The following is a 72,089-nucleotide window of genomic DNA, read 5'->3' on the forward strand; positions in this document are numbered from 1 at the left end:
CCAACCGCCGTGAAAGCCTCCTATACTGGGCATCAACCATCCCAGCACCCTCCTGAGCTCTCGAAGAACCAGACTCATCACGCCCTGGCCTAACCATAGTAGCACCTCGTGCTGGACGCCCTCCTGGAAGACGATAACCCAGCCCATGCTCCTCAGGCTCACCACCGGTCCACTCCTGCATCCCATTCAGAGTGCCAGAATCAATCGGAGCTGCCGGCAACTGCAACTACTCATGAGCCGACCAGTTCACTCCCACTGCTTGGCATAGCTTCATAACCGTGGATGCATAAGGGATGTTCATATGCTTCGCTCCCCTCAAAAACTTCAGAATTCCTTGGTAGATAAACTCACCAAGGTCAACATAGTACTCCTCATTCAGAATTTCCCACAACAACTGTGCTCTCTCAACTGTGACCTCGTGTGCATGCGAAGAAGGCAAAATATTAGCATAAATAAATGCATTCCATGCACGGGCATACCTGTTCATGGCGATTAATTAAAAAATCCCGCGCGAATATATTTTTATTTCACGAATTGTAAATCAAATAATCTACACAAATAAAATTCAGTTATGTATTTTATTTTATTTTTTCCGCAGAATTAATAAAACAGAAATTCAATTAAAACATCCGAATATGGCAACAGGTACAGACACACGCGCATATGCGCTACAACAGGACCCACAACCAGCCGCGACGCCGGAAAATTCGGCGGCAACCGGAAGCAGGCAGCGACGAGCATGGGCGCAACACACAACCCACATATCACAGCATATCACACACACACACTTATGTATACGTATGTATATATATACCGAACAAGCAGGCAGAAGGCGGTGGAAATTCACCGGAATAAAGAAACGGCGGTGATAGAATAGCAAAAAGGCGGCGGACATGATCGAAAACAGAGAAAGAAAATGGAGATACAACAATTACCAAGAACGAAGTCGCAGCAACACAATAGGGGCACAGCCAGGAGCAATTAAAAGAAGATTTAAGAAGAAGGAAGATGAGAAACGGGTGAGACTGTCGAGAGAGCAGATAGCTTCGAGAGAGACAGGAACATGAGTTTTAGGGGAGAAAGGATAAACACAGCCGTGTTTATCCAATTTAGGGTCGTATTGATTTATTTTCCCCCGAACTTTAATTCGCGATTCTCGATACATTTACAAATAACAAAATGTTTCGAAATAATTCCTAATAATCTCAACCTTTTTTTTAAAATATTTAAAGCTAATATCATATATTTACTCTTTAACATTCTAAATCATTTATGGATTGCGCGACCGACCCGCATCTGCAAATTAACGAGCAAACGGACGGGTAAATAAAAGCCGAAAAATTTCAAAAATAATTTTGAAATTCTCGAAATATTTAAAAGTTAATAAAATAAAATTTTCAGGATTTTTGAAACATTCTAGAATTAAATACTGATTTTACAATTTAATGAAGTCAGAAAATCATTTAAAATTAAATAATTAATAAAATATTAATTTCTAGATTTGATAAACCCCTAAAAATAGTAAATAAAATTATAGAACAATAAAAATAATTTTAGAAACAATTTTAGCATTTATAAGAATAAATATTCAATAAAATTAGTTTAAAATGAATTAAATTCATACAGCTCGATAATTAATTATAAAATTAATATTCGCGTCCAACAAATCACAAACAATTAATAATGCAGCAACACATAGCCGACAGACCCATCACATATTTTATTTATTTAATAATTTGATAATTACATTTACAGATCGGTTCCGAAAATAGGTTACTTAGCCGCTAAGTAACTAAAAAGACGATACGATTTTAATTCTAGAATTGGATAAGTATCAAAACAGAGCTTCCTATAAAACACTTTATACGAAAATAAGGTGATAATATCTCGCCATTTGAAAATATGGAGTTTGTCGATCTATAAAATGATTTGCGTATCAAAAATTTCACACTAGAACTCGTACAGGTCAAACCGTACCCCGGATCGAGAAAGTCAAAACATGAAAAGTGTTCAGAATTATCAGATTAGGTTAGAAAGGAGTTTTCGGAAGAGTTTCGGGTTGTAAAATCGCAAAAATGATTGAAGTGGGACGATTTCTGATTCTAAAAAGTAATTTATAATCACGTGAAATAATCATTATTAATTCTATAAATCCTTATAAAATCATGTAATAATCCAAAAATTACCAGAAAAATACCAAAATTATCTATATTTAATTCTGGATAATTAAAAATTAAAGTATCTTATTTTTATCAGAAATAAATATCCAAATATTAATATCTATTATCAAATAATTCACCAAAATGTACATAATAATTATTTATTGATAAAAATGATTACATAATATTTCCCAGACGTTACATCCTTCCCCTCTTAAAAGGATTCTGTCCTCGGAATCATGCTAAGGAACAGACCATGATGTTTTCCAATTATCTTTCTTATAATTTCTCAGTTCTCATCACCTTAATCACAACTCAACGGTCTTTTACCGTCATCAAATTTATCAGTTGCTCAGGATGACGAATTAAGCATTCCAATTTCACCTACAAGTCTGGTGAAAGTTGCTTCATCCAAAGGTTTAGTAAAAATGTCAGCTAATTATTTTTCTGTCGGAACAAAAATGAGCTCAGTGGTACCATTTGCAGCATGTTCTCTAATAAAATGGTACCTTACATCAATGTGTTTTATCCTATAATGATTAACTGGATTAGCCACAATAGATATAGCACTAGTATTGTCACACATGATTGGGATTTTGTGTAACACTAGGCCATAATCCATTAGCTGATTTTTAATCCAAAGCACTTGAGCACAGCAACTTCCAGCAGCTATATATTCAGCTTCAGCTGTGGAAGTTGACACAGATTGTTGTTTCTTGCTATACCAGGATACAAGTCTTTGTCCAAGAAACTGATAGCTTCCACTAGTACTCTTTCTGTCAACCCTTCATCCCGTAAAATTTGCATCTGTGTATCCAACTGCTTCAAAACCAGTTCCCTTAGGATACCATAATCCTAAGTTTGGAGTCCCCTTCAAGTATCTGAAAATCCTCTTCACAACCATCAAATGTGATTCTTTTAGATTGGCTTGAAATCTTGCACATAGACATGTAGCAAACATGATGTCTGGTCTACTTGCAGTTAAGTAAAGCAATGATCCAATCATTCCTCTGTAGCTTGTAATATCTACACGTTTGCCCTTTTTATCTTCATCCAACTTTGTTGTTGTAGACATAGGTGTAGATGCAGGTGAACAATCAACCATGCCAAACTTTTTCAATAAATCTTTAACATAAATAGTCTGGCTGATGAAGATTCCATCACTTCTTTGAGTGACTTGAAGTCCAAGAAAGTAACTTCATTCCACCATCATACTCATTTCATATTCACTCTGCATAAGCTTAGCGAATCTTTGACAGAGCTTCTCATTAGTAGAACCAAAGATGATATCATCCACATAAATCTGAACTAGAATCATATCACCACCATGCAGCTCGTAGAAGAGTGTCTTGTCTATTGTTCCTCTAGTGAAACCATGTTTAAGTAGAAAATCTGTCAGTGTGTCATACCAAGCTCTAGGTGCCTGCTTAAGTCCATATAGAGCCTTGAGTAGCTTGTACATAAAATCTGGAAATTCTGGATCTTCAAAGCCAGGAGGCTGTTGCACATAAACTTCTTCTTCCAACTCACCATTTAAGAAAGCACTCTTTACATCCATTTGATACACTTTGAAGTTTGAATGTGCAGCAAATGCTAGAAAAATCCTTATTGCTTCAAGTCTTGCAACCGGAGCAAAAGTTTCATCATAATCAATTCATTCTTCCTGTGAGTAGCCTTTTGCAACCAACCTTGCCTTATTTCTGGTAACTATACCATTTTCATCCATCTTATTCCTGAACACCCATTTTGTTCCAATTACACTTCTGTTCTTAGGTGCAGGAACTAACTCCCAAACTTTGTTTCTTTCAAAATGATTAAGCTCTTCTTGCATGGCAGATATCCAATCAGGATCTATAAGAGCTTCTTCAATTTTCTTAGGCTCTACTTGAGACAGAAATCATGCATGTAGACACTCATTATCAGTTGTACTTCTAGTCCTTACACCAGCATTGGGATCACCAATTATTGTATTTTGATTTTGACTTTTATCCCATTTTCTAGTGTGAGTTTGTTGACTTGTGCCTTCATCATATTCTTCATTATTTGTATGACTCGTAGATTCTTCTTCTCTTTCTCCCCCTGAGTTTGTGCTATCAAATTTAGGTGTATGAGATGAGCTTCTATTTTCATGATTTTCCTATTCAGTAGTCTCTTCATTCATCATCTGTTGTACAATGATTTCAGCTTCTTCATCAGAATCACTGCCAATGTTGAGATTTTCAAATACAAGGGCTTCAGCTTCATTTTCATCAAGGCATTCCAAGCCTGGACACTTGTCATCATCAAAAGTCACATCTGTGCTCTCCATAATTTTCTTTTGATCAATTACATAGACCTTGTAGGCAGTTCTATCCAATTAATATCCCGAAAAAATTGCTTCAAAAACCTTTGAGTCAAATTTTCCCACATATTCAGAGTTGTCTTTTAAAATGTAACACTTGCTTCCAAACACATGAAGATGCTTTACAGTAGGCTTTCTCTTAGACATGATTGAGTAAGATGATTTGCCATGAACCTTGTTAATGAGATCTCTATTTTGAGTGTAGCAGGCAGTATTTACAACTTCTTCCCAAAAACTAGTTGGCAGATTGGCATCTTGCAGCATTGTCCTTGCAGCTTTTACTAATGTTCTGTTCTTTCTTTCAACTACCCCATTTTGTTGAGGTGTTCTAGCAGCAGAGAACTCTTGAACAATGCCTTTGTTTTTGCAGAATTCACTCAATGTTGCATTTCTAAATTATGTTCCATTATCACTTCTCAATCTCTTCACACAGTTTTGATCTTCAGCCTATATCTCTATCTTCTTTATGTGCTCAATTATGATGTGTGGAGTTTCATCTTTAGAATGTATAAATTCTACCCATGTGTATCTTGAGTAGCCATCCACCATCAAAAGTGCATATTTGTTCCTTGAAATTGATAAGACATTCACTGGCCCAAACAAGTATATGTGAATAAGTTGCAATGGTGCACTTATGGAATTCACAGTTTTTGACTTGTGACTTGATCTTTTCATTTTTCCTTTCTGACAGTCTTCACAGACTTCAATTTGAGCAATCTCTAACTTTGGCATGTCTCTCACCAACTCTTTCTTGACCAGAGTGTTGATTGCTTTGTCATTTAGATGTGAGAGTTTCTTATGCCATAACTTGCTTTGCTTTATGGATGCCTTGGTGTAGAAGCAACAAATTCCATCCTCATTTGTTGAGTCCAAGTCTGCAACAAACAAGCTTCCTTTCCTTGCTCCTTTTAGAACAACTTCATTGGTTTTCTTGCTGATGAAGATACATTCTTCTTTGTCAAATAGAACTTTAAAGCCTTTGTCTGTAAACTGGCTGACACTGAGAAGATTTACTTCAAGACCAGCTACCAATGTTACATCATCAATGACAATATTTCTTCCTTGTAATTTTATTATCTTATCTTATTTATCTATCCAACTTGTCAATTTTAATATCTCAGAATATTTTATATTCCCTAAAAATATTTTTTATGAATTTTATTTGCTAAAATTCAAAAGAAATCTATTTTTGGACTAAAATAAAGTTATTTCTGAGTATTTTTATTTGTAAATATTTTTTGTATTTTTGCTATATTAATATAAGTTTTTACTTGTATTTTATGGATTTGTAAATATAGTTAAGTATTTTGCATTTCTATGTTATTAAGTTTTTTTTGTTAGGAGTTAACAATTGTATGATATATGAAATTGAATGTTGATATCTTTTTGATAGATAATTAGTATTTAATTCATTGATATCTTATTTTAATATTGTAAATAGGATGCAACATAATTATTGGTATCTAAAGTACTTGACAAGTATCAGTCAATCATATATTGTTAATATTTTGTTGCAGATAATTGTGAGATTTTAAGTTCTAGTGGATTTATATATGTTGCTATATCTGAAAGATTCACTATAATTTGAAATCAGCAGTATAGTCATTCTTATTAATATTATTTTTCAACAAACAATGTTGTTGATTATAATTTTATTGAGAGAGATTATGGAGCTTTTGACATGAATGAGAATTACTTAGACTTTACCCTAAGTGATCAATGCTTTAACAAAAAAAACTCATTCATATTGAAAGACAAAATCTTTCTTTCTCTTCTTAATACTGCTAGGTCATCAGTCTGTGTCTTATCAAATCATTTATCTTTTTAGGCATAAAAACAGACTTGTGCACTCGAACAGTTTTAGGAGAAAATCAAACTTCCTTCTACATTAGTGATTTCTTATTTTCATTAAAATCTTTTAAAATCTTTATTGTACATCATTTCTCTCAAAAGATTAAATGTATAATTTTCATTCATTATAGATCTTAAGTATATTTTATCTCTATATTGCCATATGTTCTGTGATACAGGTTCAGCCTCCAATGGCCTTCTTTTATTGACAGTTATGAGGTTGAAAACCCACAACTTCTGTAACACCCCCAAATCCGGGGTCGGGGATCCGGGTTGTCACGAGTTCCATTTCCCTTAATAACACCCAATCTTAATAAACAATCAACTACTCTGTACTGTGACCCCACAATAAACATACACACCACAAGTTATAGTCTCAGAGATGAATATCCAAAAGTAACACGAATCATTTTATTCCAAAATTATATGCCATTACACCTTAAAAGGGTTTCTGAATAGATTTACATTTCTTTGCCATTATTACAATTGATAAAGATACATAAGTCTGGTACATCAAAAGTTGAAAGCCTAGCCTATTGGTAGTTCCTACCTCAGCTACAGCGACATCAACGCCTATAGAAAACTGCGGAACGTTTCCTATCCGCTCGCGAATTGGGAGCTTGGTCCTGTTCATCTTTTCTATATGTTGTTGTGTGATGAAAGAAGAAAGCAAGGGTGAGCAGCAAGCCCACCAAAATAATATGTATAATGATTAACTATATATGAGCCTTCTCATAGTACTCATGAAAGTCTTGGTCAAAAGAAATGGACCAAGTTTGATATCTTAATACGATGAAGTCGCAAAATATTCAGTATATATACATATATACTTTTCAAAATCTTGGAAGTCCTCTTCCATGCATAATATACACAGAGTTCCAGTTTATAACTGTATGAAACTATCGTTGCAAGGTGATCTCATATATCTAACCTTGTCTCAACGTTTTTCTGAAAATCTTTAACATGCATAAGATAATCATTTACTAGATATAAGTTTAAAAGATGAAGTTACAAGATACTCCAATATACTTATATCTTTTCCAAATACTACTTGAACTACCACCGTTCAAGTTATAATTAGTTTCAAAAGTTCATCACATAGATGAGACTACAAGACAAGATTTGAATAGATTCAATCTTTGAACATCATTATAAATAATGAAGTTACGAGATACTTCATTAAGTCCCGATATATATATACACCTATATATATATACATTTCATACACTCCTTGAAAACCTCTATTATGAAAATTATAAACAGAGTTGCAATATCCAATGAATTTGGAAAGGAGAAAACCTTGGCATAAACCTGATATCTTGCTGATCAGGCAAAGATACCAATAATTAACCTTTTTTACTAGTAGATGGACGAATTCCCCATTGGTCATCACCCTGGCCGCAATAGGACCTTATGCTGGACTGCCACTCAGCCACTTACGCATTTGATGGACTCCCACTGAGCCACTTACACTTTCATGGACGCCCACTGAGCCCATGTTGCTTATGCCGACTCAATATAGATGGACTTACTTCCCGAACCTTGGGTAAGTAATCAATTCATTTATCAAAACAGCAACCTCGTTGCGAATATAAAATACACCACAGAGCCGGATCCCTCTGGTTTTGAGCGAGTATTTAAATCCCCTTTAAAAGGAAGATCTTAAATATATAAAAATGAGTTTTGGGATCCGCTCTAACTTTTAAAAATCATTTTAAAGACTCGAAAACACTTTAAAGAGTGTTTGGAGTAATGCTGATTTAATAAAGTAAATCAGTCCCAATATATTAGAAAATATCTGAATATTATTATTTAAATAATATTCCCATAAAGAATAATCTTTATACAAATAATTGAGGTAGAAGTTGTAAAAATTATACTTGAAATGAGTATTAAATAACCAAAGATATACTTATACGAAAGTACTATCTTTCTTTGAATAATCAAGATAAGTTTGATTATCGACACCTTATTCTTTAATAAAATAAAGAATATATCCCATCAAATAATCGGAGTCATAGATCCTCAAATGAATATTCAAATAATATTCATTAAATAATATAAACTGAGTCATAAGTCCTCGAATGAATATTCAAATAATATTCAATAAATAAAATAAAAGGAGTCATAAGCCCTCGAATGAATATTCGTAATAATATTCATTAAATAAAATAAAAGGAGTCATAAGCCCTCGAATGAATATTCGTAATAATATTCATTAAATAAAATAAAAGGAGTCATAAGCCCTCGAATTAATATTCGTAATAATATTCATTAAATAAAATAACAGGAGTCATAAGCCCTCGAATGAATATTCGTAATAATATTCATTAAATAAAATAAAAGTTATCGAATAAACCTTATTCGATTAATAGTTTTGAAAACTATATCAATATATATATATTGATATATATATATATATTTATTTATTTAAATATATATATATATTTATTTAAATATATATATATATAATATACTCGGGAACATCGACTCCCGGTTTTAGAAAATGTTCACATTTGGGTCCCCTCTACTAAGGGTATACGCAACTACTGCTTATCTCTAGCATAGGTATTATGCAACTTATAAGCAATTGAATCAACAATTAGATATCAAGATTACGAAACAGACATGCATATATACCATATCAGCATGCTCCAATATATCGCAAGATTTGCTAATAACAATCATGCACTTATCACGAGATAATGCATATACATATATACATCACAACAACAGTATAACGGGTAGAAAACTTGCTTGAGTGCTCCCGGATAGACTTAAGCTTAGAGTGGGTCCGATAACCTATGAACAACAACATAAGTCGGAATTAAACCCCGGTCGCTTAAGAAACTAGACTTTAACCATTTAGAGTCCTAACGTTCGCTTTCGCGCTTAACGATTTACTTAAGTCGCTCGAGTACCTTCGGCTCCACCATTTTTAATAAATTAACCATTAAGGGTTTTAAGGCGATTCTTTCGCGAGTACCTTACCAACTGCCTAATCCACTTTACATAATTGTTTCTTACCTCAATTAGTCATTTAAGGTCCTTAACCAAGGTTTCAAAGTAAGGTGAGGGGTAATGGTTCGGTCGTGAAACGCCGTTACTTAAAACGGTCGTTTCTCCTAAACCGTACATCGGAATCAAACGAACTACATATCAAAACGAAGCTCATAACATGAAATATCTAATCATGGCAATGGTCAAAACCTAGAAGTGAGTTCACGGGTCCTAATGTTAAGAACAAAAATAGCCTAAAGTAAATCGGACATTACGACGGCTATGTTTACGCGATTTCCCAAAATTTTACCAACCAATTCAACACCAAACCATCACCAATCAATCCCAATACAACCATATGACCATATCACTCATCAACCACTTTAAACCATTTAAACCAATCTCAAATCACACCATGAATCATCAAGAACAACTAGTGCTACTTTTTAACTCCAAAATCAATAAAAGCACTTAACCACTAAGATCTCAACATGACAAAACAACTACTATACTTAATCTATCATTCCATCATCATAATCATTTATATCAAACAGTACTAAGATCATGAAGAGTTATACCTTCCTTGAAGCTTTTAATCAATGAAAGATCCTTGGAATGTCCATGGAAGCCTTAATATATGCTTAAGCTACCTTGACCTTGCAAATAAAATCAAGAATCAAAAATTTGTTCTTGAAAGTTACTATTCACCCTAAACTAAAATGATTTGTTTGAGATAGAAAACCTTTGATTCAAGCACTCAAACTACTTGCTCTTCTTAGTTATGAAATATAGGATCCAAAAGAAACAAACCTTATAATTTTCCATGGAGTATAGCTTGTATTTTGAATTTCTAATTCACCATTTTGGTGAAAAATTCGAAATGAAGAAGATGAAAAGGGTGGGGGAGAGAAGCTTGCTTTGTTTTATTGATCTTTGTGCATAAAAGGCTTGGTTGATATCCTTTTGTTTTGTTAATTACTTTTTAACCATGGTAAAATTTGTGTGGCTTGAAATCAACCAACAATACCTTCCCTTTGGTCATGCTTATGTCATCCTCCTATGTCATCTTCCCACACTTGTCATCTTCCTGTTGGTGTGGTGACATCATCATCACTAACCTCTTTGATTAGCTCTTAATTACTTGGCTAATGACCGCTGATCTGTTATACGGTTCGCTTAACTTTCGTTCTCGTTTATCGTTTGAGGGATCATACCCGGGATCTTATTACTTGGGTTCCCTTAACCTTTCTCAATACATTATATTCCTTTTATGATCCTCTCTTATAATCCTTGAATTTAAATCCTTTTAATCATGTTACCTTATACTCAATTCTTTCGGTATCTGGTGGATTTTCGGGAAAAATCAAAGTGTTCGAATTTGGATTCTGACGATCTTTACATACACTTATATCCCATATAAAGTACTAAAAAGATCTCAGAATAACAATAGAAGAACCTATACATAGTGTGGCATGAAAAGTTTTCTTATTCAGGATAATCAGCAAAATCACTATTCATAAGGGTTTCAAAAACAATTTAAAAAAATTGGGGTTATTACAACTTCTATCCCAGACTGTAAAGACAAACACAGAAACAGAACCAACCAACACTCTCTTACCACTAAAATGAAGTATGAATGAGCGTGAGGGAGATAGTGCCTTAGTGCACCACATAAGGAAGGTTCTGAAGTCAACCCAGCAGTTCTGTCTCCTACAAAGATGAGTAGTATTTAAACCGAGACAACTGCTAGCCCCCATACATCTTCTCAAAAAGATGTAATGGCTGATAAGGCACAAAAACGGTTACTAGATTCATCCTCTCAACAGGGTGCGTCGATTGAAATTTGTTTATCGGTCAGGGTATCCGATGTAGTGTCACCACCTCAAATATAAACAATTCTTGATGCACAAGGAAAGGTTACACACACAAAGGAGGAGTTGACATAAACAAGAGTTTCGACCATTTTAAGGTCAGATTCGATTGTTCAAGGTTCTTTAATGGACAAATTATCTTTACAGGTGTTAGGAAAGGATATTGATCCAATAGCCATATGTCAGTGGTCAGTGTCTACCTCCCCAGGCTTAAATCCCCTGGATGCATCTGCGGATAATGGATCTGACATAGGCGCAGATCGGTAACTTGTTGATAATGATTCAGATATTACCTAATGAGTCACAAGGAAATGTCTTCACAGACATTAGAAGGGAACTTTGATCTTTATGCTAAATTCGTTGGATCATTGTTTACCTTCCCAGAGTTCAAATCTGGAACCCTAAAAGGGAAACTAGCAACTTGTAGATTATAACTCAGATTTATCTGACAAGTTTAACGAGGATGGGGATTTGCGAACTCTCATTGCACCACCTGTGACCTCCTTAAGGATGGCTAAGGTGATTTTTCTTGCAGGTACAGCTAAATTTTGGAGCTATGAGAGGAGTGATACACTTGTGAGAATGAGTGTAAACACGAGTGGAGAGAAGAGTGAAACACATGTGAGGTACACTAAACATAATCACACATTCACAGTGAGGAAGAAAGAGAAACAACATATCCAATTTCCCCATCCCTAAACATGGTTCTTGATACTTCGGGTCTCGAATATGTTTATGATTGGAACCTAACTCTTTGGGATCTAACATTTACAGATTGGATTAGCATAAGAGATATAAGGAGTTGGGAAGATTGATGAACATGGTTGATCAAACTCTGACTTGTTATTTCTTTTCCAACCAAGTGGAATATGAGAACTCCTTCAGACAACGGCATACATTCCTTCTCTAAGGGGGAGATAAAATCTTAAGTAATAGTTTGGAGGATTTCTCAACTAAGGGGGAGAAATAGCAGGGAGGAGGAAAAAGTGATCAGAAGAAGTGGTTTGGTTCATCACTGTTCTTCATAAGGGAAGAAGTTGTTTTCCAAAAAGGGGAATACCATTGGTTTTTATCTGCGGATCCTACTATACGGGAGATGTGGTAAACGAAGGTGATCTCCCTTAAGCAGTTGATTCTCATAGGGGAAAAACCAAAAGAGATATGCGCTTCTCAACAGGAAATGTGGTTGTACAAAAGAAGCTGCTGATAATTACTTCAAGACTGAGAAGTATTATCTGGCAGAGATTTGAAGAACCAAGGAAATGAAGATGAAACTACTTGAAGATATCTTCAGTCTAGAGGAACATCAATTTCTTTTGAAATCTGGAATATGTTAAATATAATCCAGAACTTTTCTGCTATTTACATTGCATTTATGTTTACATCTTCTTCTTATTTGTTAGTTGAGTTATCCTCTAGGTATTTTTTGTTATTGTCTAACAAACAAATAGGGGGAGATTGAAAGGCATATGTCATAGCCTATTTATTTATTTGAGGATTTAACTCAACTCAAATAAGAATATAACAAGTAAATAGTGGATCTATCATCAAAGAGATCTCACAAAGTAACATATGTCAAATGATTCAGAAATAATGTTCATCTACAGACTTGAGGAATTACTTCACTGGAAGAAGTTCAAGAAATTGATCAAGCCTCAGTGATATAAATTAAGATTGTGGATTTAATCAAGTGACAGAGATCTTGTCAGGGTATCAAATAATTACAGGGATTTGATCTGAAGAAAATCAAGTTATCAAAGTCAAGACATGAAGAAACGTCACGGAAGTTAGTCACTCATGAACCAGACAGTACATCGAGTGTCAACATTGAAATGGTGGAATTGATTCATAATTTTTAGTGATTTCAGAAGATTTTCAGAAGAATGGTTGTTGTTCAAGACTAGTATTAATTCTCTATTAATTAATTAAGTCATATAATTTAATTAAGAAAATAAATTATATCTGCAAAGATTAATTTATTTATTAATTGAATTAATTGATTAATTAATTCTGAATTAATATTATGAATTTTCAGAATTGATTTTGAATTTATATTCAATATTAATTCAGCATGACAATCAATTGAACTGATATGACAATCAGATTGTCATACCGATTGTCTTGCTAGTTCAGGTGATTGTCTCACCGATTGTCTTACTAGTTCAAGTGATTCTCTCACCGATTGTCTTGCTAGTTCAATCAGATTGTCTCACCGAAAGTCATGCCAATTCTCAGATTGTCTTGCCAGTTCAATTCAGTTCTGTTGATTAAATTATAAGAGACAAGGAGCAGCAGATCATTCAACATACATTGAATACACAACTACTCAAGAACAAAAAGAAACACAGCAGCCACAGAAGCTTTTACTCAGCATTTCATCTCTCAACTGCAAATTCAACATCATTAATTTCTAGCAATTAAAGTTAAATCTAAACCACTAGAAATCATTCTCTTATTCTTGTGTAACTATCTAGAGGATCAAAATCCCTACAACTTAATCTCAAATTGCTTCTAGAATTTGATCTTTTTATTGCAAAAATAGAAAAAGTTCATGTCGAATTTATTCTAGATTTGTGATAATTTATTTGAGATTAATCCCTTGTAAACGATACCGTTGTTGTAACACCTTTCAAGTTTAATAATAGTTTTATTTAACTTGAATTTTGTTTTACTTTTTTATTCCGCATTAAATTCATTAAACGGTAAAGTTTGTATTCAACCCCCCTTCTACAAACATATTGGGACCTAACAACCTGCTTTAGCTTTTTGCAGTCAGTGGAAAAATTACCAAGTTTATTGCAATTAAAACATTTTATCTTAGACATATCCACACTTCCAGTATTGTAGCCAGTCTTCTTTATAAATCTAGACCCCTTTCTTTGTAACCACTTTCAATATCAGCAGCTCCACTCATAAACTTAAATGGCCGATTCCTTTTGAATCTCAGATTAAAAATTTCTTAGCTATAGAAGCCATGATTTTTTTGTTAATCTTTTCAAGTTCCTCAATAGTATAGAACTTATCCTCATCATGGTCCTTTACATAGCCACAACTAAGTTAAGTAAAAAAAGGATAAATCTCTCACATGCCAAATATTCAGTATCAGGACTACTCATTTGGAAAGTCAAAAAGATATCAATCATGAATGATTTCTATTGATAACCATGTAACTACATAGCTAAAGTTTAACAAATTCATCACAAATCATGAACATCGCACATACCGCAGTATCTCAGAACTTTAAAATTATGCTAGAACATGACATGTGCCTCGCACGGGTTTTGATGCTAGTTTAATTAAAATGAAAAACCTTTCTTATCCTGAAAAGAAATTGATATATTGTATCTGCTAAAAGCAGGCACGTAATAACAATTTTCTAAGTTCTCAACTTCGGCTTATGGGCAAAACTGCTCTAATTCTAACCCAATACCTGAAGCTTGACCTTTTTGCTCTTCTTCTTTAGATCTCCCAAATAAACTCGACAGTCTAACTTCCAATCATTTGGTTATTTCCACATAATCGACAATCATCTTCTCTAGCAACACCACTAATAGGCTTCAAAATCCCCTTTCGGATTGGACTCTGGTTTGGCACATTTAAAATCAAATCTTAACCTTGCATGTCCACTTTCCTTTCCCATTTGCATTCCATGTGTCTAACATCAATATGGACGTAGTTCATGCCTTTACCATGTTGTTTTTAACAGTTCTAAACATGCATAACAACTCAATGGGTGTTTGTTTATCTCTTTCATTTTGTTCATAAAAAATTGAGAATATAAGTTGTTCAAAGATTGTTTGATCAAATCAAACTGAGTCTCTAGACCAATCTTGAAACCCAAAATATCAAGGTACGTATACCTATCATCTTTAGAATATGTGGTCCAACCGAATATCGCTCTCCCTTTCATACAAATTTATAGTGTCTTATATTGTCAAATCCTTCTTGACGAGCTTATTCTTCAACATTCTTTGAAGATGTTCAATCACATCATAAGCATCAATATGCACTTGTTGCTTCCGAAGCTCGGCACTCATATTTTCAAGCATGAGACATGAAATATCAGTTGCATTATCAATTTGCTTCTTATAAGCATTTTGTTTAGCATATATTTCATTCTTAGGTAGAAATATAGGAAGGAGTTTGATTGAAATCCTTGAACCTGAGGATAATCCTCAAGTTCCTATGTCAGTTGAGGAAATTATCTCATATGCTTGTCCTTCTCAAGAACTATTACATAGAGAACTTATTTATGTTATTTATCATTTGATATCTACAATATTAAAGTGCATAAAATGAATTAGTCTACTGATGATCATTAAATTATGTTCAAGTCATTATTTATATATATTCACAATATACATCTCCCACTATTTTTATCAAATCAATAGCCCTAACTATTAATTCGGAAAGAATATAATCTATATCATTTCTAATGAACCAAGATCCATATTTCACCATGCCTTAGGTCAACTCTGGCTTTTCTCCTAACACATGATTATTTAGGTAAACAACATTTGTCAATTATATCAACTATTTAATTTTTGGATAGTTTGATGGAACAACATGTGTTCATATTTATCTAACAAATCTTGTCAAACTCTATGCCTCTAAGTTCACAATCCTATTGTTGTAACTTAGTTAAGTTAAACCCAATAGTCAAAAAAGTATCAATATACTTCAACACATCTCCCACAATAGATGGGAGTACTTCGCTTTGGCAAACTCACTCCCTATCAATCTAGGGGTTAACGCATTGGACATATTGGAAGGCATCTGATCAACTTAATATTACCTTTAGGGTTTGATAATTTTTAAACGATCATGATCCCATCATAAAGAGATTCCCAATTTTGCTTGAATAAAATACTTCAAATCAATATTCATCGATGGTTTGATTTCCGGGTAGTGAGGGAGTCACAACGGTCTCTCTTAAAACTCACAGTCTTACAAGTTCAATGAATCCGCTTTTGACAAAATTGCACCATGTCAGAAATAAAGAACATAAACACGAGAATCTCATAATCGTTTGTTTATTTTAAAATCTTGAGTCGTTACAAATTTTATCTTGTTTAGCAGACATGACACTAGTGTTGTATCTAATACGTACATACGTAATCTAATTAAGCATGCATCATTAAACTATTCTACGCATACATTCATCATATGAGCATATCTATTAAAGTGCAATAAAATAAATGTGGTTGGTTATGACTTCATCTTATTTGATCTTCATCAACCTAATGATAAAGATCTAGGTCAATCTAAGGTAGTAAAATAAATACAAGCTAACTATTACATGTCTTCTTTCTTGACTTGTCTGCTCCTTGTAATTCTTCCTTAAATGGCCTTCTTGAGACTTCTCTTCCTTAATCTTTAAGTCTTCGTATACATTAAATTAATGAAATAAAAAGAACAAACTAATATAATGAACTTACAAGAAGAACTTGAGTTACATTCGAGATTTAATAATTATAAGATCAAAACGACATGTATTTAAAATCCAAAACCATCAACCTAATGGTCATAAGCCATAATCATCCACATGCTCAATTAACACATAATAACATGTTAGAACGTATAATATGATTTTAACGTATCATACCCATCATGATCTAATCATAAAACAAAATATAACGAATAACCAGAACATTCGAAATTAAATTTAATTACATATAATTGTCAATTACAGACCCTAAACGACGTCAAACGCCTTATAGATGATTCGACGAGAGCTTTAGCCATCTGTTTTGTTCAGACACATTTTTCTTTCCGAAAAGGTACTCGTTCACGAAAATTGAACATCATACCCAGATTTCAGCAAATCTGTTGTATCTATTTCAGAATCATATCAAATACGATTCTCATCATAAGAATAAACATAAATCATGTATTTATAAATATAAATATATAGATTATATAATCATCATATAATTATACAACTCACTTGAATATCATATATTCAAGATTTATGTATGCACATATATAAACATCTTATATCAACATCTAAATATCATATATTACATATATGCCTATATATCTTAAAAAAATATAAACATATAAACGAATTAAACACTTTTTCGCAAGTAGCTCTGATGTCATTGATGGGTTTCGAGGCATAAAATACAACGAAGCTGTAATTAAAAATCCTAAAAATCAGAAGTTTTGATACCCTATGCAGGATTCATGCGAAAAATAGATATTTAATTCATAGATCAAATTATATACCTTAAGAAGCTTTACTAATTGGTTGACTAATGGAGTTCCAAAACTTATTCAATCACCACGCATCCTGCTCTCGCAATCTGCACTCTATCGGTATCCACACGAATGCTTGAACTCAAGGATCGAATGTGTACTAGCACAAAGTCATTTTTTCTTGATCTCTCCATTTTCTCTCTTCGTGGCTAGTATTTTTAATAAAAGTCCTTTTTTTGTAAAATCAGCCACAAGAAATAATAGATAGAGAGTAGAAAAATGAATTATAACTCTTAACTAATTAGGAGTTATTATTAATTCGAAATTCCTATTTGTATTAAAATTAAGTCTCACTTAATTATTCAATAAATGAATTTCTGAATTAATATTAGTAAATTCGAATATCGTTATTTATCTAATTAATTAAGTCATGCTTATTAATATTATAAATAATTTGAATTACTTTAAAAGGATAAAATATAAAGTTTTGACTTTTTGCATACATTTTAATATCTTTTGACTAGGTGGAATAAAAAATATTTTTCATTTTTTTATAAATAATAATATATATTGTCTACTTTTATTTGAATTTTTCTTTTATATTTAAATTATAAAACCTGAAGGCTAATTACAAGGCTTATTACCATTATACCATCCTCTTAGTCACCATATTTACGGACAATCACACTGAAAATGGCACTTGACCATTTCACTATATACGGTGTAAACATGTGCTTTCTTTTTTATTGGATATACAGTCACGCTCGCTTACATAGATTCAGTTTATACCTTCTCTTTTTAGATTCAAATTTTAAAATTTGAATTACACTATCCTACCTTGTTCTATACATTTCATTCTCATCTCTCCCTCTTTTATGTACTCATTATTCTTACAAACCTTCTTTAATTCTTAATTTGTTTCGTTCTTTATCCTTTTAATTTTTCTATAAATCTATAAATTTGATGTAATTTAATTTTATTCTATATTTAAGGATTTGAACTAATATACTTTAAATGGTGATTTTGTGAGATTTGTAGCTTCAAATGAAACTTACGATGATTTGCTTGCAAAATATTTGATAATTCTCACTGACATCAAAAGTACATAACTAACTAAATCCCTCTTAGTTAATGTGTATAAGATATTTGGTAAAAGTTCTCTTAAATTTTATAGGCCTTTTAAAAAACTGATGTACATGTATGTGATGATGATGTTGTTGTTATTCAAATGTTTGTTAACATAATTTTAAATGAAAATTGTAGTTTGTTATTTGTGATTTTGAAAGAGTTTATATTTAAGTATTTGTGATTTAGTAAGCAATGTTATTTAGCAAGAAATTTTCTGAAAGAATTTGAAACACACATATGCAGGCTTACATAGTCGCATAAGGTCATTACACCCAAAGCAATGCATCGAGATAGTAAGTAAAACGATATATCAAGTGTCGATGATTTTGTAATTAAGCAATTTTCTGAAAGTTGTCGTTATACTTGCAGTTTTCATTGTAGCTTTTTACGATCTTAATGTTTTAGGTACAATCACCTTTACATGCAAGTACAGGCTTCCTGAAAGAGAATATTGATGTGTATAGTTGTGAGGTGGTGCTTTTGGAAGCAGTCATGATGAGAGATATGATGGATTATATTTGTCCAATAGATGAGGTGGTTATTGTGCATACTTTAAAGTCTACTTTTTATTTAACTCAGTTGTAAGTAAATTGTATTTTTTTATGTGTATGGTGAGGCATATGGTACTTAAATCCCTAATCTGCATAGTAATTTCAAAATCAAATCGATGTGCTCAATTACTTCTTTATGTCTCTCAGCAGTATAATCAATGATTTGTATCCAATTTGAAATGTCATTATACATATGTTTCTAAATGCATAAAAGAGTTTTTGTGAATTAAATGTATACATGTTTGTATTTCTCAATATAGAAGATTTGAGTTGACCTTTGTATATTTGTGTGATGTTTGTGACGATAAAACTTATAAGTTTTTGTACCCCATAATCAGTTTTTAAATCTTTAGGTCTTCAAAAACAGATTTTTATTTATTAGAATTATCTTATATATCTTGATGTTCGTGTTTGAGATGGGTGAGATAAATGGACTATGCAATCTCTGATATATTGTACAATCATCACCCAAGATACTCTTTGTATAATACCTTTTTGAATAAATATTGATACCGATAACTAGAATAAGGTTGTGCTGGCTACAATTTATCAAATTTGACATCATTTTCAATGTTTTGAGTCCAATTTATGAAAGAATTTGGAGTTCTGTGTGAATAACTCTATGAATGTGCACCTTTTTTAACTTGCATATGTTACATTTCTATATATTAAAATTGTTGTCAAATATGAGTTATGATACGTTTTCTATGATACTCGAAGTTGGATGTAATTTTTGTGTCAAGGTTCGATGTAATTTTTGTGTTCATACACTTAATTACACGGCCTTCATTCAATTAAGTTAGTGCACACACTTAATTACACGACCTTCATTCATTTAAGTTAGTGCTACAATATGGCAGAGCACACTATTGAAGGACATTCTAGAAAGATTTGGTATCAAACTCTTCAAAATATTTATCAATTGATCTTCTGCAATCAAAAACTTTTACTATGATATTGTTGAGCAAGACACAAGACATGTTTCAAGTTTTACCATGATATTCATATTAAATAAATTACAAGCCTACACTTACATGGATGTCGTGTTTAATTGGTTATATTCAGTTGATAAAAAAAATTGTTTCTTCAGCCGCCATAATTATGGTGAAAATTCTGAAGAGAGCAACGAACTCAGCAGGGCCGGGGCAAAATATTCGGGGGCCCTGTACGAAATCACAAAATTGGACCCCTAATTTTTACTTAAGCTGAAATTTTAATAAGATACATTTTGACAAATAAAATGAATTATCAAACATGTAAACAAGAAATATATTTCAATAATTCAGCCAAAAAGAGAGGCTCTTTTCTCAAATTAAGAGAAGTTTTTCTCGCATATTTTTTAACAAAATCCTCTGAAACGCTTTTGACGTCCGTTTCATCTGTAAGCCCTCTTTCACTTGCCATCTAAGAAGGTCCATTTAGCCTATATTGTAATATTGTTATTCGTAAATATAGATATAAGATCTCCAAAATTCGGGCCCTGTATTTTCGGGGGGCGTGCCATGGCTCACCCCGCGCTCCGAGCGCCCCTAACCCAGTAATAAGATGATTCTAAAGCAATTAAAAGTACCAATTTATAATATTTAAGATGCTAGGCATCAACAACGCCGATGACGAGAAATAGTATTATATTTATTCAGAATAAATATATTAAGTAAATAATGTAACCTTAAATCATTATGTCTTTAGTTATCATTATGAAAAAATGTAATTTATTTTTTCCTTGAATTTGACATATGTAACTACAATATAACAAATTTTGAAAAATATTATTATTTTCCATCCAACATTATTAGATTATTAAGAAAGTAAAAACTAAAAAGATTAATAAGAAATTTGTCCTCCAACACCATGCGGGCAAGATATTCTAGTAATAATAATGTTTTAGAGTGAAAAAAAAAAGTCAAAGAGTCTTATTAAATGATTAATATAAGTCGCTTAAATGATACGGTTAGATATAACAAAAAAATTAATTATTTTTTAAAAAAAATAGTTTTCCTGATAAATTCATGAAATAAAGATGTAGTTTGTTCAAATAAAACTTATTCTAATTATTTATAATATATAATTATTTTAAGCAAAAATCGTAAACAAATATAAAAAACTATATAAACAAACAAACATATATAAAGAAAAAATACATAAATAAAAAATTTACAAAAAAGTTACATCAGATAATTAATAAATCAAATATACAGAAGTTCAAACTACAACAAAACATAATAATATTTTAGGAAAAATGAAATAATTAAAAGATAAATATAAGTAAGAAATACAATTATAGACAAAATAATATAAAAATATAGATAAAAAATATCTCTTTGAAACCACAACATCATTTCATAACTAAAAAAGCTATCTTACTCATAAAAACAAGCAAACATATAAAAAAATATAAAATATAAAAATATAAAATATAAAACATGTAATTATTTTGAATAAAAACCCTAAACAAATATCAAAAGCCATACAAACAAGCAAATATAAAATATAAAGAACCCTTAAACAAATATTAAGAAAACTATAAAAACAAACAAACATATAAAAAAAACAAATACATAAATAAAAAAATATAAAAAAAATGCACAAATAAGTTGCATCAATTAATTAATACATGAGAAAGTAGTTCAAAGTGCAACAAAACAAAATAATATTTTAGGAAAAATGAAATAATTAAAAGATAAATAAAAGTAGGAAATACAATCATCGAAAAAAATGATTTAAACATATAAATAAAAAATATCATTTTGAAACCACAACATCATTTCATTGCTAAAATAACCTCACTCGCCATAAGTTTAAGTACTCAAGTTCAAAGTACAAAGAAGAAAAAAACTAATTCATTTTAAAAAAAATAGCTTTCCTAATACACTCGTGAAATAATGTAGTTTGTTCAATAAAACTCATGCTAATCATTTATAATATGTAATTATAATAAATAAAAATCCTAAACAAATATCAAAAATCTATAGAAACAAACAAACAAATACAAAAATAAAAAAATAAAAAAAATGTACAAATAAGTTACATCAATTAATCAATACATCACAAAGTTCAGAGTACAACAAAAAATTAATTTCTTTTTAAAAAAAATAATTTGCCTAACAAACTCAATAAATAAAGATATAGTTTGTTTATTAAAACTCATTCTAATTATTTATGATATGCAATTACTTTAAATAAAAATTCAAAACAAATATTAAAAAGATATAGATATAAAAGAACAAATACATAAATAAAAAAGTATAAAAATGTACAAATAAGCTACATTGGTTAATTAATACATCAAATATTACAACAAACAAACATTTCATTAAAAACTTGAATGGACAAGACACCTATTGAGTATTTAATATAAAAAAATTAATTATAATAATATTTTAGGAAAAATAAAATAATTAAAAGATAAATAACAGTATGAGATATAACTATTGACAACATAATTTATAAATATTATTTTAATTTATAAATATTATTTTGAAACCACAACATAAACTAAAATATTATAATAATATTTTAGGAAAATAAAATAATTAAAAGATAAATGAGATATAACTATTGACAAAATAATTTAAAAATATTATTTTAAAACCACAACATAAATTAAAATATTAAGTGGGAATCAAACCCGATTCTTTACTTTCACATACGCATCTTTTTTACCACTACAACACATTATTATTTGTGTTTTTTTTAAAGGCAAATTATATTAAGGTACAAGCCCAATCCGAATGCAAAACCCAATTGAAAATGGGCCAAGAAACAAATCATACCAACCTCAACCATCTAAATCCACTATAAATTTACTTATAAATTTACTTACTAGAAATTAAGCCACTAAAACATTCATTAAAACAATTAAACATAATATTAATACTAATTAAACAATTATTGGGCTACCCCAACAACCTTCTGCTTCCCTCTCCAACTTTCACAAACCAAACCAAGCAGCCCAGCTGCTCCAGATCTGAGTTCCATTTTCTCAGCCAAACCCGGACCACCACAAGCTCCTTCCAGTACTCCAACTGCCGGCAAACCTACCATAATCTCCAGCTCAGCCAAATCAGCACCAGCAGCAACCCCCTCTTCATAAGCTTCCTCATCATACAAACCCAAATCAACCCTTAAACTTGTTCACTGCGGTAGCTCCTCTTCCTGAGTTTATCAAAACCTCACATAATGTCGTAAATAATGACAATTTATTTAAGTTTAAACATAATTACTAGTTTTGTTAAAAAACTTAATTATTGGAATATTTGTAGAGTTAGTTTTAAAAAATTAAATTTAAGATATAAAGTTAAGCATAATATATAAACGGATCATTACCTTATTTATTAAATAATTTTTAGTTTAAAAAGTATGCCTCGTACATTTTTAATATATATTTTTTTAAAAAATAAATAAATTATACATATAATTAATTTTTTTTAAAATTTTGAAAACAGATACACTTATATATAAAGAATATATATGTATATCACATATTTAGATAAGTTAGGGTCATAAATAATCAGTGTATTTCGGTTTATTTTGAATTCAAAATCAGAACTTCACCCATTATCACTACACTAACCAATCAAAAATATAATGTCACTATCTAGATTTAAATTTAATTATGAGTCGGACGAGAAAATCTTACCAATAAGGGAAAATTTTGTAATATCTTATGTCAATAAAAATTAATATTTTTTAAATTTTTTATTGAATCAAGTCAATTGATAATATGTATCAAAATTATTTTACCCATTTTCAAAAAATACTCGAAATTTAACTACATGACCCGGCCAGTCAAATATACATCGCTCCTGTCTAGGTTTAGTAAATTTAAATTATTTTGTAAAATTTTAAATTAATAAAAATTAATTTTTTTAGGTCTTTATACATCAATTCAATTGATAATATGTTTCAAAATTACTAACTTATCGGTTGTACATTATTGTTTTTAGGACTTTACCCAATATTTAAATATATTTGAAATTTGACATTAGATTTCATAAGATCCATTAAAATTATAACGTATACTAAATTGATTTATTTTTTAACATTTTACATAAAAAAGAATTACGTTTATGAAATTATTCAACGATGGTGAATTTATAAAAAGTTGATTCTAAAGTCCTACTTTTTCATTATCTTTAAAAAAAATACACAACTAAATAGTAAAAATTAGATTTTCCATTAACATGTTATTTGAAAAATGATTTATCAAAAATATAGATTATGTATTGCATTATTTAATGAAAAGTATATTAGTATTTAGATATTTGTGAAAGAGATCTTAAATTTTAAATTGTTAAATTTGATATGATTAGTATAAGTAATCTTATCTGTTGAGTCTTTTTTTCTTTTTAACTTAATATTAACTTAATATTACAATACAATCTAATGGTTCATGTTTAATTTTTTTATTAATTTAAAAACTAATATAATAAACTCCAGGATATGAACATGTATTATGGTGTTGTGTCATTATTGTTAAAGAAATTGAACATGTACGTGTTCTATAACGTGAAGATGTACTTTCTACAAACTAATCATGTTCAATAGAATCATATGTTCTGCAATGTTCAACTTATCAAATGTATTAGATTTGCAATATTTTCATGAAAATAGTGATGTTTGTAAAACATGATTCACATTATAATGTGTTTTACAATATTTTATGTACTATTTAATTGCAGAACATATATGGACTCCCGTACTCAACAAAAATACGGGTTCAATAGAACTTAACTCACATATATTTATATAAGAAACTTAAAAAATTATACAATCAAATCTTTCGAAAAAAATTTAAGTCGAGCAATAATAATTTTACGAAAATAATATTTAATGCTGGAAAATATCGTACAACTATTTGAAATTACTTTAATATTTTGAATTATTTAGAAAAAAGGTTAAAACTATAATGTATTGTACCATTTGATTTAATCCATGTTATACTATCTAAGAAAAAAAAATATTGGTCGATAATTTAAAAGGATTAACAAGTTCAACTAATATTTTTTTTCTTTTTTTACCACGAGTTCAACTAATATTTAAAAAAATAACGAGTTGAAAAATATTTAATTTTAGAAAAATATTATAAAATGGTATCAAGTTATTATAAAAATTCTTAGAATCATATACGAAAGAAACTTGAAAATAATTTCAGTAATGATATTATTACAAATTTCTCTTCGAATTCTTGAAAAAAAGCATGTGAATATAGTCTTTATGACGTATGAATTATTTTTAGCATCAATGACTGATGCTCTGTTGAGTAAAATTAGATATGGATTTATTATCAGTGCTACTGCGATTACAATATATAAATAATTACAATTTACTTATTAGATAATTATAATTTTTGAATAATTATTGTTACATATTGAATTCTCAATAATCAGAAAAAGTTCAGGATCTAGCTGTTCGGATGTCATCAGAATTTGATGTACCGTTAGGAGTTGATGTCATCAGCATTTGTATGACATCAGTATTTGAAGACAGTCAACATTAGAGGATTTGTTCTGTTCTGGAACAAATATCTGTTACGTCTGAGTTATAGGAGTTTGTTTAAGATATGTATAGTTTCAGTTGATTTTTGATAATGCATAACTTAGATTAATCTGTTGTATCTGTGTAGTATATAAACACAGTTTAGGTCATCACTTAGTTGTATCACACTCGAGGATCATTCGACCTAACAGCTTCAAGAACATCAATATTTCTATTGAGAGGATTTTGTAACAGTTTTTATCAGAAATATAAAAAATTGTTATATTTTATTACTTGTTCGAAACATTTATACAATTGTATCCAACCCCTTTAAACAATTGTATCTTTACTTGGCAACAATTATAAATGCATGTTATTTGAGTAATTTGTTGGCTATGATTAGACATATAAATAACTAAGATATCTAAATATAAATAAATGAGGCTAGAAGATTCAGTGTTAATGTTGATACACCGAAGAGAATAACAAAAGTATTTTATGTTGTGAAAATGAAAATGATCAATTAAATTTTAGTCTTTTTCAATTTGTTGAAAAATAGGTTAATTATGCTAATTTTGAATGGATAAATAATGACATTGAAAATAATCTAACATCTTATAAATTAACTTTGTACAATAGATTTTAAAACTGGGTCGTGTCAACTTTAGTTAATGAATTAATAGATTAGTAATGATATAACATCAACATAGATGTTAAATCTAAAAAAAATAACATTTTCCATCAAAAATCAACTTATATTAACAATAGTATAAATTCTACTTTGTTGAATATACTATTGCACGTTTTGACGACTTTATTTGTACATTACTAATCCTTTAAATTAAATAAGGTACGTAGTTATAAATTAGTATTAACTTTATTAATAAAATATCTTATTACTCATAATTTATTTTATCAAAACTCAACAAATTTATTCGACTCTGCATTAAATATATATGTTACTTTTTTAGTTTAATTTTTATGAACATACTGGAAAAAAAATATGAATTAACTTTAAATCCTTTTGATTTAAACGTACAGCTTGTATTCGTTGAGTATATATAAATTACATGACGTAAATAAGAAAATATATAATTTGACTAATGAGTTATATTATAAACGTTATGTATCTTGTTAATGTATTACATGAAAATCATATACATTGATAAAAACTCAACATACATTTGATATATTTTATATGTTACAGAATATTTACCACATATGAAAATAATCAAGAATGTTGCTAATATAATATATTACAGTAAAAAAATTAGAAAATGACATGTGGGGGTTATTATGCTATTTAATTAAAATAATATTTTAAAATAAATAAAATTAGTATTAAAATATTTATATTAACAATTTACTGATAGGCTGATCGCACCTGTATAAAGCTGCGGGGATAATGCTACTAATAAAAACCGAGGGAGTAGTAGTTTAGTGACCCTTTCATTACTACCAGTTTTGTTATGCATTGTTGCCAGCCGGCTGCCTGCTGATACTATAGTAATCTCTCTCTCTCTCTCTCTCCCCCTCCCTCCCTCCCTCCCTCCCACCCTCTCTCTCTCCCTGTCCCTAGCTTTCTCTATAAAACTGTCTACGCCGCCTGAATCAACTTAACCATTTTTGTATTCACAATGGCTGCTAATAGTTTAAGGAAAAAGCTGTTGCTGAGTATGGGAATGGCACGGACTTCCTTACTAAGCCTCAACATTTTCACTCTTTTTGCTTCTAAAACCCGAACCAACAGCTTAGCCGCTCACTCACAATCAAGGTTTCTTACCCAAAACTACGATCATCATTCCTACGACTCGCCTGATCGACAGCTCGTAACCATTTTAACTCATCCTTTGGAATATTGTTGGTTTTTTTTAAAAATTTATATTATTTAGCCGGCTGTTGTCGTATGTTGAAACCAATAGAATCTCACTAGTGGTTAATGCATGTTGCAATGTTCAAAATATTTGTTACGAGCAGGTCCAATATATTAGCTATTCATGCTCGTAAGGGAGTATAATTTAAGGAATACCAGAAAATTTTGTGCTCCAGATATTGTATTCAGTCTTACATGTGTAGTTTGATCGTTGTATTTTTTTTTCAGGAGGGATGGTGGGTTGGGATTTCCGGAGAACCGAAATGCCCCTATGGTCAAATAATTCATATAAGTGCTGATACAAGTGCAGAGCAGGGGAGATATTTGGCAAGAAGTTATAGTCCTTGGTATGGTCAGTACTTTTGCCGACATTCTTTGACAAAGATTTAATCAGCTTTTGATTGTTAAGTAACCCACTCATCTAATACCTTAAACTGATGATTATTCAATATTAATCACAGTACTGTATACAAGTCATATCTTACTTGTTGATACAGTTCCTTAAAAGTTTATGGATTGCGAAACTATACATGACTTGTTGGAAAGTTACAGAATATTTTTACATGAATTACTTGTTATACATTTCAGTATAGCCTTGTCAGCTTTTAATTAGCAATATTACATTATTTAACCACATTGTGTATTTTTGTTATTGGTTTATAATTTTATATCAGATTCTTCTTGTATTGAAATTAAGGCTTTTATCTGTTCTGTTAAAGGTTTTTGGTTGCGATTGTGCTTTTGGTTTCAGGCAGCTTGCAACAGCCAAAAATGGAACTCCAGTATTTGAGATATATGTCACATATGGTTTAGAAGGTGAATGCAAGGAACAGGTACTTTAAGATACAAGCTGGTCCTCCTATCAAATCTCTTGCATAACGAGTAGTTGCTCATACAACATGGATTATAACGTAGTACATAATCAAGGACTTTCTTTCAGCTAGATTTAATTAAACATCTAAATAGCTCTTAACAATTTACCAATTTTCACGTGAACTCTTTTTGATGACATCAAAGTAGATGGTTTTAGAAGATTAAAAATGTTGATTGTCACCATTAGTGAAGAAACTGAAGCAGTAGTTACAAGAAGATGTCTAAGCCTCTAAGGTCATTTTCTAATTTTCTTATTAAACTCTCAAACGCGTGTTTTATAGGCCATCTGTATAAAGCATAAGGCAGCTTGTCCGAATTCTTTAGGGTCCTCGCTAGACAGGAACACGCTTCTTGGCAAGTTTTCCTTGACAAGACCAGGTAGTAAAACCGATCAGGCAACTGGGGCTGCAGCGGATTTACTGGTAGAGAAAGCTGTTGTATTCATTGATTTTACTGCTGGTGACGCAGTAGAGGAGATTCCACACACTTGTAATGAAAAAGTACTTCGGGTACCAGCAACATTGGAGAGAAAAGAATGCTTCTCATTCTGTCTGACTTTGGAAGAAGACAGAGATCAACATGTTTCTGGCGACCATAATCATGAAGTTTATCGTACTACACACCATGATTTTTTTAAGTTTGTTGACTTGGTTGGCAGAGGGACACCCATAAAGGTTTGTTCCACTGCTTCTATGTTAAACTTCTATGCAAAAACCATTATTTCTTTAGAGGATATTATCTTACATCATATGTTTGTATTCATTTTTTACAGAATATTTCACCGAAGGAAGATCAAGAAAAATATTTTTCGATCCTCCTCAGTCGGGCAAGAAACCAACTACCGCTTCTATCTCAAGTAACATATTTCAATCGGATTGACATTCCAACTTCATCTGATCCTTTAAATGGTAGTGGTGATGTAATTTAGATAGAAGTGTTTGTGATCTCTGTACTCAGACCTCTAATATGAACGTGTCTCATTGTTTTTCTACTCCTCATCCAAGTTCTTTCAGGATATAGGTTATAAGTTGTTTGGAATTAAACAATCTATTCTGTCTTGCAGGATTATATATTGGCTCAAATGGTTACCTTGCTACAGAAGTCATTCAATTAAGGAAATTATTTGGCCCCTGGCCCGAGGTTGGCAGCATAAAGAATGATTCGGAGCCTGAGTTGTGCGAATATGTTGAAGCTGTAAATTTAACTGGTGATTACGATATGCCTGCTGGTCAGGTAACTCCACTTCTCCCTCAGCTATTTCTGTTATAGTCTGCCTTCATTGTAATCTTTTGTGCATTAGCAAGCAGTATCTATTTATCTACAGGTGGCACTTCGGGCAAAAGTTGGGGACAAATATAAGCTTCGTCCAGATATCGACCTGAAAGAAATGTATGGAGCTGTAAGTTGTTCTGCTATCTAGCTTGAAACTTTCGATATTAAAGTGTCCATATTAGTGTAGAAAAAACTTGTGAACCTTTATATAGTATTAATTTAAATGCACAAGAAATTTGGTAATTTTTCTGCCACTAGTGTTCGTCAACCACTTGACTGCACTGTGATCATCACAACAATTTAGGTCGCTCGCTACAAAGGAAAAGGAAGGCTTCCTGGATTTGAGAATTCTGAATGGGTTGATGTCGATGTTTTGATAATCGGGAAAAAGGTGCAAATTTTCTTTGTAACTAAAAGCTATCTTATATTACCTTGATTCATGCTTCAAAGTTTCTATAAAAAATTACTTACGGTGTGCAACTAAGCTATTGTCTATGCAGCATCAGCGCAGAGACGGAATTGCTATTGCAGTTTTATACTCAGCTTCTGAATATTATTTCTTGAAGTTTTTTAAGCAGCTGAAACTGCAGAGCCTTCAAGAATCTCACTGATTCAATTTTATGAGTAAGTCATTTACCCTCGACTTGTCGACCTAGTTTAATTTATAGCTAAGCAGGCCCTATCTAAAACAAAAACAAATATATTTCAGATATCTCATTCGTGTCCTCTTCGCCTTTGCAGAACCATAAAATTTGTAAATGATGAATAACCATATGCGGCAATTTAAACACAAAATTCATGCAATGAATAATGTGAATACTTGTAATTCAGAAAGTTTTTGTTTTACTTTGAATGGAGCATCCTCTAATATATCTAATCTTATATTTTCTTTGCAATTCAGATTATGTTTGTTGTGCTGATGAGCTGCTGTAGCCTGTAAGCATGCACCCACCAATTCCAAATGCACAGAGAAAATGTTAAAATGTGATAGATTAATGGACAACAAATCTGATTTGGGTAATTTTTGGAGGATTTGGCCATATGGGTGGATTAATGAACTTTTATTGTCCTTTTTGTGCTAGTTAATGTTGTTCTGTTGTTAAGGAGTGACAAAGAAGACCTGAAAATTGGTGTTGCATGCAGAATTTTCACTCAGGCAGCATAACAGTAAAATAGCACATCTTTCTTACTCTTTATTTATTTTTTTGTGGGAGATAGCTTATATGTAAATGAATTGTATCATAATATAATATACCGAAAAAGGAGTGCGTACACCACCCAATCATCATAAAGCAACCTGAAAAAAATGACAAGAAAAGAAACCGTAAGCCACGAAATAATTAAAAAATCATATTCTTTTCAAAAACATTTTTGCATATTTTCTTTAATTGGAGCCTAAATGTATTAGGAGAATGTTCCCTCTTAATCAAGGCCCACTTATAAACATATTTCTTTTAGTGTGATGAAAAATATGAAAACAATTAACACGTCTAACAAACTCATTTAATATTTTTAAGCAAACGAAAAGAGTCTCAATCATTCTCGATTGAATGCAAGTTGATCGGTAACTGAGTACTGAATACAAAGAGTTGCAGATTGCAATGAAATCAACATTTGAAACTGTTACACTTCTGGAGTTATATAAAAAGCCTTCCCTGTTAATCAGCTCAGTGCACTCTTTGACATAACTAGAAGACAAGTTTATTTCACCACTTGGTTCTGAAATATAGTTGCATGTAAGAATGGCCAACAGTGATGAAGTAGCAGTTGGAATCGATTTAGGCACAACATACTCATGTGTCGGAGTTTGGCAACACGATCGAGTTGAAATCATTGCAAATGATCAGGGTAATAGGACAACACCGTCTTATGTTGCTTTCACTGACAGGGAGCGTTTCATTGGCGATGCTGCAAGAAACCAGGCTGCTCTTAATCCTGTCAACACTATCTTTGGTACCAACTCAATATTTGCTCCCAGTTTTGTGTCATTTTTTATTCTAGATTGTTTATAGTTGCTTGTTTGTTTATTATGTTATTTAGAAAGCACTCATTGGAGAAAAACAATATGAACAATTGTTATACACATTTTAACGCTTTCACATATTTTGTTTTGCAAATTTTCAGAAGTGTTAATTATGTTATGTAGAGAGAACTCATTGGAGAAAAACATATATGAACAATTGTTATGCACATGTTAGCACTTTTTACATATATTGTTCTCAGAAGTGCAAATAAGTGTTCGCCCTTGTTTTCGCACTAAAACCTGTTCTTCGGCCTGTGTTGTTTTAATTGTTATGTAATTTGTTTACACAGATGCCAAAAGGCTGATTGGAAGAAGATTTACGGACCCAACCGTACAAAGTGACATAAAACTCTGGCCATTTAAGGTAATCAGTGGTTATGCTGACAAACCGAAGATAGTTGTTAATTACAAAGGTGTGGAGAAACAATTTACACCTGAGGAGTTGTCTTCAATGGTTCTGTTTAAGATGAAGGAAATTGCACAAGACTATTTGGGAAAGAAAATAAGGAATGCTGTTGTTACTGTTCCTGCATACTTCAATGACTCACAGAGGCAGGCTACAAAAGATGCAGCCAAAGTAGCTGGCCTCAATGTGTTACGAATTCTTGTTGAGCCGACAGCTGCTGCCGTTGCTTATGGTCTTGACCAAAAGCTTACAAGTAACTTGGATGGGGGGAAAACTGTGCTTATTTTTGATCTTGGTGGTGGTACTTTTGATGTTTCTCTTCTTAAAATAAGAAAGGATAATTTTGAAGTCCTTGCTACTGCAGGTAATACTCACCTCGGAGGTGAGGACTTTGACAATCGTTTGCTAAACCATTTTGTTGGGGATTTTAAAAAGAAGCACAAAAAAGACATCAGTCGAAATGCTAAATCTCTAAGAAGATTGAGAAATGCTTGTGAAAAGGCAAAAAGGATTCTCTCTCACAATTCTATAACAACTATTGATGTGGATTCTTTGTACGAGGGGATAGATTACTGCACAGAAATCACTCATGCCAAGTTTGAGGATTTAAACCTTGAACTGTTTAGAAGTTGTTTGGAGAGTGTGGAGAGGTGCCTGGAAGATGCAAAGGTGGACAAGAGCAGTGTCCAAGATGTTGTACTTGTGGGTGGATCTACTAGAATTCCGAAAGTGCAAGAGCTACTGCAACAGTTTTTTGATGGAAAGGAACTCTGCAAGAACATAAATCCCGATGAAGCTGTTGCCTATGGTGCTGCTGTTCAAGCTGCCATCTTGTCGGGTAAAGGTAATCAAAAAGTTCAGGACCTAGTATTGTTGGACGTTACTCCTCTTTCTCTTGGTTTAGAGACTGCTGGTGGAGCAATGACAGTCCTTATTCCTCGGAATACAGTTATTCCAACGAAAATGGAACAAGCTTTCTCAACTTATGAAGATAACCAGCCTTCTGTTTTGATCAAAGTTTTTGAGGGGGAGAGAACGATGACAAAGGATAATAATCTGTTGGGTACATTTGAACTCTCTGGGATACCTCCCGCCCCAAGGGGACATCCGCAGATCACTATCTGCTTTGAAATTGACGCAAATGGGGTATTACATGTTTCTGCTGAGGATACGAGTGTTGGGTACAAAAATATGATAACAATTACCAATGACAAGGGTAGACTCTCCAAGGATGAAATTGTGAAGTTGATCCAAGAAGCTGAGAAATATAAGGCCGAGGATGAGGAGGTTAAGAAGAAGGTTGAAGCGAAGAATGCACTGGAGAAATACGCATATAACATGAAAACCACAATTAGAGACAATAAGATTGCTCATAATCTGTCAGAAGCTGAAAAGGAAAAGGTGACTGATGCAATTGAGCAATCTCTTAAGTGGTTGGAGGACAACCTCTTTGCTGAAGCAGAGGATTTTACGGAAAAACTGAAGGAGCTGGAGGGTATATGCAAACCTATGATTGCCAAGATGCATGGTGCAGCAGGTGGCAAGAATAATGGTCCGTCAGCTGGTTCAAGTGGTGCTGGCCCCAGGATTGAAGAAGTCGAGTAATTGTCATTATAAGGACTAATGTTGGGTATTTGATGGATCTAGAATTCTGTCCTAGTTGAAAAACTTTCTTCATGATCAGTTCTGATAATCTAGGCCGTTGCATATCTTAAAATTCAAAGGAATTTTGTGCTAGAACATCTTCTATTCAATTATAGTTTACCTATCACAGCTAATTCTGCAAACGCATTGTTGTCTCAGTTAAATTTTTACAATTGTGTATATATGTTACTTCACATGTTCCAGTAGAAACTTGCAGACTATTAATGTGACAAGGTCAACTGACAAACTTATAAATCATCATAACATTCTTAGAAGCAGCAACCCAAATGTTATAGACACTTTAGTGAATCCTATATTTTGCAAGTACGAGACCAGGATCATCTGCAAAAATGCAAAAATATGCTACCTTAAGGGTGAATATGAATGAGATTCTTCTTTTGGGGACATTATTCTTTTCTTTTTCTACATGCAATATATACTGTCTGAGTGTATCATCAACAAAGATTAACAAGTGCACAACAATTTTCTGGTCACTAGTTTCTTTCCCATCAATATTTAAACTAGGCCAGAAACAAAAGTAGGGCCAATTGGTAGTACTAAAACTTTTTAATATTTGAGAGTTTATCAATATAAAGAAGAGTTTTTCTGAAGAATAAGTTTTTTTTAATTTTGTATTGGCAAAAATAAGGTTCTTTCAATTTTTTTGCAAAAATATTACTTTTTTTGCAATTTGATATAATCTCGAATGAACCAAAACAAGTTTTAGTTATCTCCAGAAAATGTAAAAGAATTGATATAGTTGGTTAATTTTAATTACAAACATATTTGATAATTTCTTATAAAGAATCGGAACATCACAAAATTAAAAAAAAGTAAAATAATTATGAGAGAGAGAGAGAGAATATAATTTAGAAAATTAATTTATTCAAACAAATACTCTCTCCTTTTCCTTTTACATGTCCATTCTGAAAATATTTTTTTATCCCTTAATACATGTCACTTTCTTTTTCCAAAGCAATTTTAGTGCTAACATTTTAAAATTATCTCTATATAAACTATTTTAAAGGTTTGCCTTGTTTAAAAATTAATTGAATTTTCAACTTTCATACAATAATTAGGGATATAGAAAAATAATTATAATTAATATTTTTTTAATATGTGTATTTTTTTTTTCAAAATAAACATGTAAAAAGGGAACGAGGGAGGGAGGAAGATTTTGTTTTTAAAGACCAGTTGACACACATTTCTAGTCATAAGTCATAACTAAATTTTCTTGACAATATTTAAAAAAACATATTTCTACGAAAAAAACTATAATCAAAAAATAATATTTAAAAAATAAAATGCATATTCAATGATTCCGTCACCCTAATAATAACTCTAAACAAAGTTCCCAATCTCCCCGCTAAAGTCAAAACTGAAAAAACTATAAGTGGGTCCCAAAACATAATCAATCATCTTCATCAACCTCGAACTCAAACTCAAACTATTCACTTCACTTAAACATCCAAACAATGCCTTATTTTCATTTCTCACTCCTCTTCTTCTCACTCCTCTTCACTCACCTTTACTCTCACCCCAACCCCACCTTCGAACCTCACCTCCACCACACCCCCACCACACCCACCCCCTTCTTCGAGCTCACGCGCCCCCTCCCCATCCACGCGCCACCTCAATGCACCCACTTAGCACTCTCTCACAACTTCTCCAACACAATTAACAAACCCCCAATCTCAATCCCTTACTCTCCTCCATCAAATTGTGCTAACCGGTCGCTCGTATATCTCGAATTTAATGTCTCTTCGAAAGGCGATCAGTATGATCGCATTGCAGCTGTGTGGCTTGATGGTATCGAGATTCTACGTACCAGCACTGCGGAGCCGAATGAGGATGGGATTTATTGGAGTGTGCGCAAGGATGTTAGTAGGTATTTGTCTGTTGTTTCGATTTCGAATGCTACTCTTACTGTTATGCTTGAGAATATTGTTAATGATGTTTATACTGGTGTTTATTATGTCAATGTTAGTTTTTTGTTTTACGATAATTTGGATGTCGGTAGGGTGAGTGTAGTGGATAATGTAGGGGGAAATGTGAGGATTAATAGGAAATTAGGGGTTTTAGAGGGGAAGGGTATTGTGGAGTATGGGAAAGGGAAGAGGAGTTATAATGTGTATGAGAAGCCTGCGGATTTGATAATTCCGGTATCGGGAGATGAAGAGAAGGGGTTTTGGTTTAGGATTGAGAGTGAGAGTGATGTGCATTATAAGGAGGTCGTGGTTCCATTGAATTGTTATAGAGCTGTGGTTGAGGTTTATGTGTCGTTTCATGGTGATGATGAGTTTTGGTACTCCAATCCGCCTGATGAGTATATTAGGAAGAATGGTTTGGTGACGGGACGTGGTCATGGATCGTATAGGGAGGTTTTTGTGAGTATTGATGGGAGTTTTGTGGGATCGTTTGTTCCTTTTCCGGTGATATTTACGGGTGGGATTAATCCGTTGTTTTGGGAACCGATTGTTGGGATTGGAGCGTTTGATCTTCCTTCTTATGATATTGACTTGACTCCGTTTTTGGGAATGCTTTTGGATGGTAAGCCTCATCGTATTGGGCTTGGAGTGGGTGATAGTATTTCGTATTGGCTTGTAGATGCAAATTTGCACTTGTGGATAGATCATGGTGTAGATGAGGTTCAAGCTAAAGTTCTTGATTATATGTATCCGACTCTTAAAATTGAACGGAAGTCTGAGTTTAACTTGCTCGATGGAAAATTTAAGGTAGAAGTTAAAAGGAAAAGTAAATTTGTTGGGTGGGTAAATTCAACATTAGGGAATTTAACAACTCATGTCTCGCAAGAGTTCAAGTTCAAGAACTCGATAAAGTTTACGAACAATGGTAGTGATAAGGTGGTTGAGCAGAAAGTCAAGGCAACTACTGAAGTAGAAATAAACTCTGATCAGGATGTATTGATTAGCCAGGCAACTGTTAAGAGGGAATATCCTTTAGATATTAAAATTACAAACATAACTGGTTCAACGAACGATACATATATAATGGTCACAAGTGTCATCCATGAGTTGAACGAGAAGAGTGGATTGAAAGAGAAGAATCTTAATGGAGGCTTCTCTAGCTATTTGCAGAACAAACAGAATTCCAGTGGGTGGATGGAAGTCAAGGACCACTCCGTTCTTTCCGGAGAAGCAGCAACTGATCAGTTTTATACTTATAAAGACGAATTTGGCTGCTACTCTCGGATCTCTAAGGCTGCGGATGGCAGGTTGGTCTCTGACAATTCTAGCTTCTCTTGTACATCTTCGTACTAGTTTTGCTTTTTGATGTTATCTTTTTCCACTCCAAAAATAATGGTTCCCGAGTCTTTTTTATGGTTTCTTTTGGTGAATAAATGCAATTTTGTTTTGTAGTAGGCCGCATTTTGTTGGCTTTGTGGTACTTGGAATGTTTGATCGGTCTATGGTCCCAAGTGATGTTAAAGATTGTACTGTTGTATGTATATATAATTATGCTCAGTTGCAACCTTCATAATAAAGATCTGAGATTTTGTCACTTAAAAACTGGTCAACAATAAATTTCTATAGTTCTAAGCTAAAACATACTGGACTGATCTATTAGAGGAACTCAAGTCTCTGTACTTTGCCGATTAAGTGAATTCTCTACTGCTATTTCTTACACCTTAATTTAAGAAACTACATAAAGCTAGGGAGTAAAACTCTACAATGCAAATCAGCATATAGCTAAAAAAGTGTAAGATCATGTATCTTGATTAAAGTTATCCCTGCACCAATCATCTCTGCGGTCGCCAAAACCCTTTAGTAGCAATAAGGAATTGATCGTGGTGCAAAGTTATTGACCAGTGAAGTGAACGCAAAATCGGAGTAAGCTTGTTAGTCACTTCCACGGTGTCTTTTACCAAGAGAAATCCACCTGGCCTTAATATGCGATCCATCTCGATTGCTACCTCCGTTATGTCACATCTGAATTTTATAAAAATAATTTGTAAAAAATTAGACCATATCGCCATGTCAATATTACTGCATATCTAATAATTTGATATGAAAGAAGACGCTGAATATTAAGATCATTCTTACTTACAGATACATAAAATGAAGTGCTTAACCTTAACTACCTTAATTACAGCTGAGTATATAAGTTATTCTGTTACCTTAGCCTTAAGTTTCCAAAGAGTGAACTAGCATGCAACATGTCATAGCTTCGTGGATAGGTACTTAGTGACTCGCACCAGTCGTGGTAAATTCCAATAAGTCCTCTATCAAAGATTACAGGTAAAGTGTCTTGCTCATGAACAGGTATCACATTCATTACCCATAGAGGTAGATCAATGAGCGCTGCAGCAAACCTGTGATTGACCACCATTATATATCTGAGACTAATTAGGATTAGCATAAATGTACGAAGTGAAAATTGAGGTGGGGTAAGTCTTACCCTCCGTAGCCAGCATTCATGTCCATCACATTCCTCACATTAGTCCAGTTTATAGGGAATTTTTGTCTATACACGCCAGACACTAGCCGTGACCAATGTTTTGTGTCGTCATAATACATTTCAGCATCTGCTTCAACTGACAGGCTTACTGGTCTGCTGTTGAGTCTTTCAGGCCATGCCACTGGCCATCTGTATGTGTCTCCCTGTCTTGGCTCCGGAAGTGGGGGAATACAATTATCAAGAGGTGCATACCTATATGGGAAACAAGTCTTATATGATGATATTGAAATATAAATGTCCACATAGAAATGTATAGTTACATTTAGTTGCGTACCATGATATGTTGTTCCACCTGTTTTGATCACACATAGGAGGCTTATTTGCTTTTCGGCTTTGGTAGCAGTAGGATGTAACAGGTTTTTGATATATAACTAGGCCAATTCCAGTCTCGTAAAATGCCTTGGCCACTATTTTCCAGCAAATCGATTCTGTCAGAGCTACCATAGCTTCAAGAAACAAGGAACATAATCATCTGACATGATTACAGGAGATTGAACTTGCAAATCGTAGAAGAACTCACTAAGAAATATGATAGAGATAATTACCATCCCAGACATTCTTATGCTTTTCATCATCCTGATAGACTGGTGTAGCAGACCATATAAAATACCCTCCTGGTCTGAGAATCCTATTGAGCTCCAGTAAAGGTTTTCCACCTACATATTGCAAACGTAAAGGGTATTTCAACATTTCCATTAGAATTTATTGAAAACCCGATAATAATATGCAAGTTACCATCGCCATGCCAGTGAACTCTGCAGCGTGAACAGTGAATCAAATCAAAGGCATTATCTGGAAATGCAAGCCTTTGTGTTCCGATGATAGCGAGAGTAGCAGGGATTCCCCTTTCTAGAGCGAACTGTATTTGAGCTTCATGTTCATCTTTTGGAGCGAATGACATTGTAATGACCTCTTTGTCTAGCATATAGCCTCCAAAGCTGGCAACACCACATCCAACATCTAAAACAACTCTCCTAAGTTTTCCCCATTCAATCGCAGGTAAAGTCTAGAGCAAAGCAAGTAAAGTTAGTCGTATTTTATCAAAACTGAAAAAAAAAAGTTAGTGTGCTTAGTGTGTACAAATAGAATGCAGTATACTTAACTACCCTTAAAAGAGAAAAGAGCCCACGTCAAGCTTTGGAAGACATGAAACATTCATATCAACATCTTATTTATACTGTGTACACATGCTGTAGATTAGTCAAATCATTTATACATATACCAAGGTGTAGGATCATGTTTAGTCTGAAAAAACTGCATAAACCATTAAGCAGTTAATGCAGAATCAATTGATCCATTCTACCATTGATGAGGACATTGGCGAATCAAAGTAATAATATTTACGTGAGAGGCATTACTCAATTTTTCATTTTTGACAGTTTCATACTTGCAATAGACCTAGCACTAGCAGTGTACATTCTGCATGGTGCCATACTTTCTTCTTTATCGAGGTTCATTTATATCTCCTATAAATGACTTCATTCACATTGCACAATCATCTCGCTAGAATGGTATTGCATGGAGGGCATCTTAAGTTTTGAATTGCTATAGAAATCAGGGAAAAAACTTCACCTTTTCTATATAATTTACGTAGTGCATTACTCCATCTTTAAATTGTGTGCCACCTCCAGGAAAAACAAGATAATCGCCATCTTTTTGTACCCAGTTTTGGTCCTTCTTAAACTCAACAAGCTTAGGGTGGGGAACATTGTTAAACCAGACCTGGAAAACATGAGGGAGTTTAATGTTTTGAGGATAGAAGTGGCAAAGCTGATAGCAATAATAGATAGCTTGGACTAGACTCTCTTTAGCTATGATAAATTAACAGTACAAGCTGTAGACTCATAATAGTTTCAGTCTTTGGTATTCCGAAAGCTAAAAGCAAGGTTTTAGTCTGGTAATTTTGCACGACACCAATCTCACCCTATCTCTACTCTCTGGCCATAAAACTGGACTTTTATATCCTTTAGGCAGAGGAATTAAACACCGAGGACTGGGTTGAGGGCAATGTCTTTCCTTGCGCTCCATGCGCCTTTTGCCTTTGAGTTTCTTCATGACCTTAAAGTTATCCAAGCAAGGTATGTAATCAACAGCCACGGGACCTGTGCATTTGCTCCATTTAAGATCAGCCACCTCAGTAATAGCATTCTCCGTAACACCTGTAACAACAGTAATATTAAAAGAAGGCAGAGACACGGGCTTGGGAGGTGGAGAAGAGGAAGATGTTATAATAATCGAAGGTTGAGGCATTGCAAGATCGTATCTGACAGGGATCTGAGACTGGGAATCAGACAAGAATAAAAAGGAGACGAGGAGGAAGATTAGGAGGATGAAGAATGAAAAAATGAAGGGGAATTTTCTTGCATTTAGAACACCATCTACTGAGATTTCCATTGGTCTTAGTATGTGTTTTAAAAAAGAGTGATATGATGAGATTGAGATTTCACGGAAGTTGTGTTTTGTAAGAGAGAGTGTGTGTGTGACAAGTACTCTTTTCGGAGGAATTTTTTGAGAAGTGGTTATTACATTCTTGTACTTGTGGTCCTAAATAATGGTACTACTCACCACATATATGTGTTTTTGTATAAAGATGGACCATCTTATTACAGTCATTAAGAAAAGGTTATGCAATAGTAGTTACATGATATGTCTGGATATCGTTTGTGCAATAGCTGCCTGTGTTGAATCAAACTGAATCAAACATCAAGGAAATATCCCAAATGAATGGACTTTAATTTGCAGAGATTTAATCTGAATGGACTTTAATTTGCAGAGATTTAATCTTAAATCCTATAGTAAAATTTAATCTTTTCTTCAAAACGTAATGTTAAATATATTTTTCGGATATATTTCATCCAGTGGAAGATACAAAATAATAAGGAAAGATTCATTTGATCATGTAATTTTTCCTTCATACAATAATTTTAAATTCAATAATAAAATCCCTCTTAAAATATTCAGTAATAAGATGTAATCTCTTTTTTTCAAATAGTAATCTTAAATATATCTCAGAAATAATAAATGTTTATTCGAATAAAGTCTTTTTTTTTCAAATAGAAATCTTAAATATATCTCAGAAATAATAAATTTTTAATCTAATAAAGTCATCTGATGATAAGTTATTTAATTTGAGTGAAGAATATACTTCACGATTAAAATTCTCAAATACCTAACATTTTGGTAGAGTTTGCAATTGTTCGCAACAACGATTTTTGAAATAATCTAATTTTTTATATTAAAAGATAATAAGAGGCAAAAATAGTTAATAAATTATTTTTTTGTTATTATTTTGTCCTTATATATTGAAAATTACTAAATTATCAACCATTCTATTGTTTATTCTTTTTTTTAATTGCATGGTATCTGCAACCGCTACCCTTTGGTAGAGCCGGCCACTTGTGCGGGTTTGAACAGCCCGTTCGGGACCGGCTCGTACAAAACCCGATTTTATTCGGCTCAAACCGGACCGGTTCAAAATCGCACAAGTCGTTAACTATTGACGAACCGGTTACGAATACAAAGTTGAAAATTCGGGGCCGAACCCGGCCCGCACGAACCCGCACAAGCCACAATCCATACGAGTCGAGCTGCACGGACACGCCTAACCCGCACGGCCCGCACTAAGTTGCACCTTGCTATTGTTGAGTTGCTAGGTGCTTATCTAATTAATTATTAAATTCACATGTATTCAGGTTTGATGCTTGTTCACACATACACCTATTTATTTATTATTTGTAACCTCTAAATATTGGTATCTTGTTTTCTCAAGATTCAATCCGTACTACAATTGTAAGTTTTTTTTAAATTATTAAAATTTATAAGAGGTGTTATCCTCTTTTAATAAAAAATCAAAACAATAGAATTTATCAATTAAAATTAAATTCATTTAATATAATTACTGTTATTGATTTTTTAAATTAAAATCGAGACAAAAATCAAAAGAAAAATATTTCAAAACAATGCAAGTTTTAGTTGGACTAATTATAATTATTGAGGAACATAAATTATGCATGCGTGTCTCCTACTTTTGCATACATAAAATTAGAGGCTCACACTTACTAGCCCCTTTAAAAAATGTCAGCAGCCCGCGAAGCTCGTATGACTCGGCCCGCAGGGCTCGCCAATCATGTGCCGGTTACGAGTCTCTATTTTTTTGTTCGAACCCGACCCGGCCCGGCTCGCTTATCCCGCGTGCCGATTCAGTGTTTATAGTTTGCGTGCTCAACCCGTAATTAGCCCGGCCCGGCCCGGCCCGGCCGGACCGCACAACTGGCCAGCTCTACCCTTTGGCACCTCACAAAGCAATATCATGTAAACCATGTCAACCAATCATACCTCAGAACGCAATATCCTGTAAACCACATCAACCAATGGCACCTCACATACTTACGCAATATCCTGCAAATCACATGAACCAAAATAAACCACTTAAACAACAGAATTCATGTCAATATCCTACAAAACACGTGAATCAAGATAAACCGACAACTACTGATCTTTGTTGATTTTCGAGGATAAACTGCATTGAAACAACAGAATTCATGTTACAACTGTTGATATTTGTTGATTTTTGAGTTTAGTTCAAACAAATATGTTGTCTATGCATGTAGCCAAAAAAAAATATGTCTGTCTATCCTCTTAAAATACATTTATAGTTTTATACTGTGCCTGGCAGCTCCCACTTTTCCAGTTCTCTTTACTAATACTATAATGTGGTTGCTGAAACTACACTGACCCGGCTTTCTTATAAATTTTGCAGTTGGTCTAACTTAAATAAATAAAAATATGCGGCCATACATATACTAACAACCAACCAGGGAAAATCCAATATTGCATTCAAATTAAACTTTAAAGCTAATGAGAAAATGTAAAAGATTTTGGAACAATCCCATAAACATAAACCATAAGTGGAGACGCATGAAATCTTCAGTCATGTTCAATTTTTGCAACATGAAAAATGTTCGATGCCTATACTATAAGCAAAACTCTGTTCATCCATATGTAGTTCAGATTAATTGTGTCTATAAAGCAGCACTATGTAGCTTATAAATCTGCTCTTCCAGGGTATCTCGGGAATGGTATCACGTCCCTGATATTCTCGAGGCCTGTGGCAAAAAGAATCATCCGCTCAAACCCAAGACCAAAACCACTATGCTTTACGGTCCCAAAGCGTCGCAAGTCTAGGTACCACTGATATGGATCTAGTGGCAGTCCCATCTCCAATATCCTGTAACATGAATTTAATCAGTGTCTTGTACAGTTGTATTATTATTAGACCACAACTAGCAAGTAAAGGGATCCAGATAAAGCTCATACCTTTCTTTGATCACCTCATAACGCTCTTCTCTCTGACTACCTCCAATTAGTTCTCCCACCTAAAACAAAGGCAAATAAAACTATAGAAGTCAATTCTAATACAAAGACTAACCTTTTTCAAAGTTGCCATTTGCAAGAGAAGAAACAGGTAATAGACAAAAGAAAGCTCTGTATCTTTCTGTAACTTGGTCGTGTTTCAATCAAAGAGAGCTTTATGTGATGACTAATTATTACACTGAACGATCCAAGTTTTTAGCATTTCATCCACAAAAAAACTACCAACCTTTGGTACAAGTACATCCATTGCAGCTACTGTCTTGTTGTCAGTGTTGACCTTCATATAGAAAGCTTTAATGCCTTTTGGATAATTGTACACAATGACAGGTGATTTGAATTTCACCTCAGTCAAGTATCTGGAAAGAAGAAAACAATTAATCAGTACATAAATGGACAAATATTGAACAAAAAAACAAGCTAAAATACAAACCTTTCATGCTCTGAAGCTAAATCAACACCCCATTCCACTTTGTTCTCAAACACTTTCTCCTTAGCAACTTCCTCAAGAATGGTAATTGCTTCGGTATAAGAAAGTCTGACAAAGCCAGTTGAAGCAACCATTTTCAGACGATCAATGGCACCTTTGTCATATTTTTCAACCATAAACTTCATGTCATCAAGGCAATTGTCTAGCAACCATTGACACATGAACTTCACATAAGCCTCCGCACACTTCATATCATCCTATAAATACAATCAATTTAGAGTGAGGTCTTTTAATACATGCAAATTAGTTGAACAGAAGAACATGTGCAAGGCACATATTACCCAACAAATTGAACAAGCCACCTCTATTTCAAACTCGCATATTACATTTGCTAAGGTACCGTTAATTAATTTGTCATGCAGTTAACTACGAGGAATTCTAAAGCTCATTTATATGTTATATTCAAAATATTTCGAGACTAAGGACCCATTCTCTCTCATCTATCCTTCTCATTGCCCATGTTGTATACGAATGAGGTTAATAAAGTAGGGATAAAGATCAAATGAGACAACCACGAGGCAATTAAAGACCATTCAAAAAATGAAGAAAAAAAATACATCGATTTTTTTTCTTTTAAGCTCTTTGAAAATTATGCAAATTAAGTTATGGGACAAATGATTTTTTAATTTTTCATCGAGGAAAAAATTATGACAGATAATTTACTAATCTCATGACAAATTCCTAGATATTTTCCATAATATGTCGGAGACTTCCGACTGGTATAAAATATGAAGGTACCTCAAGATCAGCAAATGCAATTTCTGGTTCCACCATCCAGAATTCTGCCAGATGCCTTGTGGTGTGAGAGTGTTCAGCTCGAAATGTGGGTCCAAAAGTATATACACTACTAAGAGCACATGCATAAGTCTCAACTTGAAGTTGACCAGAAACCGTCAAAAACGCCTGACGTGCAAAGAAATCTTGGGAATAGTCTACCTTCCCATCTTTTTTAGGAAAACCGGGTTTAAGCTTAGATCGTTCCTCCAGCTTAGAGAAACTTTCTTTAGCTTTAGTTAACTCAGATACAGCAGCACTAATTTCTGATTTACTTGCTTTAGCAGATTTTAGCTGCGCAACAATACCACCTTTATCCTTGACAAGGACACTAGCTGCCTCAAGATCAGCCTGTGAAGGTGGAGGATGTGTAATCAGTTCCTTCTCCAACTTTTCAGTATCACTAAACAGTGTGGTGACTTGGAACATCTCGCCAGCGCCCTCACAATCACTTGTGCTGATAATAGGAGTGTGCACATAACGAAACCCATGCTTCCGGAAGAATGTGTGGGTTGCATATGCCAGCTCATCACGGATCCGTGCAATTGATGCAATCTACATTAAATCCCACAGAACTTCAGTAATTATTTTAGGAAAAGTACTAAAGAATAACTCAGATGTTTCGCATTTTCCTATAACAGGGAACAAAAGCAGTAGACAGAGAGATGAGAGGTATCCACTAACCAACATTACTTTTACGAACCACTTAATTTTTCACATCTCTTAAAAAACTTAGGGGTTTGCTGGAATTATTTGCACAGCTTTTGTTTTAGTGGGAGAGGTACAGTTAATATAAGTTGCTCAAATTAAACATTGCAATTTCCCATTTTTTCAAATCAATTCTACTAGTGACTGATATTGCACATTTTATAAAATTTCAACTCATATAATCATGTCAAAAAAACAGGCTTCAGCACCCCATCCCAACTACCTAAATTAACGATGGCTGTTGAACTCCAAGTCAAAAAGAAAAATTTTCCCTTGTTCACAAGTTATAATTTCCACTAAAGTAATAGCTCGTAGACACTGGCAAATGTTTACTTCTCTTTATTGTATGTATTCCTTAAATTTCTACCCTGAAAATCTTTTTTTTTTGAAGAGTTTCATCATCTCACAGCTATCTAAACAGCATTCACTTCACTTTTATTACTTAAGAACAAAACTAACTAGATAACAAACCATTTAGATCTAAAAGTTATAAAACGACATCAAAACATTACAATGCATAGGTGGTAAAAGGATAACTAAAAGAAGCCATGACTGTATGATAACATGTCAGATCACAAACATTCAGCAGATATAACTCAGACAGGGATAACTGTGAATTATTTGATTTCATCGTCCATAGGGCAAAATTATCTCAATAATATACGAGTTTCAAATAGAACAAAATAGGTGATAATAATAGTAATATGAAAACCAAAAGTAGCCTCAACTGTATACCATTCAACTTCATGATTTTCAACAAGGTTGCATTTATGGACTGCTATGCTATCTATTAACTGAAATCTTATACAGAGATTTAAGCGGGTGGAATATATAAAAACTACAGGCAGTTTGTATATCTTAGAAAAGTTGAGATGACCGAAAAAGATTGTACTTGGGATACATATTTTCAGTGTGTAAATTTCTTGCTTGAAGTATACAGTGAGAGTAACACAGCTCCTAGTTTCCGGGTTCATTATTGTCTTTTAACTGCTTTATAAATATACATGTTGTGCTTAAATATTGACATCCTACTGCTATTATTTCTTTTCATGCCATTACACCAAATCTCAAATTTTCACACCCCGTGTCGTATTCTAAGAATATTGCACTTCCCCTGTTTTTATTGTTGGACACTGCTTACATGGTAGCTCAATTATTAAGAAGTTTCCAGTTGTGTGTAAGCAAGCACTTGGTATTTTGAAATAAAATATTCTATTTAAATTTGTGCTGGACTAACATTTTCATTCTGAACAGGGCTGCGACAATTCTAACATCTATCCTTTTGAAGTTTTCAAAGTAATAACTTAACTTCCTGCACATTCTAAGAACTATAAAATGATCTCTTATTGACATTTTCCTGATGCCCTGCACAGGAAAGGATAGTTGCTTCTCATCTGAGGTATGATTACAACAAATTCTGCACTGTACTATCGGAAGAAGCAACAGAGCAGAATTTCTGAACTTCAAGTTGAAACAGATGTTCAGTTGGCTATTCTCCCCTAAGAATAGTGGTAAACAGAACCACAAAGTTGAGCTATAGTTTTTGCAAGGAGACGAGCAATATCTTACATCTATAATTATTCTTTTCTTGCAATTGAGTATTGTATCAGGAACTTAATGTCACAAAACTAACTAGATAACAAACCATTTAGATCTAAAAGTTATAAAACGACATCAAAACATTACAATGCATAGGTGGTAAAAGGATAACTAAAAGAAGCCATGAATGTATGATAACATGTCAGATCACAAACATTCAGCAGATATAACTCAGAAAGGGATAACTGTGAATTATTTGATTTCATCATCCATAGGGCAAAATAATCTCAATAATATACGAGTTTCAAATAGAACAAAATAGGTGATAATAATAATAATATGAAAACCAAAAGTAGCCTCAACTGTACACCATTCAACTTCATGATTTTCAACAAGGTTGCATTTATGGACTGCTATGCTATCTATTAACTGAAATCTTATACAGAGATTTAAGCGGGTGGAATATATAAAAACTACAGGCAGTTTGTATATCTTAGAGAAGTTGAGATGACCGAAAAAGATTGTACTTGGGATACATATTTTCAGCGTGTAAATTTCTTGCTTGAAGTATACAGTGAGAGTAACACGCTCCTAGTTTCCGGGTTCATTATTGTCTTTTAACTGCTTTATAAATATACATGTTGTGCTTAAATATAGACATCCTACTGCTATTATTTCTTTTCATGCCATTACACCAAATCTCAAATTTTCACACCCCGTGTCGTATTCTAAGAATATTGCACTTCCCCTGTTTTTATTGTTGGACACTGCTTACATGGTAGCTCAATTATTAAGAAGTTTCCAGTTGTGTGTAAGCAAGCACTTGGTATTTTGAAATAAAATATTCTATTTAAATTTGTGCTGGACTAACATTTTCATTCTGAACAGGGCTGCGACAATTCTAACATCTATCCTTTTGAAGTTTTCAAAGTAATAACTTAACTTCCTGCACATTCTAAGAACTATAAAATGATCTCTTATTGACATTTTCCTGATGCCCTGCACAGGAAAGGATAGTTGCTTCTCATCTGAGGTATGATTACAACAAATTCTGCACTGTACTATCGGAAGAAGCAACAGAGCAGAATTTCTGAACTTCAAGTTGAAACAGATGTTCAGTTGGCTATTCTCCCCTAAGAATAGTGGTAAACAGAACCACAAAGTTGAGCTATAGTTTTTGCAAGGAGACGAGCAATATCTTACATCTATAATTATTCTTTTCTTGCAATTGAGTATTGTATCAGGAACTTAATGTCACAAAACTAACTAGATAACAAACCATTTAGATCTAAAAGTTATAAAACGACATCAAAACATTACAATGCATAGGTGGTAAAAGGATAACTAAAAGAAGCCATGAATGTATGATAACATGTCAGATCACAAACATTCAGCAGATATAACTCAGAAAGGGATAACTGTGAATTATTTGATTTCATCATCCATAGGGCAAAATAATCTCAATAATATACGAGTTTCAAATAGAACAAAATAGGTGATAATAATAATAATATGAAAACCAAAAGTAGCCTCAACTGTACACCATTCAACTTCATGATTTTCAACAAGGTTGCATTTATGGACTGCTATGCTATCTATTAACTAAAATCTTATACAGAGATTTAAGCGGGTGGAATATATAAAAACTACAGGCAGTTTGTATATCTTAGAGAAGTTGAGATGACCGAAAAAGATTGTACTTGGGATACATATTTTCAGCGTGTAAATTTCTTGCTTGAAGTATACAGTGAGAGTAACACGCTCCTAGTTTCCGGGTTCATTATTGTCTTTTAACTGCTTTATAAATATACATGTTGTGCTTAAATATAGACATCCTACTGCTATTATTTCTTTTCATGCCATTACACCAAATCTCAAATTTTCACACCCCGTGTCGTATTCTAAGAATATTGCACTTCCCCTGTTTTTATTGTTGGACACTGCTTACATGGTAGCTCAATTATTAAGAAGTTTCCAGTTGTGTGTAAGCAAGCACTTGGTATTTTGAAATAAAATATTCTATTTAAATTTGTGCTGGACTAACATTTTCATTCTGAACAGGGCTGCGACAATTCTAACATCTATCCTTTTGAAGTTTTCAAAGTAATAACTTAACTTCCTGCACATTCTAAGAACTATAAAATGATCTCTTATTGACATTTTCCTGATGCCCTGCACAGGAAAGGATATTTGCTTCTCATCTGAGGTATGATTACAACAAATTCTGCACTGTACTATCGGAAGAAGCAACAGAGCAGAATTTCTGAACTTCAAGTTGAAACAGATGTTCAGTTGGCTATTCTCCCCTAAGAATAGTGGTAAACAGAACCACAAAGTTGAGCTATAGTTTTTGCAAGGAGACGAGCAATATCTTACATCTATAATTATTCTTTTCTTGCAATTGAGTATTGTATCAGGAAATTAATGTCAGCTAGCTCACACCCTCACTCGTAAAGAACACGTGTAACAAGGCAGTGCTACTATATATAGGCAGGAACCAGCTATTGAACACTAATTTAAGATGCGACAATTTAATAAATCATATAATTTGGTGCACGTTCTGCAGTCATACCACCTGGCTATGGCCCCAAATGAGTTCTTCATATTTATGTATTTTATAATGTTCTTATTTCTAAGCAGGTTCATTAAATTGTAGTTATCAAGAAATGTTGATATGCAAAGCCTGTATCAGTTTGGTAAGAAAAGTATTATATAGAGAACTAGAGGTGGCACAACTGTGAGCATATTTTTCTTAGTGATGAAGTCCAGAATTAGATTCCTACACAGTTAAAAAGTAACCTAGGGAAGTGAATACGATAGGTAAAAAATAAGAACGTAATTATGTAACACTGCTTAAGTGGTAGCTCAATTATTAAGAAGTCTGCAGTCAAATCCGAGCTATAATTTAGATCGCTATAACCAGTACAAAATTATAGAAAGTCACCCAAAATTAGCGGAAACTCAATTCAATTCTCCCTCAAAACAAACACAATCTAAAAGTCATTCTTATATATCATCACCAGACACCAACACACACTTGTTCAAATCGTAACACATAATCCAACATTCATAATAACAAGAATACTCGAGGCAATAGTTAACCGATAAAACAGCATTTTCTGACTCAAATCATAACACATAATCCAAGATAAATAATAACAATAATACTCGAGGCAATAGTTAACTGATAAAACAGCATTTGCTTACCAAGTCCTAAAACATAATCCAAGATTTATAATAACAATAATACACGTGCAGCATTTGCTTACTAAATCATACGGAGTAACACATAATCCAGGATTTATAATAACGAATACTCGAGACAATAGTTAATCGATAAAACATCATTTAGTTCCTCAAATCGCAACACGTATTCCACAATTTAAAAATAACAACAATAGTCGAGGCACTAGATAATGAATAAACAAAGGAAGAGAACACGGATAGAAATGTAATGTACCGTATTGGTTCGGGCACGAAGATGAACATGATCCCGGAGAAACTCAAGAGTAAGCTTAGTCTTGGGAATGGGATACTTAGCAGAATCAACCGGTCCCACATGAATAACCTTGTCAACCTTCAATTCAATCTTCTGTTTATTCTTCCCTTCAGGAGGCACATAAAGCTTTCCTTCCACATGAACAGACGCGCCTGTCGAAACTAATTGATCCAACGGCGAGATAGTGGCGTAGATAATGACTTGTAAATTAGCAGGACAGGAGCCGTCGTTGACTTCGAGAAAAGCGAACTCGTCTTTGTTGGCTTTGCGGCCGGTTTTAACCCAGCCGCCGATTTTAACGGTTTGGCCGGCGAGACCGGCGCCGCCGTCGGGGCGGGAGAGGATGGACTTGATGAGGACGCGTTGGGAGAATTGGGCTTTTAGAACCGGGTCGGAGAGGGTTAGGTCTTCCATATTGTGGGTGCGGCTGGAGCGAAGATGGAGAGATGCAGAGGCTGTGTGTTGTGGATGAAAGGCCTATAAAACCCTAGTTACTACAGTTTATACTATAAACTTTATACACAGCAGTCTTGTAAAATTAGGAATAACTAATTGGGGAAGCTAAATGGGGGATTTAATTGCAAGATTAAATGGCGGAAATATGGACCCTTTTTTTTTTAGAAACTAATGAAAATATTACTTTTTCACAATTTTACCATTTTATAAAATATGCAAAAATACATGTCAGAAAAAAAAACAATCACGTATATAACTTCTTTTTTATTGCATCACATTAAATTGAATCGAATTGCAAAACCGTAATTTTGCAAAAAAAATCATATATTTACAAATTTAAAATAAAAACAAACCGTACTTTTACAAACAAAAAATAGTGTTTTTCAGAAAATTTCTTAACTTTTATATTTGATTTAGTGTACTTGTTTTTAATTGATTATTTATTTTGTTCCGACCCAAAACTGAACTTGATCCGAAACCCATGTAAATATTTAAATAATATTTTACATTTTAAAAGTATTAATATAATATATATATATATAATATATAATATATTGCTAATATTAGTACTAAAAAATATACTTTTTTCAAATTATTGCATTAAAGTATAATATTATTGAACTATTATCGTTAAACATGTTTTCAGCAAGATGTCCGATGCAAGTCTATTAAAAGTCGAGATTGTTGCATTGTTTCAACAACAATTTTATTCTTAGAAGTATGATCCATTATCTTTTCTAAACCTTTTTATTCAACTGCAAAAATTTCAATATCATCAAACCTATGAACATTTTACTCGAATCATATCCTAAATCTTTCACTATAATTTATGGAAATAAAGGTGTCATTTGGCTCAGATCTACAAACCCGAACCCCAAAAAAACCTGACGGGTTCGGGTTTAGTGATCGGATTTTTCCGGGTTCGATTTTGGCAAAGAAAATCGGATTCACGTTTAATTTTTGTTAAACCCGTTTCGGCCGACCCAATTGTCATCCTTACTTTGTATAACACAGTGACTTACGGTTGGGTGAAGGTGAAAAATATTCATTGTTTGGGTGAAATTCATTAAATTATCCATTTTGAAAATATATAGCTGAAAATACCATTTCAGTTACGCATTTTTTAATTAGGTAACGATAATATGCATTTCTGAATTGGCTATGTTAGAAAATTACAAAGGATACGCATTTCTAATTTTGGTATTACTTTTGAGACATCCAACTATCAAATACATATCATTAAAAAACATTCCTAATTTTTTATATTAAAATTTTAAATTTGTTTAAAGTTATATTTTAAATTTTCTCTAAATTCAAATAAGGTGAACTCTTCGTGATAAGCTGCTAAGATAATGTGATATCAGACTCTCATCATCATACTTGAACTTGAACTTCTTAATATAGTAGATTTGAGCGGTAAGATGTAAATTTCACGATATATTTTTATGAAATTTTTTACACGATGCTGTTGAACCCAACTTTTGTCAAGGACTAAACTCCAATATTAAATTTGTATCATGTATTCCAATAGAGATTATAAGAAAAAAAATATATAAATAAAAAAAACACAACTAGGGTTTGAGATATTTGGGACTGCTCTTGAGAGTAGGTTAATCAATAATGATTGTTGGATCCATTTCAAGGTGCTTCCGTACACGTATTTATATGGATCAAGTCCACGTCGTTATATTCAATACTCTGGTTATGATTGGCATTAGGCCCAGCCCATTTTTATGCTTTGACGGCAAGTTATCTTTATTATGGAAAAGACAATACTTTGGCGGCAAGTCATCAATATTATATTATTGGAATTCTAGATCCTTTCACTGCCTTCGTCATTGGACTGTCATTGTCTTGATATAAAGTCGTTGAGCCCATTACACTCTTTAGGTCCAATATATTATTGATCCATCATCAGTGAAAGGGTGTAACGCCCCCAAATCCGGGGTCAGAGGATTTGGTCGTCACTATGAAACCTCAATCCAAGTCAACCTGTTTAATCAATAATTAAATGCCAGCGAAAGATATTTATCATAAATGACCCCAAACTAGTCCAAGATCTTTTAAGATTACAGTTCTAGAAACAAGATATCCAAATTCCATAAATAAATTTTCTCTTTCTTTTGAAACTCTTTTCAATAAATTCCAATTCAAAACTAAACCCACTAGTATAACTTCGAAATGAAGTATACTAGGCCCAAATAAAATATACAACTATAATATAATATAATATAATATAAACAACCTTACACAAAAGAACTTACATTAATTCGCAACCCCGGACAAACCACCTTCCAAAAGCTTCTTCTTTGCTTCCTCGAATTACGCAGCTAAACAGCGCAGCTAATCCTCACTGGAGGTTAAATTTAAAAACAGGCAAGTATGAGCGGAAGAAATGCTCAGCAAGATCATTATGACATATATAGGGTCTTTTGATATAAAACCGACATCTGCAACAGAGCAAAACCTTTAAAATCATAATTGCTGAATCATAAAATTCTAGTAAAGGAACCTCAGAATTGATTCCTTAATCGTATTCAAAACCATTTTGATATTTTTGAGCGAAATGCTTCAGCAATACTTTGAATCTTGACGAGAATAAAACTCGTAAAACAGTGTTTACGGAAATATCGTAAACCACAATAACAAGAAACAATGATTATGGATTGAATCATAAACTTTACTCAAAACCGAACTCTTCAAATTAATATTTATTTTGCTGTCATATCAAATTAGATATCAATACGACCTTTGATGCTCACAACCTACCCGCGCTAAAATAGGGAAGTTAACATCAATCATCTATACTAATACCACCTTTGATATTTAACAACAACGTAAGTATCAGCGTAAATCACAATCTGAATCAAAACCGCATTTTACCATAATTCCAAAACAGAAACAGTTGATAAATCATTTATTCTATGAATATCAAAAACGATATGATAATTTAGATTAGGATCATCCTCCGACGGACGTACTATCACATGCTGATCAGCCCGTGTGATAGCACAAGGTCATGATTCGTAGAAACGTGACCCCAAAAACACGAGTACTCAAATAAAAGGCAATATACCTGCCTGTGGCAAAAATTATGTTATAATGTTTCATATGACACTTTGAAATAGCCCTCCGCTGGACCGTCTGTCCCGGTCACTTACGCAATTATGATCCAATCTTAAAATCTTTTATTGAAATGGGGTCATAATAATTGACACCCGAAATAATTTTATTCCCCCAATTCTTGGGTAGGAATATTCGCAACCAAATTGTTTTTCTCAAAATCCAAAACATTTAAAAATCCGATAATTGGATAAGTAAAATCACTTGACTATTCTAAACATAATAGCAGATGAGTATTTGCATAATAAGCATTTAACTCAGCAATATGTAGAATATTTAGCTATTCTGGACTTGAAAATAGGAAAAGCAATACTTGCATAAGAAGATTTAAAATAAATATCACTTGAACAATAAGTGATTATAGGGATACTTGCCTTTGGGTTTTTAGCAGTTAGCACACTCGCAATAACACAAATATATCATGATGCTTTCTCAAGACGTCACCATTTCTTATTCTTAATTCTTTGATATGTCGCTAATGCGGTTACTGCGGTCTGATACTAAATCTTATCCAACTTTAGTCTTGATCCCCAACGTCTGGTTTTGTTCGTCACGAACCATCCGTAACTACTGAACCACTATGCAACTCTCCCTTTTTCTTTTCTTTTGCTTGGTCTCACGCCCTTAATGCCCGATCCTATCATAAGCAAAAAGATACTACTTCAGTATCCTTCTGAAACGATTATCTTATTTCTACCCTTTCGCGATATATATGTATATATATATGGCACATTATATAGCATATAACAAGTAGCACACATTATAGTTTAAAACTTACTACCAACTCAGAATATTATTTAACACGAGAACGTGTAACTTATGATAATATTTCTACGGAAAATTCGGCATGACCTATTCGTAATATGGACAATACCCTGAATAACCACACCACAAATACAACCCACAAGTCATTTCAATGTTCTTACCCAGACATATTCTATACGTGTTACGACTAACAATCATAACATGCTTTCAAATCATTGAAATCAAATAAGTCAAATAGATTTAGATATAGGGGAATTTTAGAAAATTTTGGCATGAAGTATTCGTAATTAGGACTATCCACCTGTTTTTCAATTCCACAATTTAATCTTATAACCAAACAAAATAAAGTTGCCTCAACTTGCAGCAACATAAAAGTAAACAAGTAAGAAAAGTACCCGCCCAGACTTGCGGCACCTAAATAATTAAAGAAAATTACCCGCCCAGACTTGCGGCACCTAAACAATTAAGTATACTTAATAATTTATAATATTTGAACTTACAGTTATATAATTTAGTATCACCAATTCAACTTGAGTAAACACTTAAATAAATCACCTTACACATATATCACATAGACTAGTAACTATACACATATTCAAATCACACTCTAATAATTAACAACTAAACTCAATCTCAAATAGGCATATACTAACATGTATTTTCATAAGACACATCGTTGCTATCACATATACAAATAACAAGTCAATGTACATGTGCACAAGTCAAGTATGTCATCAAGCTTAAATCTATAATTTAATAAACTAGAAAGCACATATCAAATCACTAACCAACACTTCTATACTATAGGTTCATATATTTAATCTATTAAACAATGAATAGCAATCACATATATTAGCACGAAACCATATGTCGAGTTATAACATACAAAATAGCTACCGAACCTAAAATTTAAGTTAACCAGCCTCGGAAGAATGACATTTTACAACACCTAGATGAACTTAAACATAAAAGTTCAAAACATAAAAGTTGTAGGATATTTCGCGACCTTTCCAAAATGGTAAGGCTCGCTAAAAATGACCAAGTAACGAATTCAGAAACTTTAAAATACACAGCTGCATAAGCAGATTCAGCCCTGTTTTTGCAAGTAACTTAGTATTTGAGACTCTTAAATCATAGAATTTATTAATGAACTATAAGTAACAATTGTAGATCCTGAATTAAGCTTTAAAAATTGGTATAGTTCAAAGTCATTGCTAAAATAATGAATTTACAACGAATTTTTGAAGTCAAGATGTATCAAACTAAAATAACATGACATATTTTACAAATAGCAGATTTTATCATAATTGAAGGTCTAATTTGGAAAAACACAAAGAATGAAAATTGTAGATAATTCCATTATCTTTCCAGAGAGTACAAAATCATTATCATACGATGAACTAGTTAAAAGCTACAAATTTAACAAGAACTCAGCTTATTTCTAAACGGATTTGACAACACAATTCACAACATCATTAGCCAAATCTTATATTCATATAACCTCTAAATTACATATACTACCAAATCAATCAAATCAATTATTCTATGTATAAACCTAATGAAGCATAAATTATATTCAAAAACTTAGAAACAATACAACACAACATACATTTTTTTTGACATGACCTTATCGTAAAATCATATATTCTTTAACCAACATTCAACATCTCAATTCTTATCGATTATATATTTCAAAACAATATGCTATTCAACGATCCAAAAAAACTGAATGAACTCATGTCATACACGGGATAAACATACCAGAATGAATCTTTAAATCCCAAAACTCAACCAAATAACGAGCTAATCGCCAAAAACTTGAAACTAAAAAAATCTGAAAATTCAAGCCCATAATTCGAAATTAAAAATTACGAGAGGAGACAAAGTGTTTTGGATGAAATTTCGGGCTCAAGAACATCACTGCCCACTCCACCGACTCACCGTAGCTCACGGTAGGTGGTGGGATTAAACGGAGGTACCCAAAATGGATTCTCAATCACGCTTGAACCCAATTAAAACTTTAAAACGTAAAACCCATATCAATTCCGTGCATAATCATCACAATCATAACAAAATTCGAAAATTTTGAATGAAACCCGAAATGTGTCAAATAAAATTTTGAACAAACATTAACATGCAAGTATGAGGGTTGTAGAGGAAGCAACAAGGAGCACAACCGCGGTATCGGATCGAAAAACGACCAAGAATCAATGAAGAAATCGAAGAGAAAAAGTATATCAAGTTAGAGAGAGAGAGGCAGTAGCGAGAGGCTTTTCCAGAGGTAAACAGCAGAGAAGAAGCTGCTGGGGTATAAAGATGATGCCAGGGCATTTTGGTCATTTTGCAGATTTTTATTTTACATTACTTTTGTGCTAAAATGCTTAAAAACGAAATTAACAATTATAAAACTGTTCTGTAAAGGCTGAAAATGATATGAACTATAATTTTAAAATGTAGAACACGAAATTAGCTTTTTACCCATATTTTTAGAAATAATTTTTGAGCATACGGTTTATTTTATACGAATTTCGCAAGATAATGCTCAAAATAGAAATAAAGCTCATTAAATCATTTTAAAATACTCCAAACTCAAAATAAATTCAACTATCATTTTTAAAATATTTCTAAGGGTATTCTAGAGATAATAAAATAAATTTTACAATTTAATCATATACATATGATTTAATAAAAATATTTAAAGATCCACTAAACCCCATTTTTCACATAATAAATCATGAAAATATTTTACAAAAAAACATTTTGACCACAATGTCACTCAATTATTAATCAAATAACACATAATCACATCTCTCAAATAATAAAATCTCATACTCACCAATTTTATATTTAATCCTTTATTTATAATTCCTTTTGTATACTCACTGATCACACTTCAAACCTTTTACTGACTCGCCAAACTGGAATAATCTATTTTTAAATATTTATTCACCAATTCACATAAATATCATAAAATTCAAATAACTCATATAATAATATTCATTTAACACGTAACAAAATAGTCGTTATATACTATTTTCGAATATTTTCACAATTCACCTGCTACGAGGGAGAATCTAGATAAAACCAAGTATATTTTGAAAATAGTAAAAGTAATTAAATACTCTCACATCAATGACAGGAATCGATATCACAATTATCAACTAAAATATTAATCATTTAAAAACATGAATTCATCAAAGAGGAATAAAATATCCACAACTTTATTCCCTCCCAATTTGAAACAATCACATAAAATCATCCATATATTACTAATATAAATTCCTAAATTACTGGATCTCACAAAGGGTCTATTATGTTGGATTGTATACGCGAATGAGCTATAACCTTTAGTGTGAAGTCATTGGCAGTATACTTGTTGTAGAGGTTTAGAACCCAAATAATATGAGTTGTTGTCGATCCAATAATAAATATCTAAAATCACGATATAGTATCAACAATTCCCCAGGATTTTTGGAAATTTTAGTTTCGAAAATTTTAAATAAAATTGATGTTATCAAATTGACTTATTTTGATAATTTGTTTGGCATAACTTATCAAATTATTCTCAATTTATTCCATGTTGTTGGAGCTCTTCTTCAAGAAAATTAAAATATATAATTTCAATTTATCCCCTCTTTTATGCAGTTTGGCAGCACTGGTATTATAACGACTCGTACATTTATATTATTTAAATATGTAGTTATTGAATAAATAAATAAATAAAATATGTGTATGGGTTCAGTCAGCTGGATATTATTTTGTTTTTAATCATATGTGATTATTGGTGTTCGAGGATTATTTGTATAATTAGTTGTGAAGTTGTGTTGTTTTGTTTTTGTATTTAAAGGTGATTCTATTCAAGATTTATTTTCATAAATACGTGGATTATCTCTAAAATTATTTATATTGCTTCATAATTTCAGTTATTATTTTTAGGAGTTTATAAAATTTAGAAATCAATAATTCATTAATTATTTAGTCCTGAATGATTTTTTGATTGTATTTTATTGTAAATTCAGTATTAAATTCTGAAAGATTTCAAAAATTATGAAATTCGTATTTTATTAAGTTTGAAATATTTCTAGAATTTTAAAATTATTTTGAAAATTTTGGGATAAATTTCACCCGCGCGTTGTTTCGTTTAATTGTTAAGTGCGGGTCGGTCGCGAAATCCGAGAATAATATTAAATTATAAAAAAATGTATTTTATTAGTTTTAGATATTTTGGAAATATTGAGAATTATTTGGAATTGTTTTAAAATGTTTTATCCGTAAAATGTATCGTCTAATGGCAAATTACGGGGTAAATTCCGGGTCGCAGGAATAGAACAAATACGACTCTAAATTAGATAAACACGACTGTGTTTATCCTTTCTTCCCCAAATTCATGTCTCTCTCCTGTTCAATCTCTCTCGAATCTTTCTCGCTTTCTTAATCTATCTCTCTCAATCAATCTCTCTCAGCCTCTCTCATTCTTCCTCCATCTCGCTACCTCCTCTTTTCCTCCTCCCCGTTGCAGGTGAGATTTCGGCCGCCTCTTTTCTTTCTCCGGCCCATCTCTTTTCTCCAGCCCATCTCTGTTCTGGGTTATTATTCCGTTTAGTTTGTTGGTTTATGTATATACATATACGTTCTATATGTATGTGTGCAGTCCGGTTGTAGTGCTTTGTAATACTGTTGTCGTCTGTTTGTTTCATTTTCCGGCCATGGTTGTTTTGCTCTTTCCGGCCAATCGCGAGTGTATGCGCGTAATATTGGCTTATTAATTTCTTATTTCTGCATATTATTTTTTGATGAAAAATCCGCTGATAATTGTTTTGGAATTATTCAGATTAGTTTATGAAAAATTTGAATGAATTTCTTGCAGTTATTTCGGATTATTTGATTATTGAGTAATTCGTAGTTTTTATGGGTGAAATTTATTTGAAAACCCGAATATTATTGGGCACCAATAAATTTTGTTGTCGTCGGCGATGAGCCTCGGCGAGCCGACGGTGGGCTATGATGAATATTTCTGAGTCCTATGATTCAAAATACAAAATACGATTAAAATTATAAAATACAAATTAAAACATAAAAATACGGATAATAATGATTAATAAGTGTAGTTAATTGATGTTTGTGAAATTGCGAATTGACATTGTTGACTGGAATCGGTGGTTGGGAATTGGATTGTGGTTGGTTTGAATTTGGTTGTGATTGATTTGACGTCGGGACGTTCGACCGGTGAACCGATAATTAAAGGAGGTGTTGCCCGATTTCCGGAAAATTAAATTAAGGAAACGCGAGGCCGTACCCAATGACTATCGGAACATCGATCGGTTATATATGAGTACTCTATACGGAACCTGATTGTGTGTTGTGATGAAATACTATGCTAAAATCGATAACCCTAATTTCGTAAAAGGACAGATGTACATATTTTTTTGGAAACAAACACCGAACCGATTTTCGAGAAGGTGAACCCTAATTGATACGTGTATTATTATATGAAGTATGTTACGAGTCAGGTTTTGTTAACGTTCGGGTAGATTATTAGCGAGGATATGTCAAGCATAATCGAATGTCTAAGTTAGGGTGTTTCGACTTTGTAGGTGCTAGTCAGAAGGCTTGAGAGTTGGAGTTGGATAGCCTAGTGGATAGTCGACGAGCTCAGTAAGGTTCCAATCGAAGGACCTGAGTGTTGAAGTCGAATCCAGGGTAATCTAGTGGTTAGACGTTAAAGCCTGAGCGTCCGTGTCGGCTCAAGGTCAATCGATAATATTTGTTAAGCTCTGCAAGACAAGTACCCCTGAACAAATCTTTTACAGTTCGGTAATATATGAATAATTGTTGATTTAAATTTACGTACTGGAACAGAATGTTTTAAGTTACGTATCCTCTGGGTTCCAAATTATTTTGTTAACTTGTGTTTTGGGGGAAAAGTAACTTCTGAAAATACCTATCTCTAAGTTTTGAATAAAATGAAAATGTTTTGGAAAATATGCTGTGATAGAATTGTTTTGAAAGAGATAGGTAAGTGATTTGGAAAACTGGATAAAAATGATCAGATAATTGGATGAGTGTGCGCAGGGGGCCCGTAACGGCCTGGAAGATAGCGTAAGAGGCGAACTGGTTGCGCACCCTATTATAACCACCAGCCCAGCGTGACAGGCACCTAGCTAGTCTCTGAGTTCCGGAACAAGTTTTTATATGATAGCCAAGATAGAGTTATCATATGGAGATAGCCTGATCAGGTTTCTCACCAGGGATCATCCAATACTTTTATATCTGAGCAAGTAATTTTGAGGTTCCCGGAGAGGAACAAGTGATTTAATGGTTCCCATAACGGAACAAATGGTTTTGGGTCCTCGTAACGGGACAAATAGTTTTATGGGTCTTGCGATGGGACAGAATATTTGAAAATGAAAGTAGCATGCTAAAATTTAACTCTAGTATTTACACAGCACAATTAATGAAATGTTTTATAGAGCATGCTAGCTATTGATAATCCAGTTTTCATCAGTTTCATCGGTTTTCACATGTTTTCTTATTTTATAAACGAGTTATGATTTTTGTTCCTATAAATGTTTAGCATAAATTGTTTTTGATTATTATTCATATAGTGGTACTGCTGAGCAATTGATTGCTCACCCTTGTAAAATGTTTTATATATGTATTGCAGATACCTAGGAGATTCTTCTATGGTAGTCGGGGCAGAGTTCCAATTCCTTATGTGTCAAGCTCCTCTGAGGTAGTTGTGTCAGACCAGAAGTGGTCTACTGAGTTGTTGTATTAAGATAATATTGTCAAGGTGGTTGTAATGAATTAGTTTTGTGATAAATTATAACCTAGGTCATACTTAAACCTGGAAAAGATCTTGATAAGAGGGGTCGTGTTTATGTTTTGATCAGTGAAATGAGTTGTATTATATTAGTTGTTATGTTGTGGATGACGTCAACTCTTGACCCCGGGGTTGAGGCCGTCACAGTTGGTATCAGAGCTACATGTTTGGGTCCCTGATTTAGGTTAAGAGTAGAGTCAAAAGAGTGCAGGAAGGTTTATATATATATGTGAGTCAGCAACTCAATCAGAGGAGCGAGTCTATAAGTTCAGTCAAGGGTTTCGGAGGCGTAACCCTGATGTATATTGAGGATTGAATGGAACTGCCCTAGCTTGTAGTAAGTCTCCCTTGTATATAGATATCTGGCAATATCTGGTAGAGGTTTCTAGTTTTCTTTCTCGAGGAAGCGAGTCTGACCGTGAAAGTTCAGATGGAATGGTAATAGTCAGCGGCTGCCACGACAGCTGAGTCTCAGAGTGAACGTGGATCAGTACTATGGTTTATATCTTGAACCCTTATATTTCTTTCCTCGGAGGTTCTATCGGTTGATTGGGGCAAACAATACATATGATTTGACTATTTGTCTGTGTGGCAAAGGGTCTGGTGGGACGCCACCGAATTATGTGTTGTAAACTGTTTGATACTAAGACTGGCCATCTTATGTACTTGTATGGTTGCTCCCAGTCATATCCACATCTTCTTCAGTTTTCTTTTAGAATGGATTACCTTGATTTCGAAATTTTATTTGGCATTCTATGACCATGAATTTCTTCAGTATCCTCTGTAGTTAGACCGTCCTAGTTATGGAAAGTAAACGAAGAGTTGACCGCCAGGAGGAGTGAAATTTCTATATTCGGTCGCTATTTTGAAATAATGGCAGCAGAAAGGATTTGCAATCCGTTGGAGAAGGTTGTCGTCCTACAAAAGTTAATTCAGTGGTGGATGAGTCTATGGCAAATAATAAAAAACCGCCTTTAGAAGAATGGTTGGTTGAAATTTGGACTAGTACGTCTAGCAGGATTCAGAGTTCCGTAAGTCTGACCTGGTCTGCGAGGTTGCTTTTTGGTAGTATGGCTGATATAGCCAACCCCATTTTGTTATGTTGGTTAGTGATACATATGGTTATTAGTATGTTATGTGTCACAGTATTGTGAATCTTGGAGTTGAGTGGTGGCAGTTGGTTAGTATGCTTGTTGGTGGTTTGGTTGGTTGGTGATGAATGGATATGATTGTTGGTTGATTGTTGGTGTCGGCTTGAGTCCGACTGGTAGTCAATAATACAGAGGAAATGCTGCCCAATTTTTTGGAAAAATACCCTACTTTTAAAGATATAACGTATACTTTTGGTGCGTAATTGATGTTTCTATTGATACTCCAAGTGATCAATTAAAAAGGGAGGCGATATACTAGATACATCCCCGTGGGGCGCACCGGTGATGCCATGAGGAAAGAGGAATGAAATTATGAGATTATGTACTTTTTATCAAGAGATTAACAAAATGACGAATAAGAATAGGCAACCCCTATCTAAAACTGATTACTTTTGTTACCTAATTTAAAGAGCGTGTTATTCCTCGAGGGTTAACTTAAGATCCGGCCTGAGGATGTATCGAAGACTGCGGTTAAAACGAAATATGGGCATTACAATTTTTGAAAATGTCATTTGGATTAACAAGTGTATCAGTCAGGGAACATGGTGTATAAGGAGTGTTTGGATAAGCATGATTGTATTTATTGATAACATCCTCAACTATTCAAAGACCAGGGATGTCCATGTGGAATGCCCAAGGATTTCCCTACGAAGATTAGAAGGGAAGCAACTATATGTTAAGTTTTCAAGTATGAATTTTGGATGAGAGTAACAAATGATTCCGACTATTCCATTAACGACCATTTAAGAAAAGCCGGTGTGGTAACAGATGCCCTATGCCGAAGAAAAGGACTGAATGTAATTAAATTTGCGGAGGAGTTAATAAAAGAATTGGAAAAAAATGGAATGGGAAGTTCAAATATCTGAAGGTGAGAAGAAGTGATGATACGAGATTACTATCCAGCCTTAACTGATGGAAAGGAGTAGGAGGTGTTCAAATGTCTGGAAACTAAGTTAAAAATGAGCACCGCCTATCACCGTAGACGAATGGTCAAAGTGAAAAGATGATTCAGATAATATAATATATGTTGAGAGTATAAATTTTGGGATCTAGAAAGAAAACTGAGTAATCACCTATCATTAATTGAGTTTTTTATATTAATAGTTATCATGCTAGTAGTGGAATGCTACCTTGCAAAGCCTGTGTGAACATAAGTGTGGGTTCCTCTCTATTAAGAGAAATTGGAAGTAGAAATGTTGTTAGGTTCTGCATTAATTCAGCTCACCCAGGACATAATGGTGTTGATTCGGAAAAGAGCTGAAGCAGCTCGGGATAGACAAAGAAGGATAACGGATTTACATCGAAAGAGTATGGATATAGAAATAGGATCATTGGTATTGATAAAAGTTTCACCCTAAAAGATATTGGTTAGGTTTGATTAGAAGGGGCGAGTTGAGTCCTAAAATATAGAACCATTCGAGGTATCGAGAAAGATAGATGAAATTGCTCATGAATTAGTATTGCCGCCGCAGTTGCAACAAATTTATAGTGTGTTCCGCGTGTCAATGTTAAAGCGATATATTTCTGATTTGAATCAAGTCGTTGGTTAGGAGCCAATGGGCTCTCATTCAAACTTGTTCTATGTGGAATCATCGACCCAAATCCTAGGTCATTATGAGCGAGTCCTTAGGAATGAATTATATTTTAGTGAGTATGCTTTGAATGAATCCTCGAGTAGGAGAATCTGCTGGGGAGTTGGAGTCAGATATGCTTGGCAAATATCCTCATTTGTTTAATTAGTTCAGATTCTGAGGACAAAATCTTTTTAAGGGGGGAGGATATAACGACTCGTACATTTTTATTATTTAAATGTGTAGTTACTGAATAAATATATAAATAAAATATGTGTATGGGTTCAGTCAGCTGGATATTATTTTGTTATTAATTATATGTGATTATTGGTGTTCGAGGATTATGTTATTCCCAAGGAACTAACAATGAGATTTACAGAAGGGGGTTGAATGTAAATCTCAAAGTTTTGAGCAGTTTCAAAGGCTAAGTATTTTGATGAACAGTTGTGTATGAATTGCTTTGAGCAGGTGCAGACAGATATATATTCAAGACATAAATGTAAAGAACACAAAGGCTTTAAAAACTTTTCTGGTGAATTTGTTGTTCCACCAGAGATGTGTATTTCATAAAATATGTGATTCAAAGAATTGATCACAGCTGCGTCCTAGTACAAACTAGATGATTTTCTCTCTGGATTTTTTGAAACAGCTCTGGAAAAACTCACCACCTAATTACTAGCTGCAACTTGGTTTATATATCACCAAGTTTACAAGTGAAGACAAAAGTACAAATACAATTAAAAAAGTTCTTCACATGTTTCTTCTTCATTTCTTTATCCAATGCAATCTAGCATAATCTGTGAATCTTTAAATACTTCCTTGTTTGCACCAGAATGGAAATGCTGCATTTTCTTGATTCCTCCAAGAGGCTACCACATTCCAATTGTCTCTGTCAACCCATGTGCCTCTGTCAGCTTATGAATTGTCACTGTCAACTGCTATTGAACTTAGCATCCGTTGAAGCTTTCATCCGTTGATGGCTTTATCCGTTGATGCATTAGCAGTTTAAGCTTTATCCGTTGATGCACTCATCCGTTGATGGATGTTATCCGTTGAAGCTTTAAAGACATCCGTTAAAGCTTTGTTTCTCATCCGTTGAAGGCCTTTAATCTATCAGTTGATATTACTTCATTTATACAAAATTACAAGGCATGAAATATTTACAATTAGCCCTCCTATTTGCATATCCACTAGTAGTCAACATGACTTATAATTTCCCACAACATCTAAGAATTATAACTTAAATATAGAAACTGAAATGTGCTACAATACTAAACTTATTTCTAAGTAAAGCTACTCCACCAACGGATAGCCAGAATGGTCTTATCCGTTGAGGCTACAAAAACTAGATTTCTACTTAAGTGTTTTGTTTAACTTATCATCAAACTAATACACATATTCCTAACAATCTCCCCCTATTTATGTCTACTAGAATTGTAGGCATAAATTTGGGTTTAACTTGATGATAATAAAACACTTAACAAATATATGAACTGAAATCAAGTAGAAATTCAAAAGTGCTGCAAAAGTGTATGTACTGAGATAGAATTGAAGAATTACATTATTTCTAAGGATGCTCCTTTAGGCTGAGCAAATTATTTTCTTTTCCTTTGTTCCCTTGTTTTCTTCCCTAGCCTTCTATCATTTTCCTCTACTTGGAGTTGGAGTTGTCTGTAGAATTCAGCTTCATCTTCTTCACTGATATCCAACTTAGATTGCATGTCCTTGAGAGTTTCATTACTGGCAATTTTAAGCTGGTCTTCAAGTATGAAAAATCTTCTGACTCCTTTATTGTCTCTGAACTCCATCAACCAATGAGGTGATTTATGAATTGTAATTCCATGCTCAGGGATGAGTAATGTTCTAGGCAAGGAATTAGAATCCCACCAAGTTTTCCTTATGCTGGCAATCTTGTTGAGAATCTCAGTTTTGGCAGTCCTGGTAAAGCCATAATCCCTTTTGATAGCTGAGTAGACTCTAACCAAGGTAGAATAGCCTTCATTCAAAATTCTTTGAAGAGGCCAAGTCCTTTCCTCACTTCCTTTATACTTGAACACTAGCCTTTCTGGGAGCTATTTGTATGCACTTATTCCCTTACTTCCTCCAGCTCATCCAGACAGAGTTCAATATCTGTAAACTCCTTTATGTCATAAATGTGAACATAATCATCCCTTGAGGCTTGTGGCTTAGGCTTAGGTTTATATTTCTGAGTGAATTTACTTGAGGTTGGGGGAGGTGTTGATTTGGATTTTATTTTCAGTTTCTTTGGTGGTGGAGAAGTAGTTAGGAAGGTAGGCAAGTTGATGGTGTCCCAATCAATAGGTTTCTCTTTAGGGATGATTGGTTCACCATGGATATTTATACTAGGATCAGCAACAAAAGGTTCAGGAATGGAAGGTAGTGGTTTAGATTTTGAATGGGTTTCCACAGTGTCATCGCCACTTTTCCTTTTCGCATTGGCCTTCTTTCTGTTCCCTTTCTGCCATTCCTTTCTTTCCTCCTTTCTTTCCTCCACACTCTCACCAACCACATTCCCCATATCCACATTTCTGCTTTCAATCTTGTCTTCTTCACTCTTGTCTTCAATCTTCTTCTTTTCTTCAGTCTGACTTGACTTTAGCTGTTTTTCAAGCTTTGCTTGTGCTCTTTTGTCAGCCTTCAGCTTTTTAGCTTCTTCCTTTAACCTCATGGTTTCTTCCCTCTTGGCTTTTGAGAATTTGGGATGTCCTTGCATCACACAAATACTATTTCCCTCTCTATAAATGATAGCCATATTCATTCTTTCCACTACATCATTGGTCTCTTTGTGCTTTATGATGCTACCACCCAAAACTTTGTCTTCATCAGGTTTTGGAAGAGGAAAATCCACTTCTTTTAGTTGACCAAAGTTTAGAGGGTTCTTTGTAGAGTCCCTGTTAAATCTAGTGGATGGCTTGAGTACCATGGGTTTCAAATTCCTGAAAGAAGTTTCTCCAACCTTATTCCTCCTTACTGGCTTGTGCTCCATAATGATTGGCTCAACTTTTGTGCTATGTTTCACAGATAAGGATTTTGTAGTTGTAGAGCCAAACACATGTTGCATCCTTTCATCAATTTTTCTCCTTTGCTCTTTCACCTTCATCTCAGCTGCTGCTAGCTGGATTAGATCAATTCCATCAAGCTTTCCTTTGATTTGAAGTGTTGGAGAAGTAGTGATGGCAGGAACTAGCACTTTGGATATTTAAATGTTTGTAGATGGCTCCCCTCCCCCTTCCACTTTATTCTCCCCCTTTTTGTTATCATCAAGGAGAGGAGTCAAGCCTTGTGCTTTAGCCAGTTGCATTAGAAGACTTGTTTGAGACTGTTGATTTTGAAGAATGGTGACCACAGAGTTTTCAATAACTTGAACTCTGTCCTCCAATTTGGCCAACCTCTTTTCAGCATCTGATTCTCTTCTCAGTCTCAGTAACAAGTCTTGCATGGTACCATAGGGCATGACTGAATCCGGCTTCTCAGAATTATAGGACTTCAAGTTAGCTATATCCTTCTTGAGTTCATCCACACTCAGATTCTGTCTTAATTGCTGTAGCTTCATGAGATGTAGAGAATGTAAGTGGGCTTGAAGAATAGCCTTGGTACCAGCATTGGAGGTATTCTGAATGGCTTTTTGGATAGACATGATTTGTTTGACTAAGGATACATTGAATTGTCCTGGTGTAGACTCCTTTGTCAATGCCCATTCAGGTACATCTGGAATAGAACTTGGGCCTTCGTCTCCCCCTAAGTTCATGCTTCCATAAAATGAAACAGAGTCATCATCATTATAATTTACTCCAAATTCTACAGATGGCTCACCAGCTGTAGAAGGCATCAATTTGACAGCAACTTTATCCCTTTGTAGAGATTCTGAAGTATGTACTAGATTTAAAGTCTTTTCTGCCTCCTCATTGCCCTGAGTAGCCAACAATTGATAGGTTGATACAGGATGAGTAAAAGTGTCAACATCCAAGGAAATGTTATCAATTATAGCTTTGTAATGTTGCTGAAATTGTCTTTCCTTTTCAGCATCATCCACAATCATTGACTCATTAGCAATGCCTGGATCCACCCTTATACCTTCCGTACCTGCTTTTCTCTCAATTTCTCTCTTTTCTTGCAACAGAGGCTCCCCCTGGCTCACACTCCTCACACCCTCACCTTCACCTACTAAGGTGGCACTCCTCTCACTTTCTTTTGTCATGCTGGAAGAAATAGCATGCATATTTAGACTCTCAAGCTCTCCTTTTGCCTGGGAGCAACCCAGCCTCTCACTCAAATTTTCACTCCCTTCCCTCAATCCTAGAAGTGATTGTACGGTAACCATGTCTTCTACACTTGGAATTGAGTCAGTTATTTGTGTAGAGACTATCAACGGATAGGGAGTATCCGTTGAAGTAGAAACTGATGGTATCAACGGATAACTGTTGTTAAGCTTATTCGTCGAAGAACAACCACTTGTCAATGGATGCGGAATATCCGTTGAAGAAGGAAAAGAAGTAGAAATTAAAAGTGACATAATTGTTGAATCTGTGTGGATTGATTTTAATTTAGGTGACACAGATTCTTCAACTAAGTCTGAAAGAATTGGCTGATGATCCAACAAATCATCTAAAAGATGATGATCACCAATATTTGAGTGGGGCTCCTCCCTGAGTTGTAAAGAGGGAGAATCATGAATTGATGTGAATATCATGTCCAAATCCAGAGATGGTGATGGAGAATTTGGTGATTGATGTGTGTCAATTTTGAGAGAATGGGGCTGTGACTCCACATTTGTTGGAGTCACATCAAGCTGAATTTGAGAAGGCATAGATACATGTGGGTGTATCTGTGCAGTGTGTGCACCCTGTATGGAAATTAAGGTTTTGACCCTCTTTCTTCTTGTAAAGGCTTTTACAGCTGAGTGTGTGGCTTCAGTGTCTCTCCCTCTTTTGTTCTGTGTCCCTGGTTGGGGACTATTTTCAATAGCTACACCCTTTTGGGAGGATGCAACTAGGGATGAGTTTGAATCATTTTCAACCACCACAGTCTTTTGAGAAATTGTGACTTGGCTAGCTGGGGTACCACTCACCTCTCCTACCTTATCCTAGGGGGTTTCTTGATGTTCACCCCTCCCCTCACCACTCACACCCTGCTCACTCCCCTCAGGGTTTATGATAGTTGTTACAACTGTTGTCTTTTGAGAAACAACAAAGGTGGCTTTCTTTGACTTTGGTTTTGAAACTTTAGGTTTGGTGGCCTTGGTAGGAATCTGTTGGGACAAAGACACAGATTTCATGGCCACACTTGAAGGCAAAAAAATAATGGGGTTGGAAGTAGTAGGAGTTGAAGAAGTATTTACCTCACTTACCTGAGGTGCATTCATTATTGGTAAATATACCAATGGCACCTGATTGTTGAGGTTAATTCTCAAAAGGTCTGCAAGGACCCTTTTTTCTTGTGCCCAGCACTTGAGTTTATTACTCTCATTGGTTATGACCAAACCTTCAGCAACATGGTTAGCCAATAACATAAAAAATCTAGTATAGTAGATGTTATGAGGTATATTAGCTTTGTTACCTAACCTGGTACCCAATTCTAGCATAACATAGTTGCTAAAATTAAAATACCTATCAGAAACTAGCATGTAGAGCATATTAATAAGAGATGAAGTTATTGCATCAAAATTACTAATTTTCCCAGAGAAAACCTTGATAAAGGCATCACCAAGAAAACTCCATTCTTTCATAAGGCCTTTTCTTCTAATACTCCCTAAGCTAGCAGAATCAAAAGAATAGCCTATGGAATCTAACATGCTAGATACATCATTATCAGTGTGTGGTGTCATGGCATTGTTCTCAGGTAGTTTGAAACATGACTGTATATCATCACAGTTAATACAATAATCTTTACCTTTGAGAGAGAAAATGATGGTCTTATTAGTGGGGTTGAACTCTGCAGTTGTCCAAATCTCCTCAGTTACCTCACAATAAATAGTTGGGGCTTCCAGCATTGCATAGCTTAGTTTGCAGTTTTGTATGAAGTCCATCATTTTGTGATAATCTGAGTGGGCTTCATTCTTTTCCACCAAAGCTACGAAATTGTTTTTCTCATAGACAAATCCAAACTGGGACATTATCTTTACTACTGGTGCCATTGTAGTGGGTAGAGGTTGCAGAGAAAAGTTGAGAGTTTTGGGAGAGAAAGAGAGTAAAAGCTTTTGAAAAATTGCAAGAAAGCGTAAAGTGAAAATAAGAATTCAAAGGGCTTTTATACTTTCTTTAAATTAAAACACAAAGAGAATGATTAAACACTATTTTTAAGTAAATTACAGCCGTTTGAGAATAAATAAAACTGTATGAATTCTAAAAACTGCCTTTAATACAAATACATACAACTGTGTGTATATATATATATGTATCAACGGTTAAGTACAAGAATCAACGGCTGTGACTTACTTAAAACAACTGATGTGACACTTCAACGGATGAGGTAAACAGTTATCCGTTGAAGATTAACACAGTTTTATCTGTTGAAGGATAAAATTACCAAAAATGTATTTGTCTTTCAACGGATAATGAACATCCGTTGATAGAACAATTTTGGCTTTCAACGGATAAGGAATATCCATTGATAGAATAAACTTTACTTAAAGCCAACTTTGTTCTTGCAACAAATTCATTTCAGGCTACAAAACAAATTACAATAAGGACATGAATTTATGAATAATTAAGCATACCTAGCTCACTTACTAATCTTGTGAATGTTGATTCATCAAGTGGCTTGGTAAATATGTCTGCAATCTGCTTTTCACTTGGAACAAAATGAAGTTCCACTGTACCATTCATCATATGTTCCCTTATGAAGTGGTACTTGATGTCAATGTGCTTGGTTCTTGAGTGCTGCACTGGATTTTCAGTAATGGCAATGGCACTTGTGTTGTCACGGAATATTGGAATTTTGTCAACATTTAGCCCATAGTCAAATAGTTGATTCCTCATCCACAGTATCTGTGCACAGCAGCTAACAGCAGCAATGTACTCAGCTTCAGCTGTTGATGTAGAAACATAATTTTGCTTCTTGCTGAACCATGACACAAGCTTATTCCCTAGAAATTGACAGGTGCCAGTTGTACTTTTCCTGTCTAGTGCAACCTGCATAATCTGCATCTGAGTAGCCAATTAGATCAAAACCAGACTCTCTAGGGTACCAAATTCCTAGATTTGGAGTCCCTTTGAGATATATGAAAATTCTTTTAATAGCCACTAAGTGAGATTCTTTAGGGTCAGCTTGAAATCTAGCACAGAGACATGTAGAATACATTATATCAGGTCTACTAGCAGTTAAATATAGAAGTGAACCAACCATGCCTCTATAACTTGTAATGTCCATAAACTTTTCAGCCTTGTTTAATTCAAGCTTGGTGGCAGTGGCCATGGGAGTTTTTGCAGATGAACAATCCATTAAGTCAAACTTCTTTAAAAGATCATAAATATATTTAGTTTGACTAATGAAAATTTCACCACTAACTTGTTTAACTTGTAAACCAAGAAAATAAGTTAGCTCTCCCATCATGCTCATTTCATATTTACTTTGCATTAACTTAGCAAACTTTTTACAAAGCTTATCATCTGTAGAACCAAATATAATATCATCTACATAGATTTGAACAAGTAT

At 33.5% G+C, this 72,089-nt stretch overlaps 5 protein-coding genes and 3 non-coding genes across 8 annotated transcripts; 3 read left to right on the forward strand and 5 right to left on the reverse strand.

The window, feature by feature from the left end:
* The first annotated feature begins 27,213 nt into the window (after nucleotides 1-27,213).
* Nucleotides 27,214-30,205, forward strand: LOC141691329 (protein EXECUTER 1, chloroplastic-like). The gene is made up of 10 exons (XM_074496062.1): nucleotides 27,214-27,350; nucleotides 27,469-27,553; nucleotides 27,678-27,796; nucleotides 28,201-28,282; nucleotides 28,604-28,996; nucleotides 29,095-29,230; nucleotides 29,386-29,555; nucleotides 29,647-29,721; nucleotides 29,899-29,985; nucleotides 30,095-30,205. The coding sequence occupies exons 1-10, from the start codon at nucleotides 27,214-27,216 to the stop codon at nucleotides 30,203-30,205; spliced, it is 1,395 nt and encodes a 464-aa protein (XP_074352163.1).
* A 1,131-nt stretch (nucleotides 30,206-31,336) lies between these two features.
* Nucleotides 31,337-33,628, forward strand: LOC141691330 (heat shock cognate 70 kDa protein-like). The gene is made up of 2 exons (XM_074496063.1): nucleotides 31,337-31,547; nucleotides 31,908-33,628. Exons 1-2 carry the CDS (start codon nucleotides 31,337-31,339, stop codon nucleotides 33,626-33,628), a joined length of 1,932 nt encoding a protein of 643 aa, XP_074352164.1.
* A 1,430-nt stretch (nucleotides 33,629-35,058) lies between these two features.
* Nucleotides 35,059-37,197, forward strand: LOC141689728 (peptide-N4-(N-acetyl-beta-glucosaminyl)asparagine amidase A). The gene has a single exon (XM_074494087.1). It carries the CDS (start codon nucleotides 35,143-35,145, stop codon nucleotides 36,946-36,948), a length of 1,806 nt encoding a protein of 601 aa, XP_074350188.1. The 5' UTR covers nucleotides 35,059-35,142; the 3' UTR covers nucleotides 36,949-37,197.
* Nucleotides 37,198-37,251: 54 nt separating this feature from the next.
* On the reverse strand, nucleotides 37,252-40,659 carry LOC141689727 (putative methyltransferase PMT23). Its single transcript, XM_074494086.1, has 8 exons — nucleotides 40,070-40,659; nucleotides 39,719-39,868; nucleotides 38,882-39,152; nucleotides 38,692-38,802; nucleotides 38,421-38,592; nucleotides 38,087-38,338; nucleotides 37,806-38,000; nucleotides 37,252-37,617 (listed from the first exon to the last, which is right to left on the reverse strand). The coding sequence occupies exons 1-8, from the start codon at nucleotides 40,538-40,540 to the stop codon at nucleotides 37,428-37,430; spliced, it is 1,812 nt and encodes a 603-aa protein (XP_074350187.1). The 5' UTR covers nucleotides 40,541-40,659; the 3' UTR covers nucleotides 37,252-37,427.
* A 2,287-nt stretch (nucleotides 40,660-42,946) lies between these two features.
* LOC141690127 (asparagine--tRNA ligase, cytoplasmic 1-like) lies at nucleotides 42,947-51,058 on the reverse strand. The gene is made up of 6 exons (XM_074494778.1): nucleotides 50,488-51,058; nucleotides 44,745-45,335; nucleotides 43,950-44,203; nucleotides 43,746-43,875; nucleotides 43,463-43,521; nucleotides 42,947-43,373 (listed from the first exon to the last, which is right to left on the reverse strand). Exons 1-6 carry the CDS (start codon nucleotides 50,938-50,940, stop codon nucleotides 43,190-43,192), a joined length of 1,671 nt encoding a protein of 556 aa, XP_074350879.1. The 5' UTR covers nucleotides 50,941-51,058; the 3' UTR covers nucleotides 42,947-43,189.
* Nucleotides 46,049-46,130, reverse strand: LOC141694467 (small nucleolar RNA R38). Its single transcript, XR_012563772.1, has one exon. It is a non-coding gene; the product is annotated as a small nucleolar RNA R38 (small nucleolar RNA).
* LOC141694468 (small nucleolar RNA R38) lies at nucleotides 47,223-47,304 on the reverse strand. The gene has a single exon (XR_012563773.1). It is a non-coding gene; the product is annotated as a small nucleolar RNA R38 (small nucleolar RNA).
* Nucleotides 48,396-48,477, reverse strand: LOC141694470 (small nucleolar RNA R38). Its single transcript, XR_012563775.1, has one exon. It is a non-coding gene; the product is annotated as a small nucleolar RNA R38 (small nucleolar RNA).
* Nucleotides 51,059-72,089: the final 21,031 nt, after the last annotated feature.

This window comes from Apium graveolens, chromosome 10 (genome assembly GCF_009905375.1).
Source record: "Apium graveolens cultivar Ventura chromosome 10, ASM990537v1, whole genome shotgun sequence".
NCBI classification, from domain to species: Eukaryota; Viridiplantae; Streptophyta; class Magnoliopsida; order Apiales; family Apiaceae; genus Apium; species Apium graveolens.

Excerpts from the sequence above, each read along its gene's own strand:
- LOC141691329 (XM_074496062.1), top strand. The coding sequence starts at position 27,214 with ATGGCTGCTAATAGTTTAAGGAAAAAGCTGTTGCTGAGTATGGGAATG. Across the intron at positions 27,554-27,677 it reads AAAATATTTGTTACGAGCAG|GAGGGATGGTGGGTTGGGAT; the intron begins GTCCAATATATT and ends TTTTTTTTTCAG. Across the intron at positions 28,283-28,603 it reads AAGGTGAATGCAAGGAACAG|GCCATCTGTATAAAGCATAA; the intron begins GTACTTTAAGAT and ends CGTGTTTTATAG.
- LOC141691330 (XM_074496063.1), top strand. The coding sequence starts at position 31,337 with ATGGCCAACAGTGATGAAGTAGCAGTTGGAATCGATTTAGGCACAACA. Across the intron at positions 31,548-31,907 it reads TCCTGTCAACACTATCTTTG|ATGCCAAAAGGCTGATTGGA; the intron begins GTACCAACTCAA and ends TTGTTTACACAG.
- LOC141689728 (XM_074494087.1), top strand. The coding sequence starts at position 35,143 with ATGCCTTATTTTCATTTCTCACTCCTCTTCTTCTCACTCCTCTTCACT.
- LOC141689727 (XM_074494086.1), bottom strand. The coding sequence starts at position 40,540 with ATGGAAATCTCAGTAGATGGTGTTCTAAATGCAAGAAAATTCCCCTTC. Across the intron at positions 38,803-38,881 it reads AGTTCACTGGCATGGCGATG|GTGGAAAACCTTTACTGGAG; the intron begins GTAACTTGCATA and ends TGCAATATGTAG. Across the intron at positions 37,618-37,805 it reads TTTGGAAACTTAAGGCTAAG|ATGTGACATAACGGAGGTAG; the intron begins GTAACAGAATAA and ends TATAAAATTCAG.
- LOC141690127 (XM_074494778.1), bottom strand. The coding sequence starts at position 50,940 with ATGGAAGACCTAACCCTCTCCGACCCGGTTCTAAAAGCCCAATTCTCC. Across the intron at positions 45,336-50,487 it reads TTCGTGCCCGAACCAATACG|ATTGCATCAATTGCACGGAT; the intron begins GTACATTACATT and ends GATTTAATGTAG. Across the intron at positions 43,522-43,745 it reads TGGATGTACTTGTACCAAAG|GTGGGAGAACTAATTGGAGG; the intron begins GTTGGTAGTTTT and ends CCTTTGTTTTAG.